This window comes from Oncorhynchus nerka, linkage group LG10, assembly GCF_034236695.1.
Source record: "Oncorhynchus nerka isolate Pitt River linkage group LG10, Oner_Uvic_2.0, whole genome shotgun sequence".
NCBI lineage: Eukaryota > Metazoa > Chordata > Actinopteri > Salmoniformes > Salmonidae > Oncorhynchus > Oncorhynchus nerka.
Window position 1 is genome coordinate 26,912,183 of NC_088405.1, and position 72,089 is coordinate 26,984,271.

The 72,089-nt window shown below is 43.2% G+C and overlaps 1 protein-coding gene and 1 pseudogene across 1 annotated transcript; one reads left to right on the top strand and one right to left on the bottom strand.

Moving 5' to 3' along the window:
- Positions 1-13,488: 13,488 nt before the first annotated feature.
- On the top strand, positions 13,489-33,800 carry LOC115135078 (indoleamine 2,3-dioxygenase 2-like; annotated as a pseudogene).
- Positions 33,801-35,860: 2,060 nt separating this feature from the next.
- On the bottom strand, positions 35,861-53,775 carry LOC115135079 (inhibitory synaptic factor 2A-like). Its single transcript, XM_029669338.2, has 3 exons — positions 52,387-53,775; positions 48,862-48,933; positions 35,861-38,034 (listed from the first exon to the last, which is right to left on the bottom strand). Exons 1-3 carry the CDS (start codon positions 53,565-53,567, stop codon positions 37,851-37,853), a joined length of 1,437 nt encoding a protein of 478 aa, XP_029525198.1. The 5' UTR covers positions 53,568-53,775; the 3' UTR covers positions 35,861-37,850.
- Between the last annotated feature and the right edge of the window lie 18,314 nt (positions 53,776-72,089).

Consider the following 72,089-nt stretch of genomic DNA (forward strand, 5'->3'; position numbering starts at 1 on the left):
AACGGGCTTTTGGAGCTTCACCGCAAGATAAACACCCCGAAGATCAGGGCAGCAGACAAATATTACTGCACTAAACAACTTTCTCCCGCTGTCTCTCTCTTTTTTCCCACTCTCTCTCACCCATTGTTCTCTTTCTCTATTACTTACTGGTGCAAAGGACACCTGGCACTAAGGTCGACGCAGCTGATATAATTAGTTAGAAAGGTGCCCGTCTACCTCTCAGTCTGACAGGTGAGAAAACTCCTCTCATTGTGTAACATTGTCAGTTTCATTTTCTGTGTATTAACCCCATAAGGTTCATGTCCACGCCCCCGCATTTTCTGTGTATTAACCCCATAAGGTTCATGTCCACGCCCCCGCATTTTCTGTGTATTAACCCCATAAGGTTCATGTCCACGCCCCCGCATCGAATTAGCATAATAAATAAATCCCCCATCAAAATCCATCAGGTTAAGCTAGAGATACCTGTTTTTCTTTTTTGAAGCTAGCGACACCTGTCTCAATCCACCGCATCCGCCTATGTCGCACTTCCGCATCTCGGGTGAAAGGTGACAGAGGTAGAGCGGTGTTTGTCAGACCATGAGCCATCCCAAAAATCGGTCTTCTCACAAAATCATCTGTTTGTGACCCCTCTATGGAAAGATGGGAAACACTTTAACTTGACACCCAGCGTCATAACACATTATGACATGGTGATAACCATGTCATAATATGTCATATCAGCTGACATAACTTGTCATAAACCATCATGACACATATATTTAGACCTGTTTTGACATATATTGCATTATTTAATGGCTGGTTATGACACCTACATAAGAGTGTGAAAACCCAGAAAACCTACCACATAAGGCAAAACATAGCCTATGTGTCAACAGTATGTTGATGTTATATATATTTTTTTAAATCACCATGTACAATTTTCATTGTAATTGTGCATACATTCAGACATGCAGCTACCCCTATGTGCTGTTGATGATGACTGGGATGAATGCAGGAGCAGATTTCAGGAGCTGGACAAGACACCCTCTTTTTGACTGATGACTGATGTAAGGGCATGTACGTGATAGGCCTATCTGGCTTATATAATTATGATGGTCTTAATGCTTCATGACAGTGACATAAAGTTGTTTAAAATATGATGGAAAAAAGCATGACTGTAAATAATTAATTACAACAACAAAGGATTTAAGAAAGACACGTTCAAATGAAAGGAAACTTCTTGGCCGGAAAAAAATTAAATAAATGTGCATGCTGAAGCTCTTATTTAGGTGTCATAACTGTTCAGAAAATAACGCAACATATGTTACAACAGGTGTAAATATATGGGTCATGACCATATTATGACAGGTTATGACAAGTTATGTCAGCTGTTTTGACATATTATGACAGGGTGTCAACTAAAGTGTTACCGAAAGATGAGACTCTCACAAACACGATGGTGGTCTCTGTTTTGCTCTATGAACCCCACAAGCGTCTTGGGACTCGTCTGAGTTCGGTACATCCGATCTGCCAACTTCTGTCTGTAGCGGCCAAACAGTTTGGGCTACACACGAATATGACCCCTCTGTGGAAAGGTAAGACTTCGTTTTACTCTGGGATGCCCACAGGCCTGAAGGTCTCCTGGTACCAGTTGAAAAAGAATGGTAGCCCCTATCTGCAAAAGCAGGGTATCTGAGTAAAGCTGAGTATCTTGGCTGTTGATCGGTGCCTTCAAATCTTTGGTATGACTTACTACCATATGTAGGAATACACATTTATAAGTCAGGCCGAGCCGATTACCTAATTTCAAGATGGCTGCTACCTACATTCCGGTTAGCGTTGTGAAGCATTAACGAAATAAACAAGGAATACGTTGATAAATACTGAAAGCCGGGACTCCACAGATCATGATCTTATTTGTCTGCCTGTAACATACCGTTATTGATCACCAGCCCCGAGAGTCAAAATGTATATTTTACACAATGTTTTCACCAAACAGCAACATCTTACAAGGTAAGCTTCGATTTGGTCTGTGTTTGAGCTATATCTACATAGGGGGTATCAAATTAATCCTTAGGTTGGTAGGAACAAATCTAGCCTGATGATGTATGACTTAAATTCGTGTTAATCTAACTGTACTGTCCAATTTACAGTAGCTATTACAGTGAAATAATACCATGCTATTGTTTGAGGAGAGTGTACAATTTTGAACATAAAACATTATTAATAAACAAATTAGGCATATTTGGGCAGTCTTGATACATTTTGAACAGAAATACAATGGTTCATTGGATCAGTCTAAAATATGGCACTCACACTGCTGCCATCTAGTGGCCAAAATGTATATTGCAACTGGGCTGGAATAATACATTATGGCCTTTCTCTTGCATTTAAAAGAGGATGGTGCAAAAAAATACAAAAGAACGGTTGTTTTTAGCTTTGTATTGTCTTTTACCAGTTCTATTGTGTTTTATTATGCTACATTCCTTTCACATTTCCACAAACTTGTCTTTCCTTTCAAAGTGTATCCTTTCAAATTGTACCAAGAATATGCATATCCTTGCTTCAGGGCCTGAGCTCCAGGCAGTTAGATTTGAGTATGTCATTTCAGGTGGGAAAAAGAAAAAAAGGGGTGGATGGTAACATTGAAAGTACACTTACACGCTGTAGGCATCCAGATCCCCATTTCTAGTTGCTAGATCTATCAATCCCATTTTTTTTTCAGATTTTGTTCACATGTTGTGGAAGCCATTTGATGTGTTTCCAGCTCTAGTCATCAATAATTCACTTATAGCTTGTCAATAAAAGATGACTTTAAAAAAAAATAATAAAAAAGCTTATTTTGTGTGTGCTTGATCTTGTGTATTCTGAACTATGTAGCTCATATCTATCTTCTGATCATTTCCTCATAATCTCCAAGATGTCTTCTTTCCAAATATGTCAGAATCATGTAATTACACATGAATAGCAGTTACTTTTGGGTATGTCGATTTAGGCAAAATTTTACATTTTGCCATTATATTTAAGAGGTTTGTAAATACAGTGTTTCCTGATCTTTCTTATATCTCTCAGATTTTTCTGGGGGGGAACTATCTCTTGTTCCATGTAGGGAATTTGTTTTTAAATGTTTTTGTACAGTATGGGCTAATAGTAGTAAGGCTAAAAAATAGTTTTTAATCAAATAATTTGTTTAGATATTCTTTTCATACTTCAAGTGTTATTAAAATTCAAAATCAAGGGCAAATCAGCAGATTGTTTACCTCCTTGGCTCTGGGACTAGTGACCTTTCAGTTACTGGCCCAACGCTCTAAACGCTAGGCTGGACCCCAAGAAGAGTAACTCCTGCTTTGGCAGCAGCTAATGGGGATCCATAATAAATACAAATACCTGCTGCCCACACCATGGATGAGTGTGGTATGAAGTCACCATGCTGAGTCTTTTCCTAGGGACTTGAGACGAAATCCTCCCATAAAGTGTTACTGAGCGGAGACAAAAGGGCGAGAGGAGGGAGACTTGAGCTGCCTGGTGACATGACAGGAAGGGTGCTGATAATGAACTATATAGCTCAGCTCTGACATTGAAGCATTGCCCTGAGCTCTCTCCCTCCTCCCGCCTCCTTCTCCTTCCATCTTCCTCCATCGTTCTTCCACACATGATGTGAGCTGTCAAAGCACTGCTATGTCAGAAATGTCTCTGAGTAATCACAGTGCCTAACAATGCATGTAATGACACAGTGTTCTCCCCAAATACACTGCTGCGCAAAGTGCACAGAACATGAGAGGCAGCTTGTTCAAGGTCTCTCCGACAGCTTAGTGATGTCTCTGAACTAAACCTAGCACAATTTGAGTCTCATTTCAACAAATGGCCCTGTTCGGTGATGTTGAGTATTTTTTACCATGCGGAGTTACATTGTTGTTTGAGTAAGCCGTGGTATTTGTAAAGAGTGTGTGATTCCCAAAGTCTAATTAAACACAAAAATATTGTTATAAATGTGAGAAGTAAAAAGCCAAAAAAGCCAAGATGAAGCTCAAATGAGTATTACAGCCCTAACTTTACACATGCACTACAGTACCAAAGTTCCCCAGCACACAGCACACAGCTGAGTGTTCGCCACCAAGATCAGAGGTTTTGATGAGGTGTGGTTTTATGATAAGCATGTCTCAGAGGCACACATCCCACGGTATAATTCCTTCCCCCAGTCCTCCTCCACACATACACATCTTTCATATGGAGCAAACACCGACCTCTCCATTTTTTGAACACTGACATTGGTCACAAATTATCTGTCCTCCCCCTTGTCAGTTGTTGTCCCACTTTGCGTCACTCATAAAATTGTGATGCGGCAAGCGATAGCTTTTAAAGCTTGCTTTTCTCGAAGCAGTCCATTATTATTTAATGAGCAGTAAGGATGGCTTGAATTTTAAGATTTCAAATTCAGTCCAGTCTTGACAAGCTCTCTCTGTCTCTGGGCTCGATTTTACCAACCAAAAAGCAATGGTAAATCTAAGCGATGTGGGTTCTGCGGTGTCTCTGACATATTTTGCAACTGGCAATGGTGCGAAAAGGGCTGAGCTTTGATTAATAAATAAGTTGTAGGTGTGTTGAGTCTTAACCCCGCACTGGCCATTCTGTCATGTATACTCCCTCTCCGCCTCTAGGTCACCAGGCTGCTGATATTACGCAAGACTTGGTGGGCTCGGCAGGCTCCCATGCCACAGCTGGCTCGCCAGGCTCCGGTGCTTCAGGCTGCTCGTCAGGTTCCTGTGCTTTGGTGGAGGCGACTGGTCCGCTCCTCAACCCCAGGATTGTCCCTTTGGGCGGCGTCCTGCGGCTGGAGTCGTGGGTTGGAGAGGGGGTACTGTTTCGTCTGCTCCTTCGTTGCTCTAGGTCGCCGGGCTCCCGTGCCCCAGCTGGCTCGACAGGTTCCCGCACATCAGCAGAGGTGACCGGTCCGCTCCTGATCCCCAGGATTGTCCCTTTTGTTGGCGTCCTACGGCTGGAGCTCCGCGTCAGGGAGGGGGCACTGTCATGTATACTCCCTCTCCGGCCTCTATGTCACCAGGCTGCTGATTATTACGCACACCTGTCACCATCGACACATGCACCAGCACTTCATAACACTCACCTGGACTCGCATCACCGCCTTGATTATCTTCCCTATATCTGTCACTCCCCTTGGTTCATTCCTCAGGTGTTATTGACTCTGTTCCATGTCAGTGCGTTATTTGTGTTCCTTGTTTTCTGTTACGTTTATTTACTAAACACTCACTCCCTGTACTTGCTTCCCGACTCTCAGCGCATTCGTTATACAATCAGAACATGCTCCATAGCTAAATATGTGGTTATTTCAAGTTGTGCATTTACAGAATTTTATGTATTGCCTTGGTATCAACTTAAATCCCAATCTTAGTCTATTTATATGTTTCAAAATGTTTTAAGCAGACCACCATAGTCTCTGTGCCCAAGAACACCAAGGTAACCTACCTAAATGACTACCGACCCATAGCATTCACGTCTATAGCCATGAATTGAAAGGCTTGTCATGGCTCACATCAACACCATTATCCCAGAAACCCCAGACCCACTCCAATTACCATACCGCCCAAACAGATCCACAGATGACACAATCTCTATTGCACTCCACAATGCCCTTTCCCACCTGGACAAACGAACACCTACGTGAGAACGCTATTTATTGACTACAGTTCAGCGTTCAGCCCTCAAAGCTCGTCACTAAGCTAAGGACCCTGGGACACCTCCCTCTGCAACTGGATCCTGGACTTCCTGATGTGCTGCCCCCAGGTGGTGAGGGTAGTCTCGTGGAAATTCTTACACAAGGACAATAAATGTCCATCTTAAATTAATCATTGTTTATTGTCAGCGCGCTGGAGAGGTTCCAACCAACTGAGTGCATCATAGTACAAATGTCAATCAGGAGCTCTGCCTGGACAGTTCCAGCAGTTGTCTAATATTTATTTATATGTACATATTCTTATTCCATCCTTTTAGATTTGTATGTATTAGGTAGTTGTTGGGGAATTGTTAGATTACTTGCTAGATATTACTGTACTGTTGGAACTAGAAGCACTAGGATTCCACTACACTCGAATTTAACATCTGCTAACCATGTGTATGTGACCAATAAAATTTGATTTGATTTGATATATACGGCTATACACAGACAAGTTATATTTGCATGATTTAGTATAGTTAATTAATAATTACCATTTTGTTTCATCCATGTGACAGACTAATACTGGTTCATAACATGTGACAGACCAATACCTCATGAGGCTTCTTCTCTCTAAGCTGAGACGTTGAAATGGAGATATCTTTGTTCATTCTCAAAACAAGGTCTGGGCGTACTGACAAATTGCAGCTACTAACAGTGAGGATTCGTTAAATCAGTCACTTGCATGTACACAGAAATTGATTATTAGAACAGCACATGAATAGAATACATAAACGAGATAAGAGAAAAGCACAAACATTAAAATTCCCTTACTGTAGGTAACAAAACATCTGCCACGCTGATCAACATAGGGGACCCTCAGGGGTGCATGCTCAGTCCCCTCCTGTACTGCCTGTTAACCCATGACTGCATGGCAAAGCACGACTCCAACACCATCATTAAGTTTGCCGACAACACAACAGTGGTAGGCCAGATCACTGGCAACGATTCCCTATAGGGAAGAGGTCAGATACCTGACAGTGTGGTGCCAGGATAACAACTTCCCCCTCAACCTGATCAAGACAAAGGAGATGATCGTGGACTACAGGAAAAGGAGGGCCGAGCACGCCCCCATTGTCATCGACGGGCTGCAGTGGATCAGGTTGAGAGCTTCAAGTTCCATGGTGTCATGATCACCAAAGAACTATAATGACCCAAATACACCAAGACAGTTGTGAAGAGTGCATGACAACACCTATTCCCCCTAAGGAGACTGAAAAGATTTGGCATGGGTCCTCAGATCCTCAAAAAGAGAGCATTGCATCACCACCTGGTATGGCAACTGCTCGGCCTCCGACCGCAAGGTACTACAGAGGGTAGTGCCTACGGCCCAGTACATCACTGGGGCCAAGCTTCCTGCCATTCAGGACCTTCATAGACTGTTCTCTTTGCTACTGCACTGCAAACGGTCTAGTTCCAAAGGCTTCTACCCCCAAGCCATAAGACTTAACAGCTAATCAAATGGCTACCCGGAATATTTGCATTGACTATTTGCACCCCCCAGCTCCATTTTTACGGTGCTGCTACTCTCTGTTTATTATCTATGCATAGTCACTTACATGTACATATTACCTCAATTACCTCGACTAACCTGTGCCCCCGCACATTGACTCTGTACTGGTACCCTCTGTATGTAGCCTTAGTACTGTTATTTTATTTAAATTTAATTATTTGTTATTTTCTATTTTCTTCTTTATTTTTTAAATTATTTTTTACTTCAGTTTACACTTATTTTTCTTAAAACTGCATTGTTGGTTAAGGGCTAATAAGTGAGCACTACACCTGTTGTTTTCAGCGCATGTGAAAAATACAATTTGATTTGATTTGATTTTGAGTTTGTTAAATAGCTTACAGAAACAAATAACAAAATGTAGACCTATCCCATCTTTTTTTAAATACATTAACTTGTTTGCAGTCCACATTGTTATAAGTAATAGCATAACTTCAATATGGAAATATATACACAGCATTCGCACTGATATACTGTAGGTGCTAGGCCTACTATTAATGACATTATGGCTGAGCATGGATATGCTAAATGTTGTCAATAAGCAAGATTAAATTCATTATTGAGAAAGCTTGAAAAGAGTGAATAATTATAATCAAATTCTAAACAAAACGAAAAGACAACTTGTTTTAAAGATGCTATGCTTAACAATTGCTCCCCGTGGGCGTATACTGTACTACTAAAACAATGCAAACTAGGGAGGGTTTTAGGCACATCCAAAATGTTCACTGTAGCTGGGCAAAAATCCAATATAAAGAGAAAGGGTGAATGTCCACTCACCGTTTTATAAACATATTGGAACAATCTTACAGATCGCATTAACACTTCTCCAGAAGTTGCATTGTATTCGCGCCATGGACGTTCTCACCATAAAACCAGGATGGTGAATCATTCCAATAAGTTTGGTTTTAATAACATTTTACGAAAACCAAGCAATCTATTTAACAGAACAACAACAAAAATAAATACATGTCAAATGTAATGATATCATGAAATCTCCAGGATAGAAAAGACACAACACATTGTTGTAGAACCAACCTTTATTATAGCAGGGTAAGGCTAGCCTACGGGGGGATTGGGGTTTGAACATATGAAACGTAAAATAAGCAATTGTGCGCATCACGGCTGGATAGGCTGCGTTTACCTTGTCAAAATGTGTGCAATAACCAACCACGTTACTGTTGAAATCAGATTTTGGCTGTTCTTAAATACAGTGCTGTGTTTGAGACCACCTAAAGGGATACCGATTCTAGGCCAGGGCAGGGTTCAGACCCAGATCCCCGAGCTTAATGATGAGCTTGGAAGGTTCTATGCTGTTGAATGCTGAGCTCTTGTCAATGAACAACATTCTTACATAGGTATTCCTCTTGTCCAGATGGGATAGGGCAGTGTGCAGTGTGATGGCGATGGCATCATTTGTGGATATATTGGGGCGGTAAGCAAATTGAAGTGAGTCAATGGTGTCAGGTTAGGTGATATGTTCCTTGACTAGCCTCTCAAAGCAATGAAACAAGTGGGGGCAGCAGACTGGGATAGGGAGAGGTTGAATATGTCCGTAAACATTCCAGCTAGCTGATCTGCGTATGCTCTGAGGATGCGGCTAGGGATGCTGTCTGGGCCGGCAGCCTTGTGAGGGTTACTCAAGTTGACCACGGAGAAGGAAAGTCTGAGGTCCTTGGTAGCGGGCCGCGTCGGTGGCACTGTGTTATCCCCAAAGTGGGCAAAGAAGGTGTTTAGCTTTTCCAGAAGCAAGATGTCAGTGTCTGCGATGCGACTGGTTTCCCCTTTGTAGTCCATGATTGTCTATAGACCCTGCCACATATGTCTCGTGTCTGAGCTGTTGCATTGCGACTCCACTTTGTCTCTGTGTTGGCTTCTGCCTTATGGAGGGAATAACTACACTGTTTGTATTCAACCATATTCCCAGTCACCTTGCCATGGTTAACTGCAGTGGTTCACACTTTCAGTTTTGCTCGAATGCTGCCGTCTATCCACAGTTTCTGGTTTGGGTAGGTTTTTATAGTCACAGTGGGTACAACATCTCCTATACACTTCCTGATGAACTCAGTCACCGTATCCGTGCATTCATCAATGTTATCCTCAGAGGCTACCCGGAACATATCCCAGTCTGCGTGATCAAAACAATCCTGAAGCATGGATTCCGATTGGTTAGACCAGCGTTGAATATACCTTAGCATGGGTACTTCCTGTTTGAGTTTCTGACTATAGGAAGGGAGGAGCAAGATGATTTGCTGAAGGGAGGGCAGGGGCAGGCCTTGTTGGAATTTTGAAAAGTTGAGTAGCAGTGGTCCAATGTTTTACTAGTACTACAGTCAATGTGTTGGTAGAACTTCAGTAGTCTACAATATATGTGGCCTCAGGATATGTGGTTCCCAGTTTGCATAAAGTCCAGTGTAGTTCTCTGAGGGCCGTCGTAATATCAGCTTGAGGGGGAAAATTCACAGCTGTGACTATAACCGAAGTGAATTCTCTTGGGAGGTAATAGAGTCGGCATTTGATTGTGAAGTATTCTAGGAAAGAACTTGGGTTTCTGTATATTATGACAATCACACCATGAGTGGTTAATCATGAAACATACACCCCTGCCATTTTTCTTTGCAGAGAGTTCTTTATTCCTGTCTGCGCAATGTACTGAGAACCCAAATGTCTGTATGGATGGCGACAGTATATGCCGTGAGAGCCATGTTTCCTTGAAACAGAGTATGTTACAATCCCTGATGTCTCTCTGGAAGGAGATCCTTGCCCTGAGCTTGTCTACTTTATTATCCAGAGACTGAACATTAGCAAATAATATACACGGAAGCGGTGGATGGTGTGCAAGCCTACTGAGTCGGACTAGAAGTCCACTCCAAAAACCTCTTCTCCGCCGGCGGTGTTATGGAGCAGCCACTGGAGTAAGTTCAATTGCTCTGGGGGCTACGAACAAAGGATCCATTCGGGAAAGTCGTATTCTTGGATGTAATGTTGGTGAGTTACCACCGTTCTGATATCCAAAAGTTATTTTCGGCCGTATGTAATAAAACAAAAACATTTCTGGGCTAATAATGACAGAAATAACACGTTAAAAAAAATACTGCAAAGTTGCTTAGGAGCTAGAAGCAGAGCTGCCATATCTGTCGGCGCCATCTTACATCAATCTGATTGGGCTGATTGGCTCCCCAATGGGTGGGCCAATCCATGTCTACGCCCCTGATGCAAACAGGCATGATGACAATTGCACATCACAAATAGCCTAGCCTACTAACCAACACTTCGGACTAAACCTTTTCAATACCTGGTTTGCATACCCATTGTTGCTTTAGTTAGCATTTACTGGTACATATAATACGTTGAAACGTCTCTCCTACCAACTACCGATGTCATTCTTCTGAGAGCTGCACACTCTTGCTGCCTGCAGATGATGTTCCTCTGAAACTTGACTATGTGTGAGGTGCGCATGTGAATATATTTCACATACTCTGCGATTGTATAGCCTACTTTGTGCATGATTTCTCTATTGTACTAAATAATTGATAAGTCATATACCTCCACTACACTACTGAAAAAAAAGTGGGTATTCGGCTTATATCTGCATATACTGTAGCCTCCACTACACCATTGGCCCTTTGTTTTACAAAAAGTGCACTCTCCTAAATGGGTGTGCTGGTATTACAGTTGCTGTCCTTTCAGAATCACAAACCTGTCACAAAATGAAGGCCTATTCTGTAGGCTTGTCACTGCGCAAACATGTCTATAAAATATATCGTGGCTGTTAAGATACTGTATTAATGTATCTAGAAAGGAGTGTATATATTTGGCATGGCCGAAGCAGTTTTATGGGTTGACTGAATGGAAGCTGATAGAAGGAGTTATTTACTCTGCTAGTCACAGCTAGTCTTGGGAAGAAATGATGAGTCCTCACTGTCCGAGACCGAGTCCAGACCAAGTACAAATGTATCAGACAGGAGACAAGACCTAGACACTTAAATAGTGCTGCCTGAAATTAGCAGTTGGGATCACGTATGTAAGGCCACAACTCAGATATTTCCACCCCTCCCAAGGAGCTGATATAAAAACGGTAAATTACCAATCCTTGCACAACAGTTTAAAAAAAGCAGCATGCTGGATATAACAGGGAAATTGCCAATGAAAGAACGTTTGACCGTATGTTAGGTGAGAATTATCGGTTAATTGAATGATTAGAATATTCCGCCCTGAAACATATGATTGTATGGAAGTGATTAGAATGTATAAAATCATAATCAATAAATGTGTAGTCTAGTCAGAATTAGGGTAAAGACAATATTTCTTTATGTTATTATAAACACAGACTGTCTGAGCTTGGTGCCGACCTGACTAGAGATTGGGAGAGAACAGGGAGTACGTGTCAAGAACAAGGTCACAAAGCTCTGGCGACTGGGTAGCAGGACATGTGTGTGAGTCTGTTTGTGTGCATGTGTGTGTGGGTATGTGTGTATGTGCGTCTGTTTGTGTGCATGTGTGTGTGGGTATGTGTGTATGTGCGTCTGTTTGTGTGCATGTGTGTGTGGGTATGTGTGTATGTGCGTCTGTTTGTGTGCATGTGTGTGTGGGTATGTGTGTATGTGCGTCTGTTTGTATGTGTGTGTGTGTGTGTGTGTGTGTGTGTGTGTGTGTGTGTGTGTGTGTGTGTGTGTGTGTGTGTGTGTGTGTGTGTGTGTGTGTGTGTGTGTGTGTGTGTGTGTGCGCGTATGGCTGTGTGAATGTGTGGGCGTGAGAAGTCAGTATAAAATGAATTGTTTTGTATTCTTGACTTTAGAACGTTCTCTGAATAAACTGTACTAACCTTTTGCATAAGCTGAGTCTTTGACTAATTATTATTATACCCATGGTCTTACAAACCTCGGGAATCAGAGCTATTGATTGATTGTTATTATCATTGGGATTGGAAATTCTCTTATCACCGTAGCGCTGCCTTAAAAAACACTAGAGTTGATGTCTGAGCCCCCGTTGAATTCTAATTAGCATAATTAAAACAATTTCCATAAAAATCTGTCAGTTTAAACTAGAGATAATCCTCCTATGTCGCACTTCCGCATCTGCGGTGAAAGGTTGATAGAGCTAGAGTGGTGTTTTGCTCTATGACCCCCACAAGCGTCTTGGTACAGTCGATCTACCAACTTCTGTCTGTAGCATCAGAACACTAATATGACCACTCTGTGAAAAGGAGAAACTCTCACGAACAGGTGCATGCTGGTTGTTTTGCTCTAGGACGCCCTCAGGCCTCACAAGACTCTGAAGGTCCCCCAGTACCAGTTGAAAACATTTCTGGAACTATTTTATGGACTATTTATGGAGACTGTTTAGTGCCAAAAATAATAAGAAATAACAAACGTTTCATGATCTTCTTATATCTCTCAGATATAAGATAAACACTTCAGAAGAAACTTGCTTTTGGGGGGACTATCTGTTGTTCCATGTAGTGAATCTGTTATTCAATGTGTTTGTATGGCCTAATAGTTAGGCCAAATAACACTTGCCATGCAATATTTTTTGTATATATGTTCTTGATATTTAGCTAGGCAAGTCAGTTAAGAACAAATTCTTAATTACAATGATGGCCTACCGGGGAACAGTGGTTTAACTGCCTTGTTCAGGGGCAGAACGACAGATGTTTACCTTGTCAGCTCTGGGATTTGATCCAGCAACTTTTCAGTTACTGGCCCAACAGTCTAACCACTTGGCTACCTGCCGCCCCATCATAATATATGCACAAACCGTATCGAACTGTTTCGGTTGGGAAGCATGGGTCCGCCTTTAGTCTGTAAAGGGTTAACACCAGCCAAAAATAAAACCCTCTGTGTCTCCCTCTCTCTCTCTCTCTTGCTTTCTCTCTCCCTCTATTTTCTTCCTTCCTTTCTCCATCTCTGCACATGCTGTACTGTATGTCCTAATAATGCTTTACATGGGAGTGGGTCCATAGGCTTGTATCGGTTCCTTAGTTTTATATTGGGATTTTTTGCACCTGAAATAGGTGTGATACAGGAATGCAATGTAAACTGAATTGTGGCACATGAGCTTATGATTCAGATTTCTGTGAAACTTCATGATAAATACTAGTTTCTTTCTCAACAAAATCCAGTATGACAGGTTGTAATTTCAGGGAAATTTTAAAAACTTCCTAAACTCCCTAGCCCAGATTTGAGGAACTGCTTGGTTGTCACATGACATTGTCCACTACCTTCTATTATTGAACTTGACGACTGCAGAAACAATGATAAAAGGGATGTGTTCAATAATAAAGGGACAGAGATACAGTATAGCAAAACTAGCTCAGACACAGATCACTCACAGAGGCTGACATCCACGTGAAGCGATCATAACGTGTACACGAGACGAGATAGATAAGCATAGATACTGTACAGAACAGAGAATGGGAGACGGAGAGAGATTCCCCAGGTCAGCACTGCAGATTGACCTGGACTGTTTCTTCGTGTCTGAGGAGTTTGGATTCATCCTGGAGCAGCCAGCAGTAAGGCATTTTTTTCCAACTTTATATATGTACTTTGAGCTGAGCATAAAAACGTTCAAAATACTGCAATTACTGTTAACAGATAACGTTATAAATGGTGAGTCTTCAGGTTCATCTGTTGCCATTTTATTTATTACATTATTGGTTAATTTCCCTTTACATGCTGTTTCATTTTCTGTTAAAACAAGTTAGACTCCGCTGCTCTTTACAAATTTGATCTACTCACTAAGTCACCATTCAAATCATTTCCTGGTATTGTTTTGTGAATGTGAAAAGCAAAATTAAAGAACCTACGTCCACATTTAATATCAGTCTGTAGACTTCACAATATAAAATATTAGACGTGTGGAATTACTTCTGTGTCAGTGACCTATAGTATTTCCTCCAGTAAGTCTTGATCCACAAATCCCATGTGCTACCATGATTTTAAACTCAGAAATATGTTTGCTTTGGTTAATGTTATATGGATACCTAGTGATTTTTCTCCCTCCAGCGTGCACTGAGCTGTGAGCCAATGGCAGTTGTTCTGTTCTGGTCTCTATTGACTCACACTGGAGACAGTGTGCTCAATGTCAACACTAGATCAATGAGACTTGAGGGACTAGATACAGTTCTACTCTCTACTTCAGATCATGCTTTTATCCCATCACACCATACTGCCATGTCTAGTTTCTTTCTAAACAAAATCCAGTATGACAATCAACATGGTGTAAATTTAGGGAAATTGAACTTCCTAAACTCCCTAGCCTAGATTTGAGGAACTGCTTGGTTGTCACATGACATTGTCCACTACCTTCTATTATTGAACTTGACGACTGCAGAAACAATGATAAAAGGGATGTGTTCAATAATAAAGGGACAGAGATACAGTATAGCAAAACTAGCTCAGACACAGATCACTCACAGAGGCTGACATCCACGTGAAGCGATCATAACGTGACAATGAGACTGGAGATAGATAAGCATAGATACTGTACAGAACAGAGAATGGGATGTTATATGGATACCTATTGATCTTTCTCCCTCCAGCGTGCACTGAGCTGTGAGGCAATGAATGTTGGTCTGTTCTGGTCTCTAATGACTTAGACTGGAGACAGTGTGCTCAATGTCAACACTAGATCAACGAGACTTGAGGGACTAGATACAGTTCTACTCTCTACTTTAGTGCATTCTTTTATCCCATCACACCTCATTAACTTACAGTACGTTCCGATTTCAGACAGAAACATATTTTTTTGCTTGAACTTCTAGAACCAACCATTTTCTTCTTTTGCGTATAGTGCACAGATAAAACAGTGTACTGTCATATCTAGCTATATGACCTTTGCCCATTTCAGACAGACCTTCCAGATTACTACCGGGTATGGATGGGCTTGGCCAGCAACCTCACACCCCTCATCCAAACACATCAGCTGCGAGACCTGGTCAATGAGGTGAGAAACCACATGGACTGTATCTCAGTCAACAATCAAATAAACTTGATTTAGGCTTCAGTACTGATGTGATTATGGATGTGTCTGGGCTTGTGATGTCCGTGCTGACGTGTGCAATGGTGGAAAAAGTACCCAATTTTCATACTTGAGTTATAGGTAAGATACTTTAAAAGAAAATGACTAAAGTCTAGAAGTATTTGGTTTTAAATGTATCAAAAGTAAAAGTATAAATATTTAACATTTGTTATATTAAGCGAACCAGACAAGTTTTTTTTTTTTTACAGATAGCCATGGGCACAGTTCAACACTCAGACAAAATTCACAAACAAAGCATTTGTTTAGTGAGTCTGCCAGATCAGAGGCAGTGGGGAGGATATGGGGATGTTCTCTTGATAAGTGCATGAATTAGACAATTTTCCTGTCCTACTAAGCATTCAAAATGTAATGAGTACTTTTGGGTGTAAGGGAAAATGTAAGAAGTAAAAAGTACATTATTTTCTTTAGGAATGTAGTGGAGTAAAAGTAAAAGTTGTCAAAAAATATAAATAGTAAAGTAAAGTACATATTCCCCAAAAAACTACTTAAGTAGTACTTCAAAGTATTTATACTTAAGTATTTTACACCGCTGCGTGTGTGATTGTACCAGTGTTGCTGACAGACTCCATACTAACAGACTCATTGTTACCATTGTTGTAAACAGATGCCAGTGCTGAGTCCCCATCACCTAAAGGGCCACCGGGAGCTGAGGCTGGCTCACCTGGCCCTGGGCTTCATCACCATGGGGTATGTCTGGCAGGAGGGGCAACACCTGCCGGCCCAGGTAAAAATCAGCTCAGAGTGACCTTTAACCTCAGACATGAACACTGGAATCTGCCACATTGATTGTTGGCATGTTCGGTGTTTGTGTTTATTAGACTCTCCCCAAATCCCTGGCTCTGCCCTACTGGCTGGTCTCCAAGAGACTCGGCCTGCCTCCCATCCTGACCTATGCAGACTCTGTTCTGGTCAACTGGAGACTCAAGGACCCTACAGGGTGAGCTGGGCCTTTGACCCTTACACCCTGGTCTGTCACTATCCCTTACCTCTACCTACTTGACCACTTTCTTTCCAACCCGTACCAATATGCCACTACACCTATGTCCACAACCATTTTGTCTACTAACACGACAGGACTATGTACTGTTTATGAAACACGTGCAATGTATTGACATTCTTTCTCACACTTGTTATTTCAGGGACATGGAAATTGGGTGAGTTTGACAGAACCACTGTCATGAGAGTTACATCTCCTGTAAATTCCTGTTTTCGGTTCCGTTTGGTTTCTATTTGATATTGTTGTGGTCTCCATGTGATATTCATGTGCATTTCAATATAGGAACTTGGAAACACTGTTCTCTTTCCCTGGGGGAGAAAGCTGTAAAGGGTTCTTCCTGGTCTCTCTTTTGGTGGAGAGGGCTGCTAGCTCAGGGATACAGGCAAGTCTCTATGTGTGTCTCTGTCTTTCTTTGTCTCTGTCTATATCTATGTACTGTATCTCTCACACACTTCGCATCTCTCTGTCTCTCATTATAACCCTGTTTCTCCCTCTCTCTCTGTTTTTGTAATCTCTTTCTGTCTTTCGTGGTCTCTTTCGCTATGACCATTAAGGGGCTTTTGATTATGAGTCCTAATTGTCCTGAACTACGTCTAGGGGGCGTTTTCAGTGATGAATGCTGTGGTAACCTGTGACATCATCAGCATACAGAAGGGCCTCTACAAAGTGGGCCAGTCTCTGAGGAAGATGAAGGAAATATTTGAGCTCATGCATAGTAAGTTACATCCTTACCTTATCCACAATGAATCATATCCATACCCAGGTAGTATACAGTTGAAGTCGTAAGTTTACATACACCTTAGCCAAATACATTTAACTTCTTAGTGATCCCTTCGGACGCCAATCCCGTTAACGGGATTGATTTGACAACACCCAGTGAAATAGCAGTGCCAAATTCAAAAACAGAAATACTCAATAATAATTCATGAATCATACAAGTGTTGTAAATCGGTTTAAAGATGAACTTCTTGTTAATCCAGCCACAGTGTCAAATTTCAAAAAAGCTTTACGGCGAAAGCAAACCATGCTATTATCTGAGGACAGCAACCCATCAAATAAACACATGAAAATCACATTACAACCCGCCAGGTGCGGCATAAAAGTCAGAAATAAGGATATAATTCATGCCTTGCCTTTGAAGATCTTCTTCTGTTGGCACTCCAATATGTCCATTAATCATCACAAATGGTTCTTTTGTTCGAGGAATTCTGTTGTTATATCTCCAAAATGTCAATTTATTTGGCGCGTTTGATCCAGAAAAATACCAGTTCCAACTCGTGCAACATGACTACTAAGTATCTAATATAGTTACCTGTAAACTTGATCCAAATATTTCAAACAACTTTCCTAATCCAACTGTAGGTATTTTTAAACGTAAATAATCGATACAATTTAAGACGGGATAAACTGTGTTCAATAACGGACGAAAACAAAGTGGAGCGAGCTTTCAGGTTGCACGCGCCAACCACAACAGTACACTAGACTCGACCCTCGTTCTGAACAGCCCTACTTCTTCGTTTCTCAAAGGAAAAACATCAACCAATTTCTAAAGACTGTTGACATCTAGTGGAAGCGATAGGAACTGCAAGCAAGTGCCTTAGAAATCTAGATCCACATAGAAACCCATTGAAAAGAGAGTGACCTCAAAATATTTTCTGGATGGTTTGTCCTCTGGGTTTTGCCTGCCAAATAAGTTCTGTTATACCCACACACATAGAGTGTTTTCTATCCTAATCTACCAATTAAATGCATATCCTAGCTTCTGGGCCTGAGTAGCAGTGAGTTTACTCTGGGCACACTTTTCATCCGGATGTGAAAATAGTGCCCCCTAGCCTTAAGAAGTTTTGAACTCAGTTTTTCGCAATTCCTTACATGTAATCCGATTAAAAATGCTCTATCTTAGGTCAGTTAGGATCAACACTTTATTTTAAGAATGTGAAATGTCAGAATAATAATAGAAAGAATGATTTATTTCAGCTTTTATTTCAGTGGAATATATTTATTCCTGCGGCAACAGCTTCCGGCTAATGTACCCGACTGAGTGTTCCTCACCTTCTTGTAGCTGTGATAGGACGGCACCCACCCCTGTTTCAGACACATCGGTCTGTACCACCAGTGGTTTGGAGAAGTCCGGGGTCACCAGCATTGGTCCAGAACACAGTGCTCCCTTTTGGTCCTGGAAGGCTTTCTCCATCTCCCCGGTCTACGTCACTTGGGCGGGCAGACGGCTCCTGGTCAGATCTGTCAGGGGGCTGGCTAGGGAGGCAAAGTGGAAAATAATTATCTGGTAGTAACTAGTCAATCCCACAAACGTGTGTACCTGCTTCTTGGTGAGGGGGCAGGGCCAGTCCCGAATCCCCTCCACTTTCTTCACCTCGGGTTTGACACATCCCCTCCCGATTGTTTACCCCAGGTACTCAGCCTCCCGCAGGCTGAGCCGACATTTTCTTGGATTAGCTGTTAGCCCTTCCCCCGTAAGGCCTGCAATACCATGCTCACCTGGTTTAGATGTGTCTCCCACTCGCTTCCATGGATCACAATATCATCGAGGTAGGCCGCTACGTACTCACGATGGAGACGGAGAATCCAGTCCATCATCCTTTGGAAGGTGGCTGGGGCCCTGTGCAACCCAGAGGGCAGCTTCTTGTAGTGGAACAGCCCATCAGGGGTGGTGAAAGCAGTTTTCACCTGCACCTCGGGAGCTAAGGGCACCTACCAATAACCCTTCGCCAGGTCGAGTGTGCTGATAAATCGGGTGGTCCCTAGCCGTTCGATTAGTTCATCAATTCAGGGCATGGGGTAGGCGTCGAACTTTGAGATTTAATTTACCTTTCTAAAATCATTAGAGAATCGAAAGGTGCCGTCTGGCTTCGGCACCAACACTATGGAGCAGCACCACTCACTTTTCGACTCTTCGATAATATCAGCTTCCAGCATTGTTTTTACCTTAGTCCTGATGGCCTTGCTCCTTGCTTCTGATATGCGGTAGGCTCTCAACTTCACCTTGTTCCCGGGTTCGGTGATGATGCTGTGCTGTGCTGTACCAGATTGGTGTTTCCTGGTGTGTCCTGGTTAACTGAAGAACACATCCTGGTTCCAGCCGACAAACTCTGTCAGCTCCTGCTGCTGTGCTTGGCTCAGCTGCTCCCCCAGTGGCATCTTCGCAGGCTTTGTCTCTGTGGTAGCCTTCTTTGGGGAAATAGAGTAGAGTACATCACGTCCATTCCATTTCTTTAATAAATTCACATGGTAAATCTGTGTCAGATGCCTACGTCCCGGCTGTCTGACCCTATAGTTGACTTCACCCACCTTCTCAAGGACTTCGTACGGCCCGTTCCATCGGGCCCAAAACGTACATTCTGAGGTGGGGGCCAACAGCAACACTTTGTCTCCTGGCTGGAAGTCTCTTTGTTGTGCCCCTCTATTGTACACCCACGGTTGGGCCTCCAGCATGTGTTCCTGTACCAGGGGCCCCAGGGTTGCCATCCGGGCTTGGGCCACCATGGTTTGATGGGGCGACGGTTGCTTCTTTAGCCACGTCCAGCAGTCCTCGAGGTTGTCTCCCATACAGGGGTTCAATGGGAGAAAACCCTGTTGAAGCTTGGGGCTCTTCTCAGATCAAGAACATCAGGCAGGGTAGCAGCTGGTCCCAAATCTTTCCATCCGCCTCCATCACCTTCTTTAGCATCTGCTCAGGGTCCGATTGAATCTTTCCATCGGTCTGTGGGTGATACACTGAGATGCGCAACTGGGTTATTTTCATTAGTTTGCAGAGGTCCTTCATGATTTGCGACATGAATGGGGTTCCCTGGTCAGTTAATATCTCGTCAGGGATGCCTACTCGGGAGAACAGCATGACTAGCTCATGTGCGATTCCCTTGGTGGCCATGGTGCAGAGGAGAATGGCTTCTGGGTACCTGGTGGCATAATCCAGAATCACCAGGATGTATTGGTGCCCTCGGTTGCTCTTTGGTAGAGATCCCACAAGGCCCATTGCGATCCTGCTGAAAGGGACTGAAATAATGGGAAGGGGATTTAAGGGGCTGCCACCTGCTGGCACTCCGGGCAACTGCGGGAGTAATCCTCCACTGCTCTCTTCACACCTGGCCAGTAAAATATTGCCTTGATCCGGTCTAAGGTCTTCTCCACCCCTAGGTGAGCCCCAAGAAGGTGGGAGTGCGCCAACTGCAGGGCAGATTGTACAAAGGGACTGGGCACCAACAACAACTCCATGATTTCGTCATTATTCTTCACCACCTGATACAGCAATTTCTTCTTTATAGAACAATGGGGGTAGGTGATCTGACTTACCCCCTCAATGACCTTTCCATCCACCACAGTCACCTGCTGGAGAGCACTGGCCAGGTTGGGATCCTCCAATTGGGACGTGCTGAACTGGCCCACTAGAGAGGCGGACTGTGGCGCCACCTCACGGTCCATCGGGAACAGGTCTTCCAGAGTCGCCACACCTGCCTCCAGTCTTGCTTCACCCCAGCCACCCTTTGAGAGGGATTCTGTTGACTCCTGGTAGTCCACCTTCTGGAATCCACACATCCGGGCATCCCTCCTTCTGTTGTCCCTCCCACCTCTCCGGCTTCCTCCTCCCTTCTGGTTCTCTCCATTCCTCACGTCTCTGAACATACTGGTCGACAGTTGGTGGAACATCGGGAAATACCTCCCGATAAGGACCGGCACAGGCAGGTTCGGGATGACTCCCACTGGCCTTGTGTGATGTCCCTTTGTGGTCTGTAGGTGGAGGAGTGTGGCAGGGTAGTCCTTGGTCTCACCGTGTATGCACGTGATGGCCACGGTGTCAGTCAGGTTCGGGGACTTGGCAAAGTCAGGTCGGATAAGGGTCACCATACTCCCGGTGTCCGAAAGTGCAGTGGTGTCCTTTCCGTTGGCTCTTACTGAGGTGACAGGGGAAGGACCACTCTCCTCAGCCCAGCATTCCATCAGCAAGCCTCAGGGACGCCCAGTGGCTACCTCACTGGCTGAGGCCAAAGGCATCGGGACATCGCGGTTTGGACAGTTCCAGGCGATGTGTCCCCGCTCACCACACTCATAGCATTTCCTGCTGTCCAGGTTCAGAAAGGGGCGTTGTCTCTGGGAGCTGGCTGTTGGTGTCCTCCCATCCTTGGCTGGGGTCCCGGCATGGTCCTCCGCCCTTTTCGGCTCCTTCGGGCGAGTGGAGAGCTCAGCCTTCCATGGTTGTCCACTGCACAGAACCTTGAAAGGCATCTGTTGACCTTCCGCCAGTTCCACCAGCTGATCTGCGCTCTGCGGGTTAGCTTGGCTTGCTAACCTTTTAGCTTCGAACGGGAGAGAGCGTAGAAATGTATCTATGACCACTTACTCAATGGGCGTGAGCGTGTTTCAGTAGTTAGCCAGCTCTTGTTCCTCCAGCAGCTCCCGATGCTTCCATTGTGCTCCATGTCTGTTTAGTTATTGAGCTTGGTTCAAATCAAATAAAAAAATCAAATCAAAGTTTATTTGTCACGTGCGCTGAATACAACAGGTGTAGACCTTACAGTGAAATGCTTACATACAGGCTCTAACCAATAGTGCAAAAAAAAATGTTAGATGAACAACAGGTAGGTAAAGAAATAAAACAACAGTAAAAAGACAGGCTATATACAGTAGCGAGGCTATAAAAGTAGTGAGGCTACATACAGACACTGGTTAGTCAGGCTGATTGAGGTAGTATGTACATGTAGATTTGATTTGATGTAGATATGGTTAAAGTGACTATTCATATATGATGAACAGAGAGTAGCAGTAGCGTAAAAGAGAGGTTGGTGTGTGGTGGGTGGCGGGACACAATGCATATATCCCGGTTAGCCAATGTGTGGGAGCACTGGTTGGGCGGCCCAATTGAGGTAGTATGTACATGAATGTATAGTTAAAGTGACTATGCATATATGATAAACAGAGAGTAGCAGCAGCGTAAAAACAATGCTAATAGTCCGGGTAGCCATTTGGGGGTAAAAACTGTTGAGAAGCCTTTTTGTCCTAGACTTGGCACTCCGGTACCGCTTGCCATGCGGTAGTAGAGAGAACAGTCTATGACTGGGGTGGCGGTGGTCTTTAACCATTTTTAGGGACTTTCTCTGACACCACCTGGTGTAGAGGTCCCGGATGGCAGGCAGCTTAGCCCCAGTGATGTACTGGGCTGTACGCACCACTCTCTGTAGTGCCTTGTGGTCAGAGGCCGAGCAATTGCTGTACCAGGCAGCGATGCAACCATGCTCTCGATCTTGCAGCTGTAGAACCTTTTGAGGATCTCAGGATCCATGCCAAATCTTTTTAGTTCCCTGAGGGGGAATAGGCGTTGTCGTGCCCTCTTCACGACTGCCATTTTAGTTTGTTGTTGATGTGGACACCGAGGAACTTGAAGCTCTCAAGTTGCTCCACTACAGCCCTGTTGATGAGAATGGTGGTGTGCTCGGTCCTCCTTTTCCTGTAGTCCACAATCATCTCCTTAGTCTTGGTTACGTTAAGGGATAGGTTGTTATTCTGGCACCACATGGCCAGTTCTCTGACCTCCTCCCTATAGGCTGTCTCGTCGTTGTCTGTGATCAGGCCTACCACTGTTGTGTCATCAGCAAACTTAATGATGGTGTTGGAGTCGTGCCTGGCCATGCAGTCGTGGGTGAACAGGGAGTACAGGAGGGGACTGAGCACGCACCCCTGTGGAGCTCCAGTGTTGAGGATCAGCGTGGCAGATGTGTTGCTACCTACCCTCACCACCTGGGGGCGGCCCATCAGGAAGTCCAGGATCCAGTTGCAGAGGGAGGTGTTTAGTCCCAGGATTCTTAGCTTAGTGATGAGCTTTGAGGGTACTATGGTGTTGAAAGCTGAACTGTAGTCAATGAATAGCATCCTCACATAAGTGTTCCTTTTGTCCAGGTGTGAAAGTGCAGTGTGGAGTGCAATAGAGATTGCATCATTTGTGGATCTGTTTGGGCTGTATGAAAATTTGAGTAGGTCTAGGGTTTCTGAGATAATGGTATTGATTTGAGCCATTACCAACCTTTCAAAGCACTTCATGGCTACAAATGTGAGTGCTACGGGTCTGTAGTCATTTTGGCAGGTTGCCTTTGTGTTCTTGGGCACAGGGACTATGGTGGTCTGCTTGAAACATGTACAGACTCAATCAGGGACATGTTGAAAATGTCAGTGAAGACACTTGCCAGTTGGTCAGCACATGCCCAGAGCACATGTCCTGGTAATCCGTCTGGCCCTGCAGCCTTGTGTATGTTGACCTGTTTAAAGGACTTACTCACGTCGGCTACGGAGAGCGTGATCACACAGTCGTCCGGAACAGCTGATGCTCTCATGCATGCCTCAGTGTTGCTTGCCTCGATGCAAGCATAGAAGTGATTTAGCTCGTCTGGTAGGCTCGTGTCACTGGGCAGCTCGCAGCTGTGCTTCCCTTTGTAGTCTGTAATAGTTTGCAAGCCCTGCCACATAAGACGAGCATCGGAACCGGTGTAGTATGATCCAATCTTAGCCCTGTATTGATGCTTTGCCTGTTTGATGGTTTGTCGCAGGGCAAATCAAATCAAATCAAATCTAATTTTATTTGTCACATACACATGGTTAGCAGATGTTAATGCGAGTGTAGCGAAATGCTTGTGCTTCTAGTTCCGACAATGCAGTAATAACCAACAAGTAATCTAACTAACAATTCCAAAACTACTGTCTTATACACAGTGTAAGGGGATAAAGAATATGTACATAAGGATATATGAATGAGTGATGGTACAGGGCAGCATACAGTAGATAGTATCGAGTACAGTATATACATATGAGATGAGTATGTAAACAAAGTAAACAAAGTGGCATAGTTAAAGTGGCTAGTGATACATGTATTACATAAGGATGCTGAACCAAGATGGCGTAGCAGTCGGACGTGTGTTTTGTCTTGTCCCGTCCTGTCCCGTCCTGTCTGGTGTAAATATAGTTTTCCTCGTTTTTTTCTGTATATATTTCGTACATATTTTAATCTCACTTTCCAACTACAGGCTGAATATACTCTCCTGCAACCCGCATCACCCAATGTGGTACGGATCTGCTTTTTCTATACTTTAGAACCGGAACCCCCATCAGAGGCTAGCCAGCTAACTAGCTACTAGCTAGTACTCAGTTAGCCACTGCTAGCGGTCTTCAAAGTTAACTAGGACACCAGCGCGACATCAACCCAGAGCATATCAGACTGCTTTTTCTCTACCACATCTCCGGATTCCTACCGCAAGCTCTGAACCTTTACACCGGATCATCGCAACTAGCTAGCTGCAATCCGAGTGGCTACTCCTGGCTAACGTCTCTGTCCCAAAGCAAGCACCAGTTAGCCTTGAGCTAGCCTCGAGCTAAGCCCATCTCCCGACTAGCCGAAGAGGTCCAACAGCAAATTGTTGGGCTACAATACCTCTTTTGCCAATTGGCCTGGACCCTTTACTGCCGACACGGAGCCCCGCCGATCCATCACGACTGGTCCGCCGACATAATCGTCCGAGGTGGTTTCAACAGGCTTTTCCGTTGCGACATCGCCAAAGATCCATCTGCTGGCCAAGGCCCGCGAGCTTTCTGAATCGCTGTGTCTCCAGCTCACCTAGCGTACTAGAGCACCTGTAGCATACTCCTGGGCTACAATTACCCGGGCCCACGACCGGTCTGTCGATGTCACCGCATGAAGAGGAATAAACAGACTCACCCCATCGCAACGTCCCCCAAAGGTTAACTCTCTAGCCCTCGCTATCTCCCTGCTTGCTAATTTGGCCTGCTAACGGCTAGCTTGTCTAGCTCCGGTCCGCTAACTGCTACCTTGTCTAGCCCGGGCCTACGAACTGTTAGCTTGTTAGCACAGGCCTGCTAACCGTCTGAATCACCAAACACTCTCTAGACCCATTTACTTTCTATCTCTTTTTGATTTTTAATTTGTTTATACCTTCCGGAAACCTGCCTCACCCAATGTGATACGGAATCGCTATTACTTTTAATTTATTTTTATTTTTTATGACACACTCAAGAACCTCCAGACGCTAACCAGCTAACTAGCTACAAGATATTTAGTCATTGTTAGTTTTTTTAAACCTGGATAACACTCGCCAGTCCAGCTTCCCTGCCCATCCACCGCTGCCCCCTGGACACTGATCTCTTGGCTACATAGCTGGCGCACGCTGGACTGTCCATTAATCACGGTACTCCATTCTGCTTGTTTGTTTTATCTGTCGGCCCCGTTGCCTAGTCAACGCCATTTTACCTGCTGTTTGTTGTGCTAGCTGATTAGCCTCGCCTACTGTTTTTAGCTAGCTTTCCCAATTCAACACCTGTGATTACTGTATGCCTCGCTGTATGTCTCTCTCAAATGTCAATATGCCTTGTATACTGTTGTTCAGGTTAGTTATCATTGTTTTAGTTTCAATGGAGCCCCTAGTTCCACTCTTCATACCCCTGATACCTCCTTTGTCCCACCTCCCACACATGCGGTGACCTCACCCATTACAACCAGCATGTCCAGTGATACAACCTCTCTCATCATCACCCAGTGCCTGGGCTTACCTCCGCTGTACCCGCACCCCACCATACCCCTGTCTGCGCAGTATGCCCTGAATATATTCTACCATGCCCAGAAACCTGCTCCTCTTATCCTCTGCCCCCCTAGGCGACCAGTTTTGATAGCCTTTAGCCGTACCCTCATACTACTCCTTCTCTGTTCCGCGGGTGATGTGGAGGTAAACCCAGGCCCTGCAGGTCCCCAGGTACCCTCATTTGTTGACTTCTGTGATCGAAAAAGCCTTGGTTTTATGCATGTCAACATCAGAAGCCTCCTCCCTAAGTTTGTTTTACTCACTGCTTTAGCACATTCAGCTAACCCTGATGTCCTTGCCGTGTCTGAATCCTGGCTCAGGAAGGCCACCAAAAATTCAGAGATTTCCATACCCAACTATAACATCTTCCGTCAAGATAGAACTGCCAAAGGGGGCGGAGTTGCAGTCTACTGCAGAGATAGCCTGCAAAGTAATGTCATACTTTCCAGGTCCATACCCAAACAGTTCGAACTACTAATTTTGAAAATTACTCTCTCCAGAAATAAGTCTCTCACTGTTGCCGCCTGCTACCGACCACCCTCAGCTCCCAGCTGTGCCCTGGACACCATTTGTGAATTGATCGCCCCCCATCTAGCTTCAGAGTTTGTTCTGTTAGGTGACCTAAACTGGGATATGCTTAGCACCCCGGCAGTCCTACAATCTAAGCTAGATGCCCTCAATCTCACTCAAATCATCAAGGAACCCACCAGGTACAACCCTAACTCTGTAAACAAGGGCACCCTCATAGACGTCATCCTGACCAACTGGCCCTCCAAATACACCTCCGCTGTCTTCAACCAGGATCTCAGCGATCACTGCCTCATTGCCTGTATCCGCCACGGAGCCGCAGTCAAACGACCACCCCTCATCACTGTCAAACGCTCCCTAAAACACTTCTGTGAGCAGGCCTTTCTAATCGACCTGGCCCGGGTATCCTGGAAGGACATTGACCTCATCCCGTCAGTTGAGGATGCCTGGTCATTCTTTAAAAGTAACTTCCTCACCATTTTAGATAAGCATGCTCCGTTCAGAAAATGCAGAACCAAGAACAGTTACAGCCCTTGGTTCACTCCAGACCTGACTGCCCTCGACCAGCACAAAAACATCCTGTGGCGGACTGCAATAGCATCGAATAGTCCCCGTGATATGCAACTATTCAGGGAAGTCAGGAACCAATACACGCAGTCAGTCAGGAAAGCTAAGGCCAGCTTCTTCAGGCAGAAGTTTGCATCCTGTAGCTCCAACTCCAAAAAGTTCTGGGACACTGTGAAGTCCATGGAGAACAAGAGCACCTCCTCCCAGCTGCCCACTGCACTGAGGCTAGGTAACACGGTCTCCACCGATAAATCCATGATTATCGAAAACTTCAATAAGCATTTCTCAACGGCTGACCATGCCTTCCGCCTGGCTACTCCAACCTCGGGCAACAGCTCTGCCTCCCCCGCAGCTCCTCGCCCAAGCCTCTCCAGGTTCTCCTTTACCCAAATCCAGATAGCAGATGTTCTGAAAGAGCTGCAAAACCTGGACCCGTACAAATCAGCTGGGCTTGACAATCTGGACCCTCTATTTCTGAAACTATCTGCCGCCATTGTCGCAACCCCTATTACCAGCCTGTTCAACCTCTCTTTCATATCGTCTGAGATCCCCAAGGATTGGAAAGCTGCCGCAGTCATCCCCCTCTTCAAAGGGGGAGACACCCTGGACCCAAACTGTTATAGACCTATATCCATCCTGCCCTGCTTATCTAAGGTTTTCGAAAGCCAAGTCAACAAACAGGTCACTGACCATCTCGAATCCCACCGTACCTTCTCCGCTGTGCAATCTGGTTTCCGAGCCAGTCACGGGTGCACCTCAGCCACACTCAAGGTACTAAACGATATCATAACCGCCATCGATAAAAGACAGTACTGTGCAGCCGTCTTCATCGACCTTGCCAAGGCTTTCGACTCTGTCAATCACCATATTCTTATCGGCAGACTCAATAGCCTCGGTTTTTCGGATGACTGCCCTGCCTGGTTCACCAATTACTTTGCAGACAGAGTTCAGTGTGTCAAATCGGAGGGCATGCTGTCCGGTCCTCTGGCAGTCTCTATGGGGGTGCCACAGGGTTCAATTCTCGGGCCGACCCTTTTCTCTGTATATATCAATGATGTTGCTCTTGCTGCGGGCGATTCCCTGATCCAACTCTACGCAGACGACACCATTCTATATACTTTCGGCCCGTCATTGGACACTGTGCTATCTAACCTCCAAACGAGCTTCAATGCCATACAGCACTCCTTCCGTGGCCTCCAACTGCTCTTAAACGCGAGTAAAACCAAATGCATGCTTTTCAACCGATCGCTGCCTGCACCCGCATGCCCGACTAGCATCACCACCCTGGATGGTTCCGACCTTGAATATGTGGACATCTATAAGTACCTAGGTGTCTGGCTAGACTGCAAACTCTCCTTCCAGACTCACATCAAACATCTCCAATCGAAAATCAAATCAAGAGTCGGCTTTCTATTCCGCAACAAAGCCTCCTTCACTCACGCCGCCAAGCTTACCCTAGTAAAACTGACTATCCTACCGATCCTCGACTTCGGCGATGTCATCTACAAAATGGCTTCCAACACTCTACTCAGCAAACTGGATGCAGTCTATCACAGTGCCATCCGTTTTGTCACTAAAGCACCTTATACCACCCACCACTGCGACTTGTATGCTCTAGTCGGCTGGCCCTCGCTACATATTCGTCGCCAGAGCCACTGGCTCCAGGTCATCTACAAGTCCATGCTAGGTAAAGCTCCGCCTTATCTCAGTTCACTGGTCACGATGGCAACACCCATCCGTAGCACGCGCTCCAGCAGGTGTATCTCACTGATCATCCCTAAAGCCAACACCTCATTTGGCCGCCTTTCGTTCCAGTACTCTGCTGACTGTGACTGGAACGAACTGCAAAATTCGCTGAAGTTGGAGACTTTTATCTCCCTCACCAACTTCAAACATCAGCTATCCGAGCAGCTAACCGATCGCTGCAGCTGTACATAGTCTATTGGTAAATAGCCCACCCATTTTCACCTACCTCATTCCCATACTTTTTTTATACTGTTTTTTATTTATTTACTTTTCTGCTCTTTTGCACACCAATATCTCTACCTGTACATGACCATCTGATCATTTATCAGATCACATCTGATCAATCACAAAATTGTAATTATTTGCCTACCTCCTCATGCCTTTTGCACACATTGTATATAGACTGCCCCTTTTTTCTACTGTGTTATTGACTTGTTAATTGTTTACTCCATGTGTAACTCTGTGTTGTCTGTTCACACTGCTATGCTTTATCTTGACCAGGTCGCAGTTGCAAATGAGAACTTGTTCTCAACTAGCCTACCTGGTTAAATAAAGGTGAAATAAAATTTTAAAAAGTCGATGATATAGAGTACAGTATATACGTATGCATATGAGATGAATAATGTAGGGTAAGTAACATTATATAAGGTAGCATTGTTTAAAGTGGCTAGTGATATATTTACATCATTTCCCATCAATTCCCATTATTAAAGTGGCTGGAGTTGAGTCAGTGTCAATGTCAGTGTGTTGGCAGCAGCCACTCAATGTTAGTGGTGGCTGTTTAACAGTCTGATGGCCTTGAGATAGAAGCTGTTTTTCAGTCTCTCGGTCCCAGCTTTGATGCACCTGTACTGACCTCGCCTTCTGGATGATAGCGGGGTGAACAGGCAGTGGCATAGCAGGATTTCTTGTAAGCTTCCGGGTTAGAGTCCCACACCTTGAAAGAGGCAGCTCTCTGCCAATGTTGCCTGTAATCCATGGCTTCTGGTTGGGGTATGTATGTATAGTCACTGTGGGGACGACGTCCTCGATGCACTTATTGGTAAAGCCAGTGACTGATGTGGTGTACTCCTCAATGCCATCGGAAGAATCCCAGAACATGTTCCAGTCTGTGATAGAAAAACAGTCCTGTAGTTTAGCATCTGCTTCGTCTGACCACTTTTTTATAGACCGAGTCACTGGTGCTTCCTGCTTTAATTTTGCTTGTAAGCAGGAATCAGGAGGATAGAGTTGTGGTCGGATTTACCAAATGGAGGGCGAGGGAGAGCTTTGTACATGTCTCTGTGTGTGGAGTACAGGTGATCTAGAATTGTTTTCCCTCTGGTTGCGCATTTGACATGTTGATAGATGAGGTAAAACTGATTTAAGTTTCCCTGCATTAATGTATCTGGCCACTACGGGCGCCCCCTCTGGGTGAGTGGTTTCCTGTTTGCTTATTTCCTTATACAGCTGAATGAGTGCGGTCTTAGTGCCAGCATCTGTCTGTGGTGGTAAATAAACAGCCACGAAAAGTATAGCTGAAAACTCTAGGCAAGTAGTGTGGCCTGCAATTTATCACAATATACTCTCTTCAGGCCAGCAAAATCTAGAGACTTCCTTAAATGTCATGCACCCGCTGTTACAAATATGCACAGACCCCCCCCCCCCCCCCCTCCATGTTGTCATTCAGCCACGATTCCGTGAAACATAGGATATTACAGTTTTTGATGTTCATGATTGTACCTCATCTATTTCATTGTCCAATGATTGCAAGTTGGCGAGTAGTATTGACGGTAATGGCAGCTTTCCCAGTCTCCTTCTCAGGGTCCTGACCAGGCATCCGTCTCTTTGTCCTCTGTACCTGCATCACTTCCTCTTGCAAATAACGGCGATGTCGGTCCTGTGGGGTGTTTGGAGAATGTCTTGTGCGTCGTCTTGTTGTAGAAAAAATCTTTGTCTAATCCGAGGTGAGTCATCGCTGTCCTGATATTCAGAAGCTCTTTTTTGCCGTAAAACTGCTGCCATTTCTTCCGGCGCTATTTTAGTTCATGGTTTGCTTTGCCCGCATTCTCGACCACATGTAGTAGGCTCAAGGGGGTGGGGTTTCCACATCAACCTTGTTCAATAACCAAACACGCACACAAAGCACAACTAGAATTCAAATGGGGTATTTATAAGGGAAATTTGCACACTGTGGGAAAGGGGGTAATTCAGCAACCAGTTCACAGTCCACAATCCGTTCTCGTTGTCCGTTCGGTACACAGTGGAGGTAATCAGACAGTCCAGGTTCAACGGGTAATCACACAGGTAATTCTCTCTTCTCACACTCTCCATAACACACATTTCCCTCTCAGTCCTCTCTCTGTTTGTGCAGCGCGCTTCCTCTTTTATCCCGAAGCACTCCATGGCCTAATGACCCACAGGCTTGCCTCGTAGGGGCAGGAAGTCCATATAGCCGGCGGGCTGCAAGATATCTCCCTTCAATCACCACTCCCTCACCTCTCCCTGCCATCTGTCACAATATATATATTGTGCAAGTTATTGGAATATTGAAATATTTCTGTTTTCAGGGCATGTGGACCCCACTGCATTCCATGGAACTCTGAGAATCTTCTTCTCAGGGTAATGTATGATGCAATCCATACATATCCAAGCCATTTAATTATCAACTAAATGTATTCAACTTATAAGACATTTGATCAATTTGCCCAAGTTAATCATAAGCCATTAACAAAACGCATCAGTGATTTATATTTTCAACTTTCTGAAGAGGCAATGTGGGAATGCCCCTGTCTGTGTGTACGTTTGTAGCACTTTGTTTAGCAACCCCCCTTAAAAGATTTAGATGCACTATTGTAAAGTGGCTGTTCCACTGGATGTCATAAGGTGAACGCACCAATTTGTAAGTCGCTCTGGATAAGAGCGTCTGCTAAATGACTTAAATGTAAATGTAATGTAATGTTAGCTAAGATGCTAATGCTAACCATCTTTTGGTAGATGGAAAGGCTTTTCAAAATGCCTTTTCAATTAAATGTTAATTACAGAATTATATCATTATTTGCTGTAACCCAGTGATGATTTGTTTAGCAAACTCTGAAATCACATGTGTGCTACAGAAACACTGCTATTCAAACAAGTCTCTTGTTGGTGCACACTTGAATGAAAGAGCATCTATGCTGAGCATACAAAACATTAGGGACACCTAAGAACAGCCTCAATTCGTCAGAGCATGGACTACAATGTGACAAAAACGTTCCACAGGGATGCTGGCCCATGTTTACTCCAATGCTTCCCACAGTTGTGTCAAGTTGGCTGGATGTCCTTTGGGTGGTGGACCATTCTTGATACACACGGGAAACTGTTGAGTGTAAAAAACCTAGCAACGTTGCAGTTCTTGACACACTCAAAACGGTGCTCCTACTACCACACCCCGTTCAAAGGCAGTTACATCTTTTGTCTTGTCCATTCACCCTCTGAATGGGACACATACACAATCCATGTCTCAAGGCTTTGAATGATGTGTATTTAAGGTGACATCAACAAAGGATCATAGTTTTCACCTGGATTCACCTGGTCAGTCGATGTCATGGAAAGAGCAGGTTTCCCTAATGTTTTGTACGCTCAATGTATATTCTACACCCAAAAATGATTTTTCTCAAAAGTGGTCTCCTGATGTGGTTTATGAATTGTTGTGGACTTAAAACATACAATTGTGTTGTTTTTCTATTAAAAAAGTGTGATTTTGAGAGAGAAAACCTGAAAAAAATTGAAAAAATTCTGAAACGTGGAAAAACAAAATGGAGAAAACAGAATTTGGCAAAAAATAAAACTGATTTTATACATTATCCCTACATTATGTACCCCATTCTGTGCTGTAATAGTTTCATGCATAACCCTGTATTGTGCTTTCGTAGATGGAGGGATAACCCCATGCTTCCAGGAGGGCTGTTGTATGAGGGTATAGTTGAGGAGCCGATGATGCTGTCAGGAGGAAGTGCTGCCCAGAGTTCCTCCATTCAGTGCTTTGATGCGCTACTGGGCATCTGTCATGACGACCATGCAGGTATAACCCCATTCTGACCCCATAAGGCTCTGTTTCTGAATAAAATTCCAAGTGAATTTCCAGTAATATTTCAATTTGGGTTTGTCGTGGAAAATTACATAATTAGTCATGCTATCCCATGATTTATTGCTTAATTAAAGAATAGTCTCTTATTATATGCTAGTGTTTTTCCTAACCTGATACACACTTGTCTTGGTGTGACTTCGTCATAAGACTAGGTTTACAGCTTAGAGATATTTGTGTGCAACCGCAGCATTTGAAATCCTGTAGGTTTACTATCTACAGAAAGTCACATATGGAACCTTGCAGAAAGGAGTACAATAGAGTGTTTGTTGAGCCCTCGGGCTATCAACCTTGTGCTATCTTAAGTTTACCTAGACAACGAATGACCTTTTACACACTATCTGCTGACTGCCACGTAAACAGAAAGGGGTTGTATGTATTTTCTCTATAAAAGCATTGATCCGGCACTATTCATTGAGCTTTTCAACTATGCACTGTGGAGTGGGTAGTTGATTCTCCATTTTGGCAGATCTTATGATAGTGTTGTTTGAAAGAATCTGCTGTCTCTCTTCCCTTTTATTAGATATTCCAAGGCAGGTTCTAATCAAAGTGTATCTCCCCTCTGATCTCACCTTTCCCCTCTCCTCATTTTTCCTCAATTGTTCCCCCTCTCCATCTCTCCATGTACAGCATCTTTCCTGAAGCGCATGCGGGAGTACATGCTCCCCTCCCACCGCCAGCTGATAGAGACTCTGTCTGGCTGTCCCCCTCTACGTGACTTTATCCTCTCCTGCTCCAGCCCTTCTCTCTGCGTCAATTATGACTCCTGTGTGTCTGCCCTGGTGAACCTGCGGAGTTATCACCTCTCCGCCGTAACCCGGTACATCACTGTACCTGGTCACCGGGCCCGTGCCATGCGCTGTCCACTCAACGGCGTAGGCTCAGCGTTGGATGAAACCGGCACCGGAGGCTCCAGCCCACTGCCCTTCCTGAAGAGCATCCGTGATGCCACTCAGAGAGCACTGATCTCACAGACCTGACTCACATCACAGAGTCAACGCTGATATAGATCGTTTGGTTACTTACACAACATATGTTCCTTCAACATGGTGTTGTATCAAACTGTCGCTGCTCTGCAATTCACATAGTATACCATAGAATAATTTCAGCACACACATCATTGTATTGGTTGTATATACAGTATATATCATTATGCTTGACTATTATATTTTCTCTTGCTGTGGCAAACACTACATAATTATTGTAAATATTAATCAAACTAGTTGAAAATTGGGTTCTGGCGAGGGCCTGCCCACTTCCAACACTGCCTAGTGCGTTTTAGTTTGATGATCTATTTGACTAGGAATAACCAAGAGAATGATGTAGAGCACGGCTGTCAAACTCATTCCATGGAGGGCCGAGTAACTGCAGTTTTTTTTCTTCTTTCAATTAAGACCTAGACAACCAGGTGAGGGGAGTTCCTTACTAATTAGTGACCTTAATTCATCAATCAAGTACAAGGGAGTAGCGAAAACCCGCAGACACTCGGCCCTCCGCAGAATGAGCTTGACACGTGATGTAGAGCTATCAACTAAGCCATCACAGCTAAATGCTTTATATGCCAGTTGTTTATGACCTAACAACACAAGTTTATGGTTGTGGAAAATGTACATCCCAATCGACATACTAACATAAAAGACATACAGATGTAGGATCTTAATTTGAGCCAGTTTCCTTCAGCCGGAAAATAATCCTGCAAGCAACAGGAAATGTGAATTATTATGTGGAATACATTTTTGATGAAGTTGATACATTTTTTTTGGGGTGAATCAAGTCTGACATTTAAAGTGGAAATTACAAACTTTAGAATTCTTTCAACTTTGCATTTCCTGCTGTGCATAAAAATTCTCAGCAACAAAAATAGTGATCAAATGAAGATCCTACATCTGTATACGGTATATAGAAATCTTAAAACATTGATGCTTAGGTGACAGTGGTGGTTTCTGTGATAGGTATGGAATTGTAAAACAGTTGACCTTGTAAGTTTCATTGTTGAACTCCAACTCTGCCCAAAGTACATCTTAAACCTGCCAGCAGTTATTTGAATCATGGTTTAAAGGATTCTATGCTTGAGAAGGAACCCTCAGTCATGAAGTGTCATGTTGGCTGGCTTACAGTAGATAAACCACATGGTCTTACCAGCCATGCTTTTGTATGGGGTCTCAAATGGCCCCCCAAAAAATGATGGTTGTTCACTGATGTCTTTTATGGTTATCTGTCTGTAGTAGTGGCCACAGTACTGGGTCGGGTTGGTAAAAGGGATTGAAAGTGGATGGTCCTGTGATGTGCACAGCACACTTAACATGAAAGTACCTGGTGGATGCCATAGCAAATCCTTCACTGATGTGGTAAACTGCAGTAGGCTACATGCCTCAGCATTGCCTCACATTTCAACTTGCAACATCAGTATGCAGTTTGAGAGGGCTCGCTTGTCAAGTAGCTTTTATGACTAGATATCCCAATAGTGGATAGAGTAAGTATGGGTAGAAATGCCATCATCGCCTGGCTTTAACCACCATGGGGATGTGGGTAATGAGAAGGCCCTTACATTGTTCTATAAAGGGAGATTTTCTATTCCATCAAATTCTTCCTGGAAAGTTGACACGTACAAAAGCACAGTTAAACTCATACACTATAAATATCCTTAGGGACCTGAACCACTTAGCTCCTTAGGGAGCTGAGCCACTGAGCTTGCATCAATTATCCAACCTGTTTCACCATAGTAACCATGGTTTCGCTGTAGCTCGGGATCTTAGCTCCACAAGCCGGAAGTGAGGGATGAAGCAATATAGGGAGGGAGGTAGAGAGAGGGAAATTACACCCTTGCATTCAGGTGTCCAAGCAGACAGTATCTTGGCAGCAGGTGGCAGGCTGGAAACTGTCAAACCTCAGGGCACACCAGTAGTGTCCTGCCAGAGAGTGGGCCAATCACATTTAGAGAAAGAGAGGGCGAAAGAGTTCTGAGAGTGACTGGGCAGACCTCTACACAATATTACACTGCAGCTGAGCCCTGGTCATGCTACAAGTCTTTCTCCACCAGACAGGGAAGAGAGAGTAGATTAAGACATGTACTGTACCATGTTGATGTACCTACCGGTTCTCAGATGGAGTCCAACTTTTTATATTCCATCAACATTGCTTTGTATCAAACTGTCGCTGCCCTGCAATTCACACAGTATACCACAGAATCATTTCAGCACACCTCTCATAATTATATTGGTTTTTATTGAAAATGCATTTTGTGTGAGGTAAAAACAGTACAAAATGCATAATATTGCACATGATCAATGAATTGCACTTCCTTAAGGTATCGCTATGTGTCTGTCTTTCAGTATGCCACAGCCAAATAATGAAAGACTTGGAAAACCCAGTCGACAAGAACAGATGTGTGATTGAATCACATGATGTCTGTGTGACATTTTTAATGTGAGATTGAAATGATTGTCCATAAACGAATGATGCAGTAAGTGTATAGTTTTCGTGGCTACATCAACTGAATCTCTCTGCTACCAAAGTCACTATTTATCACTGGTCTAGAAATATAAAGATTGCAAGTTCAGTGCATGGATTGCTTCTCCTGGGTGGTGAGTTGATTTCACCCCTAACGTAATCATATAGGAGATGGTAATCAAAGGCCTTTGGTGCTGATCAGTGTTAATCAATCAATTGCAGAATTATAGCATCATGTGAATGACCATGTGGTCTGTGATGAGGATCAATTAAGCCAAGTGTGTTAGAATGTGAAATACATATCGCAGAGAGAATAGTGATGAGTTTCATCATGTCTTTACAGTACATTTCCTTGCTGTGGGTGAGAATAAGTTAGTGCGATGTTAGCCAGTACGTAAGTTAAAGACACTGAAAGCTTTATGCGTGTGACATGATAAAGAAGTTGCAAAATATGCTTACCTTTTCAACTGATATTTAAGAAAAGCATTTAAGGTAATTAAAAAAAATAAAAAAGTCTGCTGCGGGTTGAATAACACAGTAATAAAACATATCAATAAACTTTAATATGTTAAAAATAAGTCAATTTTTTCTATTTCTGAACACTGAGGGATTAGAACAGCTTCGAGGAGAACTATAACTTGGATTACATCCTGTTTCTAAAAGACAACGCAGTCTAGGATCTCAGATACCTCAATCATTCTTAACAAACTCCTGAAGTGTGTGTCTGTGTGCAGACAGAGAGAGAGACAGAGAGAATGAGGGAGAGAGAGATGGAAGAGAGAGAGAGCGAGAGAGATGGGAGAGAGAGACAGAGCGAGCGAGAGAGAGAGATGGAAGAGAAGGAGAGAGGGGGGAGAGAGAGAGAGGGGGAAAGAGAGAGAGAGAGAGTGGAGAGAGTGAGAGGGGATAGAGAGACAGAGAGAGAGAGACTGGGAGACAGAGATTGGGTTCTCTCAAGACTGGAGAGAAGGGGCAAGAAGGGTTCATGTAGAGTTGGTTCACTAATATACTTTAATGTACTGTATATAACTTCTTCTTCCATCTCAGTCTCCAAATGTTTGTGCTTTGCCGACAGGCTGATGTACGGTTAAAGTAGCTTTGTAGAGAAACAGGCCTTCCACATGGTGATTCCTCTTCTACTCAAGCAGAGGTCTCTGGGGAAAGAGACCAAAAAGGTGTGCCATTGGAATTCATAAATAAAAAAGTGAGAGAAGCATTTGCCCAGTAAATAAATAACATCCGTCTTCATATTGTAGGCTACATCTCAAGATGACCTAAATATATCCAGTCTCACCTTGTTGTTTTGCTAACCTCTAGCCAGAGTATAAGTTGATCTTCTCTGGTGTTTGAGCCAGAAACTGAAGTCTTGGCAGACTCTAAACCTCCATGAGAAAATATATATATATTTTTTTTTTACCCCCCTCCCATTGATTTCTAGTGCAGTTCCAACTCAGAATCCTGATATACTGTAGATGGTTTACTGGTATCTGGTTATCTGTCCTCTGGAGCAAAAAATCTGTTCTGATAAATCCCTTTGAGAGAAGATAGTAAATGGGTAAAAACTGATCCAAAAGGCCATTCCAAAATCCAAAGTGTTCCCTAAATTATAGGAACCAGAGTTTCCAGCGACCATGCTTTTTGGACTCTGTCTTGGACTTGCGTTTGGGGGTTGAGGTGAACACCTCGTGGGGGTAAGGCAGAGCAGGGTATTGAGGGTCGTCCAAGGGGCACAGTCTCTTAATCAGGGGCTGTAATTTGTCCTCCTGCTGCTTGAAGTCCAGCTCCACACTGCAACACACACACAAAAAACGCATTGGGTTACAGTAACACATACAAACATACAATAAAACACAATATTCATTTATTCTTGTGGGGGATAAACCGGATGTAAATGTATGGATTCTACTGGTAATTCTACTAAATACTTAGAGAAGGAAAATACTACAATTTGAAACTGTGGAAGGGCGGTTCAATCCTATTTAAGTTTTAGTGTTTAGACTACCAGGATTTAAGAGATTAAATTACATTCAAACCAATCTTAATTGTGGGTATCACAAGTTTAACATGAATGACGCAGCTCAAGTATGAACCATGACTCTGCACAATCTGGTACATTGAATTTTGATCCCATAAAAGTTATGTTAAGTTAATAATAGGATGCAAGAGTACTGCCAAAACGCCGGCATTCAATTTGTCTGTTGATAATCCAGGTCAGTTGCTAGCCATAGGCTCCAGATGGATTGTCGGGGGAGGGCACAGTACAGTCTGATAATTCTAGCAACACAAATAAATTCCTTTGATGGTGAAAATGTACTGAGTGTGAAATCAGACAAATGTAAACAGTCTGCACATCTGTATGTTTTAGTGCATAGTCATGATACAATATGTCCGTTGGGATATGGGTCATTTCTGGAGTCTGATTTCCTCATCTGTTCCTGTAATCTCTGGCTGGCCATCATCTGATTCCATTCGGGCACCGAGGTTGAACTCACAGATTAAATCTCTGACTGTTGGGAGAAGCAGCTTAATCCCAACCAAATGAAATCATTCGGAACCCAAGCAGACCCAGACGTACTACAGCATAAGCGAAGGACATATTATGCATTAGTACACATTGCGTATTCCCCATCTATACAGCTATTGATTAAGTTCATCTACATGTATGTACAGCTTTTATGTATCATCTTTGGCAGAATACTAGCCTGGAATGAGTCAAGTATGAATCATACTGTCATACTTGCCAGCCCATTTAATACAAGGTTGACAAAAAAGATTGCCACAAAGTCATTATATAATACCAATCCTCTGCCAACTTAATAAAAAACACAATTTCTCTGAAGATTACAATGTATGGTTGTACAGCAGTAGAAGTAACAATAGCAATAGTAGCAGAAAGTTTCATTTTTATAGCATGAACCTTATCACACAATGTTGTTGATCATTGATACGTTGTTTTATTGAAAGCATAGAATGATTTGAAGTGGCATATTTCTGCCAGCCAAACACATGGAAGGATAGAGGAAGAGCCAAACTTGCTTAAAGGACATTAAACCCTCCAAGGTCAAACATAAGTCTAGACAGCTTAGGCAGCCAGATGAATGTACAAAGGCCTGTTCAGCTCTGTTCAGATTCACCGGCCTGACAGGCAGTCCAATTCGTTTTCTGAAGGCGATGCTCTGCTTAAAGTGACAGAATGAATCTTAGTAACTATCCTTACCCTTACGATAAGTGTCAGTTATTCAACTCTATTACAACCTTCAGTGAAAACGGTACAGGGTGCCAGAGAGGAATTTGGCAGTGCAGAAGATTGAATCAATCAATAAAGGTCTGATTATATGAATATAAACTTGACTATGAATAATATCTTGAATGTTAGTTAATTAACCCCTGAGAGTCGATTGACGCACCAGTGCGTCAGTCTAAATTACATAACAAAAAATCCCCATCAAAATCTGTCAATTTAAGCTAGAGATATCTGTTTTTTTTGCATTGGATGTGTCTCAATCCACCGCACTACCACATCTGTGGTGACAGGCAGAGCCAGAGCGGTGTTTGTCAGACCACGAGACATCTGCAGTGACAGGCAGAGCCAGACCGGTGTTTGTCAGACCACGAGACATCTGTGGTGACAGGCAGAGCCAGAGCGGTGTTTGTCAGACCACGAGACATCTGCGGTGACAGGCAGAGCCAGACCCGTGTTTGTCAGACCACAAGAAATCTGTGGTGACAGGCAGAGCCAGAGCGGTGTTTGTCAGACCACGAGACATCTGCGGTGACAGGCAGAGCCAGAGCAGTGTTTGTCAGACCACGAGACATCTGCGGTGACAGGCAGAGCCAGACCGGTGTTTGTCAGACCACGAGAAATCTGTGGTGACAGGCAGAGCCAGAGCGGTGTTTGTCAGACCACGAGACATCTGCGGTGACAGGCAGAGCCAGAGCGGTGTTTGTCAGACCACGAGACATCTGCGGTGACAGGCAGAGCCAGACCGGTGTTTGTCAGACCATGAGACATCTGTGGTGACAGGCAGAGCCAGAGCTGTGTTTGTCCGACCATGAGACATCTGTGGTGACAGGCAGAGCCAGAGCGGTGTTTGTCAGACCACGAGACATCTGCGGTGACAGGCAGAGCCAGACCGGTGTTTGTCCGACCATGAGACATCTGTGGTGACAGGCAGAGCCAGAGCTGTGTTTGTCCGACCATGAGACATTCCGAAAACCGGTCTTCTCGCGAAAACATCTGTAGCATGCGTCCAAACGGTTTCGACCTACAAACTATGGAAAGGGGAGACTCTCACGAACACTATGGTATTCTCCGCTTTGCTCTACAACCCCCACATGTGTCACACGACTTGCCTGAAGGTAACCGGCACCGGTTTGATAAAACAAATGGAAGTATGAAGGTAGCTTAGTGCCTACCCCCTTTATTTATTTCTGTGTAAAAAATACACATTGTATATATGTATTTCCAGATTTCTTTTTATATCTCCTAGATTTATGACAAACACTTCAAAACCTTGTTTCTTATGATTATTTTTTTATGAATGTGTTATTCAGTTTCTATGGGTTTTTATCAAATACTATTTTTCTTGGGACACCTACATTTCCAATCAAATATTGAAATAATACATAGTATGACCCTCTTAAAACAATACCATATACCCCCCCCCCCCAACATCTTAGACTATAAGGAATTAATATCTGACCTTTAACCCCAAAACTTAATTGTGAAAGGATGAGACCACTTCAATGACACAGTATGTGCCAGCACACACCTCTGTTAAGGGTTGTCGAGATTTGGAATGGGCCTTTATATCCTCAAAAGGTTCTACAGCTGCACCAATAAGAGCATCTTGACTGGCTACATTACTGCTTGGTATGGCAAATGCACCGCCCTCGACCGCAAAGTGCTACAGAGGGTGGTGCGGACAGCCCAGTACATCACTGGGGCTGAACTCCATGCCATCCAGGACCTCTATCATTGCCAAAGACTCCAGCCACCAAACCCCATAGACTGTTCACTCTGCTATTGTCTGGCAAACGGTACCGGAGCGGCTCTCTTACCAATAGGCTCAGAGACAGCTTCTACCCCCAAGCCATGAGACTACTATATAGTTAATAAAATGTTTACCCAGACTATCTGTACTGGTCCTATCTTGTGCTGACTCTTTGCACACTCACAAGACTATATATACACACTATACACACAACTCTCACACAATACCCACACACATTCACATACGCACATACGCACACACATAACATACACATGCATAACACAAACACACAGACACACACTCATACATACACACACACTTTTTCACTCATCATTTGCTGCTGTTACTCTGTTCTCTATTTTACTCTTATTATTATCTATCCTGATGCCTAGTCACTTTACCCTGCCTTTATGTACATATCTACCCCAAGTACCTTATTATTATCTATCCTGATGCCTAGTCACTTTACCCTGCCTTTATGTACATATCTACCCCAAGTACCTTATTATTATCTATCCTGATGCCTAGTCACTTTACCCTGCCTTTATGTACATATCTACCTCAAGTACCTTATTATTATCTATTCAGATGCCTAGTCACTTTACCCTGCCTTCATGTACATATCTACCTCAAGTACCTTGTATCTCTGCACATTGATCTGGTACTGGTACTCCTTCTATATAGCTCCACATTGATCTGGTACTGGTATTCCCTCTATATAGCTCCATTATTGTGCATTTTATTCCTCTTGTGTTACTATTCATGTAATTTATTAACTGCATCGTTGGCAATGGCTCGTAAACAAGCATTTCACTGTAAAGTCTAAACCCGTCGTCCTTGGCGCATGTGACAATTTTATTTGATTTCACATTGCTCAGTAGCAACACACAAAGACCAGAGACCAGCTTCTTACTTCCATCAAGACTGAATTGCCACAACATTTGAAACGAGTTGCACGCTTTGTATATTTACAGAAGACGTGCCCTTGTTTCACAGTATTTTTTAGAGCCATTCTAAAAGTTCACCATCTCTGGGCTCTTGTTGATGCCAAGCTTTCGCTAGAGAACAGCAGAAAAGACAACAGCGCAGCACACTATGGAATGGTCTTGGCACTTACTAAGCAATTAATCACTTGGCAGAGAGCTGCAATTACTGTATGCTGTGGACAATTTGCTCTGCAGGGAGCCTGAGGCACGCTGTACTGTGCGGGTGGTCCTGGAGAGCAGGTGACTGAGTAAACAAAGACCACAGACCTCAAATCATCTCATCGGCCAAAAGATCGGGACGGCTAAAGACAGGGAGTATCATTTTCAACCATTCACAAGCAGATGAATCATCTGTTTCGCTACGGTCTGGGAATAGCTCTGTCTGTGATCACTGGTGCCTGATTGTTTAGCTGGAGTGAACCCTGTTTAATGATTGTTCTGTATGGGAGGGAGGTGTTGTCTTCTATACCCTCTCACTGTCTCCCTTCACTGGTTGGTTTCTACTTCAAACCACATGACTTTACCATTACTGTACGTTTGATTTTTTATTCACGATTGAGCTTCTGTTAAATGAAGATGCAAATGCTTTTGATATTTTCTCCCCTTCCAATAGCACTTCCAGGATATTATTGTACAAGGCTCCCTATTTGTCTGTCCTTCTGGGCTACCTACATGTATTGTATAGGCCTAATGTTTCCCCCAAACAAATCCAACAAATTGTACTTCAATTGGTTTATTGATTTAAATCACCAGCGTACAAATTACTTGAAACCACTGAGCATATTTCTCTTTGACTGACGAGGGGCCATTTTGATAGAGTGCCTTTATTGTTAAAAAGCCAACTAAGGTCCAGCTCTATTTAATGGTTGACTGGCTTACAATAGCATAGTCATGTCCACACACAGACTGAGAGACGTACTTCAATGAACAGATCGATACTCCAAGTTCTCTCAACACCAATGAAACACCTGCATCTTCCTTAACAGCATGGGGCATAAGAGCTAACCTAATTAGCTACTTGCTCTTATGAGTAATTGAATGACGTCTTCATTAAACCCAATTTACACAACCAGGAACTGTATTAGTACTGATTTGTTAAGCCATTATTAGCCTCAAATGTAATAACACATCTGTGCAAACAAGATTAAACTCTCCCCTTTTTGTAATCTTATTCTTGTACCTATTAGGCATTATGAACACTGAATGATCACCCATTCAGTGTGGGTGTGCATTAGAAAGCCGGCGACTCCTTTGCGTTCCCTTGGTATGGGATACGGGCAAAGACCCCACATTGTTTACTGTTGATGTTACTGCAGAGCCAGACTAAGTGGTCTAAGCTCCAGAAGGACATTAGCATGGGAACTGTAAGGAGCCGAGGCTAGAAACATGGGGCCATAATCTATCTCTTCGTCCACTGTTTTCTCAGGGGCCCGCTTAGACTACTTTTCTGCGGTCAAATGTATTTTTTTGCAGTTTCCCCAGCCTGCTTTTCAATGGGATGTGATGTGACTGCAGTAGTGGGGCATTTATGCCCTCTCTCTCATCTCCATCCCTCCTCCTTCTTTCTCTCCAATCTCCCTCTCTTTCTTTCTTTCTCATCTCCTCCTCTCTCTCTCTCTCTCTCTCTCTCTATGCTTTGTTTTTGTCCTATTTGTATCAGTAGCAGTGATGCATGGGATGCTGCAGTATACAAGGGGGAGGGGGCTGGGAGTGTCGGGCGGGTGTTGAATTCTGGGTAGGGCTTGTAGATTGACTATCTCAGCTCAACTGAGCACCAGCAGGAGCCCAAGCCCTGGATTTATTAGCCATATTGGTACTGACTTGCTGTTCGGAATTAGAGGCCACATCGCCGCGGCTGCTAATCTTGGCAATGAGCAGTTACTGTCCAAGTCTGAGGAATAATTGGCCTTTTGGTTCAGATTTTGTTTCTTCTTGGCTCTTTTAAATTCTTCTCACTGTAGCCAGGCCAGCTCATTAAGTGAAAGGGCTGAGTGGCGTGCCCAGCAAGGGGATTACTGGTGCCCTATGAGCACTTTGAGTCACCAGCACAGGCCCTGGCAGAAATAACAAACCTGTAGAATATACTTTACCGTATGTTCAAGTCCAAGTTTATGTCGGATATCTAGTTTTATCCACATAGCTAGCACTGAAAGCCACGGTCATAACTTAACAGTTCAAGATATCAACAAAAATTTCTGAAAAGAAAGAATTGCAAAAAAGGAAAGGTTAAACATATACACTGTAAAACATGATATAAGAAAAAGGGTAAACACCCGAATCATCGTTCAACCGCCTGACTTTGATAAATACCTTCGGTGTGACACATCACTCAATTCAGTCTGTAAATAAACAAGATCGAGGAAGGAGTATCGTAGAGAAAAAAAACGAACTATATCTATTTGCAAAGTTTTGGGATATATTTACTGCTATTTGCTTTGGCAGAGACAGATAGTGCTTGATAGATAGTAGTCTTGCTCGCAAATTGCTGTTATGTCCTACTCAAGGAAAGTAAAAAATAAAAAATAAAAATGAGGAGATGCACAATTTAGGAACGATGAGCTGAAAAACCTGTTGACCACAGATGGAATTATAGTAATTTATTTTGTACACGTTCCACAAGCCTTCTTCTAATAACAAAATGGATCATTTGTATTTGTATAAACGGCTTCGTTTAGAAATGTTACATTCCGGCACTTTCAGTGAAAAACATATTTCCCCTGTTAGGGATTGTTGAGAACCTTCTATTGATTATCTCAAGTTTTGAACATGTATTCCTGACCTGGGTCTTTGTGAAGTTGTTGTCTCTCTGTGATCAGTGCATTGATAAAGAGCTTTATAATTGTCCCTCATGATGAAATTGGGTAGTGGACTGTGGATCTATCTCCGTCCGTATGTCCGTTTGTCCGTTCGTACATTCGTACGTCCGTACGGTAGTCACATTATATCTCACAATTTTGACGAAACTTGGTGAATGATGCGTCTTGCCATAGAGAACCGGCAAATACAAAATTGCACCGATTGGTCCAAGGCGGGAGCTATAGTAATGAACTGAAATTTGTTAGTCACACGCAATATCTCAATTGGCTCAATCATTCGTGGAAGAGAACATGTTTACTATTTAATATTTCCGTCTCTATCAGAACAGTTCTCATTCTGTGCCTATTCTGCTTCCTGGCTGTATACTTTGTAGTTTAGTGTTTGTTTGCCTCTGTACAGGATGCTGAATCTCTGACCATATCGTGTTTATGATGTAATGTACTGTAATCCATCTGCAGGTAGTAAACTGTAAATGATCTGCTTTCTTCCATGTGATCCTGTGACTTGCATAGATATCAAGGACCACTTCAGGATCTCGATTACAATCAACCTCTACTGAAACAAAGCCATTCAGCATTCATGTAACATCTTTACATTTCGCCAACCAAGGTTCATGAATAAAGCAGCACATGTGTACATATTTAGGCCCTCTTGGATGATGATGAGAATGGACATGAAAAAGGAACATGTCGCAGCTTATTCAGTAGTAATCCGGGAATTACAAGTGTTTCAAGACATATTTGTTTAGTACATACATTCCACATCCCCAAAGGACATTAGGCTATCCACACCCGTTTTACCCATGTAAATACTTCTATTTCAGTCCGGCTCTCAGATCTATGCTTTATGATTCATCTGTTTAGTTGTTGCACGTTATGACATGCATTCCCATATTAGTATGGGAACTGTGTGTATTTCATGTAATCCTATAATCATATCACACCTAATGCATATAGCATCACAAACGAGAAGGAGCAGTCGAGTTAAATCATTCCAACACATCAACTACTGTAATCACTTTGTTAGCACACGACAGCTCATACATACACTAATTACATTACATGGGTTGTAAATCCAGAAGACAACAATAATAAGCAATGTGACTCATAGCAGAATTCGGTGTATGAATTGAATCATTTGAAGTCCTCTTTCATGCCATACTGGTCCTCAATTAGATACTGTACTAGCAAATGTGCGTTGTCACAGGAGTTATCTCAGATCATAGATCATCGCTTGAGAAAATGTAACACATTTCTCACGAGACTATGTTGCAGGAAATTACACATGATTACATGAATGATTCTTGCATGTCTATTCCTTCAATCTGACAGCATGGCTGTTAAATGATGCATTCTTTATGCAATGATGATGCATTCTTTATTCTTTATTCAATAAAGGTTCAATAAAAACAGGGGTGTATGTATTACTACTGTTGCAAAACATTTCTTAAACGGAAGCAAATGGAACGAAACAGGGAGTGACCTTCCTGAATTTGCCCAATAAAAACTCCTGTATTCGTTGCAAAACCCAACTGGTTGCAACTGTTTGGACTAATGATTGAACACCCCAGGGATGAACAAAAAAGTAGGCTTTGATTGGATGAGAACATTGATTGACACGGAATTGATCAGGTTAAGATGGAGATGAACATCTACTCATTGGAGACAAGAGTGAGGTTGTTGGTCAAAGTTAGATGTCCCCTCAGCCAAAGTAAACAAACGTATGCTGTTTTGTCATTGAGTAAAGCGGATGTACTTATGCATGAGTTGTTTACGAAGACGACAATAATGAGTGCAAAAAATGAACATGAAAAGACTTGTATTTTTAGAAATTGGTTCACTTTTTAAATTTAGAACTCTGCTGCAGCAGTGCTTGTTGTGGTGTTTATTTGCGACTCCGTGACCTCACAAACCCTGCTATCTGATGTTTTCCCCTGTGAGTCTTTCTCTGGCTGCAAGGCTAGAACAGACCGTACAGCTGAAGAAGCAGTTTGCTGGCACACTAGGGTACAACAACGACTCAAATATTGATCGTGCCAGACTTTGGAGGCTCAGTACTCATGTTTTTACCAATCATTCAGATGGTTTGCTATAGTATGTTCTGCATGACTGTATATTGTTTAAATTGGCGTTGATCTCTAAGATGGATGTTTTTATTCTTGTCTCTGAACAGAGTCACAGTGTGAGTGGATTTTGCAACCTGCCTGAGGCTCTCTGAGACGAGTGGAAAAGTCGGATCATCTGCGAGTGTTTACCCAAGTGAGACGGTTGGTTGGTGGAATCGTTCGTCAACTACTTCTGGACCAGTTGAAGTGAAGTGGACACAGAAGTAGAGTCAAGTTTCCATGGCTTTTAGCGTCCATCACTGCAGCCGTTATTCATAAGGCACTTTGAAAGGGGACTCTGTCAGGATATCATGTCCAGTTCCCAGCTGCTCTCATACTGTACGAGCCCCAATTGCATTTCCTATCTGGGCTAATTCATTTCCCCCTGTTGTGTATGATTATTTATTCCCTCACGAGGTGTGCTTCACCCACAGTGCTTTGCAATTGTGCTGGAGAGATTTGTCTTTATTTATTTTATTACCTTCTACAATAACATCGTTATAGTTGCACCACCTGTGTCTAGAAATTCAACTCAATTTACTGCTTCCAATTCGGCTGATGTGTTAATTCCTTTCTACAGTGAGTATATTCTGTATTTATTACCGGAGTCTGAAATCAGAGTTGAGGACATCTATGCATCATTGTAATAGGATTTCAAACGTTTATTTTCATCATTGATCTGACCCATATAGGAGTGTTCTATTCTCCTTCAGTGAACCTGTCATTGATCTCAGTCACACCATTTCCAAGTATCTAATGGTGCTCAATTCATTTCTCTCACTCTGACAGAAGTATTCTATCAATTGTCATTATTGTATCACAACCGAGCTAAGCCCTTAATACTTCATTAAAATCTTGCAGTGAGACAAATAATATCCTCTGAGTTCAGTAAAGTATTCCATTCTACTCATTACCGGAAAGGCAATTATTGCTGTGGAGAAACATTTCAAGGCCTACTGTAACGGCATTCCTCCTCCTCTTCTGAGGAGGAGAAGCAAGAAGGATCGGAGGACCAATGCGCAGTGTGGTAAGTGTCCATAACGTTTATTTTAAGACATAAACTGAACACTATGAAATACAAAACAATAAACGTGAACATGAACGAAACCGAAACATTACCGTGTGGCAACAAACACTCACACGGAAACAAACACCCACAACTCAAAAATGAAATCCAGGCTACTTAAGTATGATTCTCAATCAGAGACAACTAACGACACCGGCCTATGATTGAGAACCATACTAGGCTGAACTCAAAACGCCAACATAGAAAAACACACATAGACTGCCCACCCCAACTCTCGCCCTGACCATACTAAATAAAGACAAAACAAAGGAAATAAAGGTCAGAACATGACACCTACAGTAAAATACATTGTATTCAATTGACTCTTAGCACTTGGTTTGTCATATTACAGTATATCACCTCACACATAAAGCACCCTTTACAGAAAAACCCGTGAGAAAAAAACTTGTGAATTCACATGTGAATTATTGTTATCGCATGTTGCTTTACATGTTGTCACATTAACTTCACATAAGAGCACGTGATCACACAAAACTTATTTTTGGAACACTTCATGTGTACACATATACAATTCATGTTGTTTTCCCGTAAGGTATCTCTCGCCTCACGCCATCAATATGTTGTGCCATAGCAGGCGGAAGCCACCTTTCAAGCTGCTAACAAGAGAGTAGATGTTAAGGTACTCACCTATAAATGATGCAGGCACTGTTTCGACACGTGTCGCAGTTGGCTGTGTCCTGTCCGGTTCGGTAGGAAAGCCTGGGGAGTGGTGAGAGAATGGATGATTTTCATGGCTCGTTTGACTTGGATTATTTTAATTTACATGATCTATTTTTCAAACTGATATGGATTTGCGTTCTGAATGGTACAGTCTTCTGTGAGATTAGGTTGGTCAGGTAATAGACATGCTCACTTGATATAATATGCTGATCTCTTTCCTATTGACACGGTATTCACATGGTTTTCGTCATCTTTCTGACCCCCAAAAAATGCATGTTTATGAATACTATAGAAAAGTCTATGTACTCGATCTCCCTGTGCTCCACCCAACTCAACATTCTCAGAAAATAATGAGAATTAGGGAGGCAAAAGACAATCAACATGACAAATTATGTCTGTGTCCTGTATGGCATTTCAAAGTGCCCTAAAGCCCAGTGTCCGCCCTGTATTGTCCTGTCATTACTTAGATGGCAATGCCTCCTCCATCTTCGGCACAACTCTATATACATTCTGCCCCTGAGGCATCTTGGAGGCAAACTTGAGCAGACGTAAGTGTGCACTGAACATGCATGGAGATTTGATGGCATCTGTATCAATCTCTTCAGGTCTCTCCCAGAAGTAACAGTCACCATCCATCATGTCGCGTACGTTGCTGGCAGCGATGGGATTTCTCATTCATTTTGATCAGAGGGTGTGTAGAGAGTGGTCAACTGGAAAGCGGATGGGGCAAGCGGGTCCACTAGGACATGTAATTGCCTATTGTCACTGGGAGCTGATGAATGGTAACTAGAGAGGTTGAACCCTGCTGCTCACCATGTCATAAAGGTGACCTTATCTGCCTTGGATAGATCGAAAGTGCTGATGGGAATGGAAGGTCACCAAGTTCATCTGTCCATGTCACCTTAGAGGTGGTTGCTCTTGACTGTGGAGTTGAGGGCCTGAATTCACAATAACTCCTTTGATATATCAAATCATTGGGAGAAAAAAAAAGGTCAGTTCGAGTCACCAAACAGAAGGGAGTTTTTGTTGAGATATTGAGTGGTACAGTCATAATCAAGGTCATCACATTTTTTTGCACAACCTCCATGTACTGTAATACACCATCTAAACGACAATTGTATTTACTGAACTGTATTTTCAGTTAATCTAGCAATGTACCAATGTTCTATTCTGCTAGGCCAGATTAATTTATGTACGGACGCTGTGTCGGAAAATCATTCTCTAAACTCTGACACTGTAAGTCAACTATAAGCTGTGCCACTGTTTGTTTGCACAGGCTCACTCTGGTGTTATTTGTTTGCACAGGCTCACTCCGGTGTTATTTGTTTGCACAGACTCACTCCGGTGTTATTTGTTTGCACAGTCTCACTCCGGTGTTATTTGTTTGCACAGGCTCACTCCGGTGTTATTTGTTTGCACAGGCTCACTCCGGTGTTATTTGTTTGCACAGGCTCACTCCGGTGTTATTTGTTTGCACAGGCTCACTCCGGTGTTATTTGTTTGCACAGGCTCACTCTGGTGTTATTTGTTTGCACAGGCTCACTCCGGTGTTATTTGTTTGCACAGGCTCACTCCGGTGGTATTTGTTTGCACAGGCTCACTCCGGTGTTATTTGTTTGCACAGGCTCACTCCGGTGTTATTTGTTTGCACAGGCTCACTCCGGTGTTATTTGTTTGCACAGGCTCACTCCGGTGTTATTTGTTTGCACAGGCTCACTCCGGTGTTATTTGTTTGCACAGGCTCACTCCGGTGTTATTTGTTTGCACAGGCTCACTCCGGTGTTATTTGTTTGCACAGGCTCACTCCGGTGTTATTTGTTTGCACAGGCTCACTCCGGTGTTATTTGTTTGCACAGGCTCACTCCGGTGTTATTTGTTTGCACAGGCTCACTCAGGTGTTATTTGTTTGCACAGGCTCACTCCGGTGTTATTTCTTTGCACAGGCTCACTCCGGTGTTATTTGTTTGCACAGGCTCACTCCGGTGTTATTTGCACACGTCAGCTCTCCGGAGAGATGTCCTCACTGTCCCTATACCGCTGACTGCCTGGCTGAATGGATATCGCTCTCTGCTCTATTGATATCCTGTGAACAACAGATACAGGAGGGTCAGGTTGGATAATCATGTATGTTAGCAGAATAGGATTCAGTCCCTGACCTGACTGGTAGGAACTGTAAGCAAATCATCCTGAGACCTTGAAACCAGCAGGAGTGTTGGACCAGTGATGCCCCTCAGATTGTGATAGCAGTTTAGCACAGGGAGGAAAAATAGGCTTGTGCAACACTAATCATTCACCTCACATTGATTTAATGTGAGAGCATTAAGGCCAATAGAAATAGGAATGAGCATCATTGATAAGGTCCTGCAAACATCTGCAAACCAAGTAACCACTGCTCAACACAGTATGTTATACATTTCTCAGTCTTTGGTCTGCTGGGAACAGCACTGAAACCTCTCGCGGACACATCACCGTGTGCAGAGCTTTCTCCTGAAAATACCACCCACATGATGCCTTTATCCCGGCGAGAATAAGAGGGGCTATCAGACACTATTCTGTTCCACCAGTAGTCTGGGACCATCACTTTGAAGACAGAAAGCTTTAGAGTGGCTTGGCAGGGAGAGAGAGAGAGAGAGAACGTGGTGAGGGAGTTAGAGTGCCTTGGCAGGGAGAGAGGGAGAAGGTGGGGAGGAGTTGAGATGCTGGGGCCTTATGGTGAGTAGCAGGCTCTAATAATAGTGATGAAACATATTGAAGGTGTCATATGAGCCACACACTTCAGAGGAGATGAAAGACAGTGCTTTATGAGGCGCTGCTAATTGGTCCTTTTAAACCAGGTTTCAGGGAGCAACATCAGGGGAGTCCAGTGGCTTTGGAGAAGGCTTAATACAATTAGCTTTGTGCCGCTCCAGGTTTTAGGAAGCAAAGCAGACAGCCTTGTACGTTCAGTCCAATGCTGTAGAGTTTTGGTGTATTGGACTCGGCTCAGAAACGTTATGCACTTGTTAGTGCCTCTGTACCCCTGAGCAAATACATGGAACGATACAGTATCTACAGAACAATCAGAGACCACTCTTGCTATTGGAATTAAATGACACAGGTAGCTGTGATGTTTGTACTCAGATGCTAAATGTAGCTTACACATGCTGTAGACCACAGCAGTTTCAAGGGCTGCAGGACCAGCAGGAACATCAAACCTCAGTGAAGATTGAACCACACACAGAAAATGTATGTTTTACTTGAATAGGTTAGTTATGTGGGGCGGCAGGTATCCTAGCGGTTAAGAACGTTTTGCCAGCAGCCGAAAGATCGCTGAAATGTTGCTGGTTTGAATATCTGAGGCAACTAGGTGAAAAATCTGTTGATGTCACCTTGAGCAAAGCAATTAACTCTAATTGCTCCTGTAAGTTTCTCTGGATAAGAGCATCTACTAATGATGTAAATGTAATGCCAATTCTATACGATGCCTGGTGAACATAAATTATTTCCACTCACCCTTCTCTCTGAGCCTCGCCCTTCTCCAGCTCTTGGATGACCCCCAGTAAGACTTTGATGGTCTCCTGACTGGAGCTGATGAGGTTTTCCATGGCCTGGAGCTTTTCTTTAATATCCCCGTTCCCAGCTAAGGGCACTATCTCCTTGCAGGCACCCTGCCGTCCTGGGGGGCAAGCCTGGCTGTCCAGGCCCGGTTGGGGTTTCATTGGGGTTGGTAAAGTCCCTGATCGGCACTGATGTGCCTTCACCCTAGCTACAGAGCAGCCAGCACTGTGGGGGTGGGGCAGTGTCTGGGACTGTTGTCCATTGGGCTGCATGGCCTTTTTGCGTTTGCAGCGCACCGACGGACTCCCTAGGCCTAGACCTTCCACTTGCGTCAGGGAGTTCCAGGCAACTGGACTTGTGACCTTTGACCTTGTGTCCTGTAAGGGTTCCTCACAGTTGGCCAGCTGGCGCTTGGCAGAAGGGTTGGCACCCATTGTGTCCGCTTTGGATAATCCTTTGCGTTTGGTCCTCGCGCCATAGGCAGGGTTCTCTGGCTCTCCCCTGGGAGTTGGGTCATTTGCAAAGCATTCTGTGTCCTTTGTGATGCGAGAGGAGTCCGGGCACGCACGCCCATCTACACAGTTGGCAATGGATAACAGATCCTCTGTGCCACTGCTGTCGTCCGTGTGGTGGAGCAGTGCTTGCGTCTGCCGCACATGCTTCCCTGCACCCTGAGAAGACGAGCACTCCTCTAAACCGAGCGCCTCCTCCTGCCCTTTCAAGTCACTCAAAAACCCGTTGTTCTGGCCCTTGTAGTCCTCCACCAAGGCCGTGTGTTTGATCGTGTGTCCTTTCTTTCGCTCGAAGGGGAAAGTCTGGTAGTGTTTCGTAAGGTCCGGTGACGTCTGGACACCTGTGCTCTTAGTCACATTGGGGATGGAGCGCCGCGCAGGCATCGTCATGTACTTCCTGTAAGCCACTTTACAGGAAATGGACCGGGCTCCTCGCCCCCCTGCCCGCTGCTCCTTCTGGGCGTCACATATGTCCTTGAAGCGGACTTGTAAGGCTTTGTTCCTCTTCTTCACCTGCTGTTTGCCGTCAGGACCGTACTGCACCTCCAGGCTTTGTGACGGGCCTGCCTCTGAATCGGACTCTGAGTTGGATAGCACGACCTTGCTGTTTTCCTTGCTCACCATGGTTTCTGGGAGAAGGGAGAGAAATATACAGTGTATGTATTATTACTCTGGGGTGGCATCACAGTAGATAGGTAGCAGATTATTTTCTGACACTGAGCAACTAACATCTAAACTGTCAGAGCTTTATTTATACCAGATCTTGATTAATATCATAGATGACACACGGACAGACACACCTTCTTATTCATGTGCACCGCCCCAAAAATTCTATAGGTATTCCACATGCAGAGCTGTCATATTAAGGGGCTGCATTGCATTGAACAATGTCTAACAAGATTAATAAGATATTTGATTACCAATGGATAAACATGGAAAGCAGTGTAAGGGAATGAAATGGGGATAAAGGACACATCACTGCTGAGGTAGTTCATCATCTTTATACGACGAGACACCATGTGATGAATAAACCTAAATTAATTGTTTGTTATTACACAAAGGCAGGCCCTTCATGACATAGTCGCTTCTCTGAGAGCAATCACGTTTAATCATTTTGAGACATAGTAATTCCATCAATATGCTTGTTGGGGTGATATATTTTTTTGTCATTGATAAAATTCTGATTAGTCACTTTCACATCAAAACCCAAAGCACTGCCTCACACAATTTGCTTATAATGAAACAGATTGTAACGAGGTTATGAAGCTATCATAGGTAAGTCATTCATATTTCAGAGTCGTCCAGGAGCCTGTATTATCCTTAGTATTGCCCTCTGTCCATGTGGTTGATTTGTCAGCACTGATTCTACCACAGTTTCCCACAATGTCACCTGAATGGAAGAAGGAAGAAAGAAACAAGCCCCATTACCTTTTAAAGAGAGTCTGTCAGTATTTTAGTCGGAGAGGTCTTCTCACTCACACAATACTCTGATAGCAGTGGACTAGGCTTGAAGAAAGGGCCAGCTGAATGCACTGGGAATCCTGCCTGGTGGATCACCATGTGAGCAGGACATTATGACATTTCTGTATCTCAGTCTACCGGACGTTTTTTCAGACATATTTTTCTCTTCATGTCTATATCGGAAGTAGAATCTTAACCCATTTCAGACACCTTAAACGACTACTTCATGCCAAACAATGCTGACATTATAAGTTATGAGAGGTTGATTGACAAAAAAAGTATATTATTACACTTCCATTGCTTCAAGGCTGATTCACATGGGATCCTATTATTTCACACCAGGAAATAGCAATAGCACACTGAAACCATATCTACGTTCATACAATGTCCACTCAAGTCCTCCTCGCATTATATTAGGACACAAGCCAAAGCATGTAAATAAGCTAAATGGTAATTCAACCTTGGAGAATATGAAAGATAAAATCCCTCATTCCCTTAAGGTTATTGAGCCAACCTGGAGTGGCATATATTTAAAGACAACTAAGTCTGTCACCAACACAATCCCTCTGAATCCCCAGTTCCTTTTCCTTTTTCTTCCTCACTCCCCACTTCCCAGGGCTAGCTATCGCTGTTAATGACCAGAGGTCCTTCCCTGGTTTGGCCCCAGCCATCCAGGGGATTATAAATAATGCATTGACTCTAAAATTGCAAAAGTAATCCTCTTAAATCTACTTATGTACTCTGGCAGACCATGTTGTCTGTTCCAATTTCCCTTCAGTTCTTCATACAAAAATGTTAGATATAAAACTCCACTTCAGATGCTATGATTGAGTGGTCATCTCCATAATTATCTTGAGTTTCCTGTCAGTTCTTTGGACATAGGGCTGAGCTGGCTGGTTATAGATATGAATGTATCACTATCCCTGCTCGCAAGTCTATAAAATTTCCGACTTGCGATATTTAGCTCTGCCTCCAGCTCCAACACCAGCTTCTTAAAGGAGAGGGTGTGTGTTGTGTCACGGACCCACACATGACCTGATAAATGATTGACATGCTCCCCTATGGCATGTTTATAGGATGAAAATGCAGCCTATCCACTCTGATTAATTGTGTAGTAATGCTATTAGAGTGGCCCTTGACTTTGACTGTTCTAACACGGCAACCATTTAGAAAACAGTGCTATCAATAGCATTGACCTTGACACAGCTCACATGATACGTATCATCAGTGTGTGGAAGGCCATATCTCACTTGCTGTTTGCTGTCTATCTGCTGCAAAGGCATGTTCTTTCAGTGCATCAAATCATAACAATTCGGAATATTTCTGTTATGACACCATATCGCGTTAGTGCTTCTGATCATCACCAGGCTACACTCAGTGTTGTTTATTATATGTACTGTACATTATCCATGTATGAATGCATTTCACTCCGTATCTGCACCGTATGCATAGTCAATAATGAATATAAATTGGCTGCTGTACATATAATGCCAAGTGAAAGTCTACACACCACTTGCACATTTTGCTGCCTTAAAATTAAATTTAAAAAATGGATTTAATTAGATTCCCCCCCCCCACAGATCTGAACAACCTACTCCCCAATATCAAAGTGAACATTTTTCAAGTGTATGTATATATAAAAAGAAGATGTCTTGATTGCGTATGTCTTTACACCCCAGAGTTAATACTTTGTGGAGGCAAAAAAATGAATTGAATCCCTTTTTTTAGATTTAATTGAAGGCAGAAAGGGGTGTGTAGACTTTCACGAGGCACTGTACATGAAGCAAAAAGAAGGCACATACCAATTCCCCAACGCACCAATCCCCCCATGCCATCAGCTTGGGGAAACCCATGAATACAGAAGATAATAGGGTATATATGAGGACATGCAAGATGTTGCATAGCATATTGTCAGCATTTTTAAAGCCCATCTAGGATGCCCAAAGAGGACGGGTTCATAACTCTTGGTTGGGCACTTTGTGTCTACGGTTTAACCATGCAAGGTTTCTTACAGTGCCTTCAGAAAGTATTCACACCCCTGGATTGTTATCACATTTTGTTGTGTTACAGCCTGAAATTAAAATGGATTACATTTAGATTTTGTGTCACTGGCCTACACACAATACCCAATAATGTCAAAATGGAATTCGGTTTTTAGAATTTTTTACAAATTTATAAGAAAGGAAAAGCTGTCTTCAGTCAATAAGTCAATAAGTATTCAACCCCTTTGTCATGGCAAGCCTAAATTAAGTTCAGGAGTACAAATGTGTCACATAATAAGTTACATGGACTCTCTCTGTGTGCAATAATCATGTTTAACATGATTTTTGAATAACTACCTCATCTCTGTACCCTACACATACAATTAATTATCTGTAAGTTTCCTCAGTCAAGCAGTGAATTTCAAACTAATCCGTCTGGCCCCGCGACCTTGTGAATGTTGACCTGTTTAAAGGTCTTGCTCACATCGGCTATGGAAAGAGCATGATCACACAGTCATCCCGAAAAGCTGGTGATCTCCTGCATGATTCAGTGTTACTTGCCTCGAAGTGAGTATTAAAGGCATTTAGCCCATCTGGTAGGCTCACAAAGGAGCTCACGGCTGGGTTTCCTTTTGTAGTCTGTAATAGTTTGCAAGCCCTGCCACATCCAACGAGCGTCAGAGCTGAGATGATAGTTATAGGTCCCAAGAAACAAAGAGATCTGCTTTAGGATATGAAAATTAATCTTGATGGCTGTACTGTCGTCTCAAATGAAACTGTGAGGGACCTCGGCATTACTCTAGACCCTGATCTCTCTTTTCACGAACATATCAATAATATTTCAAGGACAGCTTTTTTGCCATCTTCGTAACGTTACATAAATCTGAACCTTTTTGTCCAAAAAGTATCCAGAAAAGTTCATCCATTATTTTGTCAGTTAGACTACTGCAATGGTCTTCTCTCCAACTTCCTGGATAAAGGACAAAATAAACTTCAGTTAGTGCTAAACACGGCTGCTAAAATCTTGACAAGAACCAAAAAATGTGATAATATTAATCCAGTGCTAGCCTCTCTACTCTGGTTTCCTGTTAAGGGCTATTTTCAAGGTTTTACTGCTAACATAAACATCATCACATGTGCTTGCTCCTACCTACTGTATCTCTCCGATTTGGCCCTACCGTACATACAGTCGAAGTCGGAAGTTTAAATACACTTAGGTTGGAGTCATTAAAACTCGTTTTTCAACCACTCCACAAATGTCTTGTTAACAAACTATAGTTTTGGCAAGTTGGTTAGGACATCTACTTTGTGCATGACACAAGTCATTTTTCCAAAAATAGTTTACATACAGATTATTTCACTTATAATTCACTGCATCACAATTCCAGTGGGTCAGACGTTTACATACACTAAGTTGACTGTGCCTTTAAACAACTTGTAAAATTCCAGAAAATGATGCATGGCTTTAGAAGCTTCTGTTAGGCTAATTGACATCATTTGAGTCAATTGGAGGTGTACCTGTGGTTGCGTTTAAAGGTCTACCTTCAAACCCAGTTCCTCTTTGCTTGACATCACGTGGAAAACATAATAAATCAGCCAAGACCTCAGAAAAAGAATTGGAGACCTACACAAGTCTGGTTCATCCTTGGGAGCAATTTCCAAATGCCTGAAGGTACCACTGTCACGTTCTGACCTTAGTTCCTTTATTATGTCTTTATGTTAGTTTGGTCAGGATGTGAGTTGGGGTGGGTAGTCTATGTACTTTTTTCTATGTAGTATTTATGTGTTTGGCCTGGTATGGTTCTCAATCAGAGGCAGGTGTCGATCGTTGTCTCTGATTGAGAATCATACTTAGGTAGCCTGTTTTCCCCAATTTAGTTGTGGATGATTGTTTTCTGTCTCTGTGTCTTCACCACACAGAACTGTTTCGTTTTCGTTCGTTCTCCTTGTTATTTTGTTTTTGGTGTTCAATGTTAATAAATATCAACATGGACACGTACCACGCTGCATATTGGTCCGATCCTTCATACTCCTTGTCAGAGGAAGACGAATCACGTTACAACCACGTTCAGCTGTACAAACAATAGTACCCAAGTATAAACACCATGGGACTTCGCAGCCGTCATACTGCTCTGGAGGAGACGCGTTCTGTCTCCTAGAGATGAACGTACTTTCGTGCGAAAAGTGCAAAGGTGCAAAGTGCCTTGTGAAGATGCTGGAGGAAACAGGTACAAATGTGTCTACATCCACAGTAAAATGAGTCCTATATCGACATAACCTGAAAGGCTGCTCAGCAAGGAAGAAGCCACAGCTCAAGAATCGGCATATAAAAGCCAGACTACGGTTTGCAACTGCACATGAGGTCAAAGATCATACTTTTTGGAGAAATGTCCTCTGGTCTGATGAAACAAAAATAGAACTGTTTGGCCATAATGACCATCGTTATGTTTGGAGGAAAAAGGGGGAGGCTTGCAAGTCGAAGAACACCATACCAACCGTGAAACACGGGGGTGGCAGCATCATGTTGTGGGGGTGCTTTGCCGCAGGAGGGACTGGTGCACTTCACAAAATAGATGGCATAATGAGGAAGGGAAAATGGCTTAAGGACAACAAGGTCAAGGTATTGGAGTGGCCATCACAAAGCCCTGACCTCAACCCTATAGAAAATGTGTTGGCAGAACTGAAAAAGCGTGTGCGAGCAATGAGGTCTACAAACCTGACTCAGGTACACCAGCTGGAAGGCTACCTGAAACATTTGACCCAAGTTAAACAATTTAAAGGCAATGCTACCAAATACTAATTGAGTGTATGTAAACTTCTGACCCACTGGGAATGTGATGAAAGAAAGAAAAATCTGAAATAAATAATTCTCTCTACTATTATTCTGACATTTCACATTCTTAAAATAAAGTGGTGAGCCTAACTGACCTAAGACAGGGAATTTTTACTTGGATTAAATGTCATGAATTGTGAAAAACTGAGTTTAAATGTATTTGGCTAAGGTGTATGTAAACTTCCGACTTCAATTCTATCTACACCTATGCTACGCTACGGTCACAAGACAAAGGCCTCCTTATTGTCCCTAGAATTTCTAAGCAAACAGCTGGAGGCAGGGCTTTCTCCTATAGAGCTCCAGCCAACTGACATTTTCTTATGAGTTACTGACCTGTTGCACTCTCTGCAATCCTGCTGGTCATCTACGAACGTTTGAACATCTTGAAGAACAATCTGACCTTGATGGCCACGTACTCTTATAATCTCCACCCGGCACAGCCAGAAGAGGACTGGCCACCCCTCAGAGCCTGGTTCCTCTCTAGGTTTCTTCCTAGGTTCCTGCATTTCTAGGGAGTTTTTCCTAGCCACCGTGCTTCTACATCTGCATTGCTTGCTGTTTGGCATTTTAAGTTGGGTTTCTGTACAGCACTTTGTGACATCTGCTGATGTAAAGAAGGATTTATAAATACATTTGATTGATTCAATCTTAGTCCTGTATTGACACTTTGCCTGTTTGATGGTTTGTTTGAGGGCATAGCAGGATTTCTTATAAGTGTCTGGATTAGTGTCCCGCTCCTTGAAAGTGGCAGCTCTAGCCTTTAGCTCGGTGCGGATGTTGCCTGTAATCCATGGCTTCTGGTTGGGATATGTATGTAAGATCAAAGTGGGGAAGACGTTGTCAATTCACTTATTGATGAAGCTGGTGACTGAGGTGGTGTACTCCTCAATGCCGTCTGTACTAGCAAAACAGTCCTGTAGCTCAGCATCTGCATCATCTGACCACTTCCGCATTGAGTGAGTCACTGGTACTTCCTGCTTTAGTTTTTTCTTGTTATCACAAAGACCAAGGAGGTTTTCCAATGCATCACAAAGAAGGGTACCTATTTTAAGATGGGTTAAAAAAAAAAGCAGACATTGAATATCTCTTTGAGCATGGTGAAGTTATTAATTACAGGCGTCCTTCATAATTCAGTTGCCGGACAGGAAGGAAACCGCTCAAGGATTTCACCATAAGGTCGATGGTGTCTTTCAAACAGTTGAAGAGTTTAATGTGGGATAGCAGAAAACTGAAAATGTGGCAAAGAAATTAACATCATGTCGTAAATGCATAGCGTTATATTTGGGGCAAGTCCAACACAACACATCACTGAGTACCATTCTTCATATTTTCAAGCATGGTGGTGGCTGCATCATATTATGGGTATGGACTAGGGAGTTTTGGGGGATAAAAATAAACGGAATAAAGATAAGCACAGGCAAAATCCTAGAGTAAATTCTGGTTCAGTCTGTTTTCCTACAGACACTGGAAAAATCGTCTGGTCAACAGCCCAGCCAACAGACACATTCACCTTTCAGCAGGACAATAACCTAAAGCACAAGGCCAAATATACACTGGAGTTGCATACCAAGACAATATTAAATGTTCCTGAGCGGCATAGTTACAGTTTTGACTTAAATCAGCTTGAAAATCTATGACAAAACTTGAAAATGGCTGTCTAGCAATGATCAACAGCCAACTTAACCGAGCTTGAAGAATTAAAAAAATAATCATGTGCAAATATTGTACAATCCAGGTTTGCAAAGCTCTTAGAGACTTACCCAGAAACACTCACATCTGTAATCACTGCCAAAGGTGATTCTAACATGTATACTTAAAAGTCAATTAAATATTTGTGTTTTTCATTTTCAATACATTTGTAAAAATTTCTAAAAAGAACATTTCTAATTGAGTCTGTAATACAACAAAATGTGGATTTAAGTCAAGGAGTATGAATACTTTCTAAGGCACTGTAATGCTTTGAATCAGAAGCACTTCGCCATCCATTGCACAACATGTGATTTGAGAGTAATGTGAGTGATGTCAGGACAACTGCTAGGTTTTTTTAGTTTTTGTTTTGTATTTCTAGTTGATTGTATCACATTGCCCTTCAGTAGACACTCACACCAAGTTATAGGATAGGTATCCCCCAGGTGCGTGTGAATTCGTAGTACCTTGCTGGGCTACAGGCTTCACCTGTGAAAGTGTGCTTTATGACATTGACTTAAAAGATTCATCACTGCACAGCACCTTCTGTTACAGAGGAGTAGGTGAGCTTTTTAAAAAGCCTACATTTTCCCCATCTGCAAACTAAAAGCTATAGATTATGAAATGGATCCTCCGAAAAGTAGGTTTAGCATTGCCATGACAGGCAGAAGTGCATTACACCTGACGCATTGACATTGTTAAAAGTGGGAAGGAAGAGAATACTGTGGGGAACTGAGGGCTGTTTCCCTGATGCAGGAGAGCATGAGAGGCAGATTGGTTTATGTTCCCTTGCCTTACAGTAATTGTTCCTTTCCCAATTGTGCCATAGATACTGTATCACAACTGACTGTGATAGGGAGTCCCATAGGGCGGTGCACAATTGGCCATGTCGTATGAGCTAGGGAAGGATTTGGCAGGGGTAGGCCGTCATTGTAAAATAAGAATTTGTTCTTAACTGACTTGCTTATTTAAATAAAAAATAAAAGATGTGGAGGGCCGAGGATAGAAGATGGCTAGGGCGCATACCATGAGCTGGTTTCTAAGACTGAGGTTTCTGTAGAGACAGAGATGAGTAGAAAGAGATGATCATAAACAAAAACGAAATAATTAATTAGAAGGGCACATGAACACGTCTCAATTTAGAATGAGGCAGGGGGAGAACAAACCTTCTGAACTGGTTTTAGAAGCCTTGTTTACACTTTGCACTGACGTGTGTTTCGTGATCTGATCCACACATGGCATTAAAACGTGTCCACTGTGTCTGCATTGCGACCAGATTTCTTGCTTCCTCCCTGTATTTAAATTATTTGACCGATATGAATTTAAATTGACAATTATTAATGTCATAAGTCAGTGGTGCTACCTGACAATGATTTTGAGGCCTGTATAATGAGGATTTAACTGGTTTGACCCTCCAGATCTGTTTACACATGATTGATATCCAGATGCAATGGGTCCCTGACTACATAAGGAGGTGGTCAGAGAGACAATGCGTCTCTTAATCGGTGGAATGACAATGAAGGGGTGGGGTGGAATGAATATGAAACAGTATCTAATAGAGAGAGAGAGAGAGAGAGAGAGAGAGAGAGAGAGAGAGAGAGAGAGAGAGAGAATCTGATCTGCCCTGAATGTGATGCAGTGCCCTGCCTGTGGCGTCAAGATCACACATGTCATTACTCATGATAAGTCTCCAGTCCCAGGCAAGATCCTCATCTCCTCGTCACATGAAGTCTTGAAGAACACGTCCATCACCCATGATACTCACTGTGCTTTCAGCAGCACTACTGTAGTTCTGGTTTTTAACACTCACTGTCAGGAGCACTTGATTTCCCTAAAAATCAAGCCATGTTAAATTATGGTAAATTATACAATGTCAATTCTGATTGAATATTAATCTGAACATTTTCTTGTTCAGTAAGCTGTTCATTACACTTTCGAAACAGGGACTCAGCCAAAAGTGAAACAGCTAACATAAAGACAATATCATTGCTTTCTCCAGATAAATCGTGAGCCCTTTACTGCTTGGCTGGAATGCAGATATGCACCCCCCCCCCCCCCCCCACCCCCCCTGCCATCGCAGCTAGACATACAACACTACAGTATATTGCAGCGCATACAGTACAGACATTCAAACCACTCAGGTGCCTACTTTATTGACAAATCATAGCCGATTAGCTGACATTAAGTGCAGGTTCTCCTATGTTTGTACATTCACTTCCTATCAGTATTTCTTTACAGACTTAAAACACTTACCGTGAGAAACAAATCAGTGATTCAAAGGACAACAAAGCAGAGATCTCCCACTGAGCCGGTGCATATCCATTCATTGAGTGGCATAGAGAGCTCTGTCCAGAGAGAGGAGAGGGGACCGCTGCAGTGACGGCTGCAATAGTTGTGGCACATCAGCCAAGGTTCAGGATAGCAGTGAGAAAGAAAGAAAAAAGCCTCTAAAACCGTAAGATCCACAATGATATCCCCCACTTCTCTCCCTCTCTCTGCCTCTCTCTCTCTCTTTCCCCTCACTCAAGCACCACTGACACTGCTGCCGTTCCTGCACTCACCGGCAATAGGCACTCACACACGCAGTGGAGATCTCCATCTCGCGCTGCTGCAATCCCTGTGCATTTGGGAGTGTGAGTGAGTGAGAGAAAGAGAGAGAGAGAGGGGAAGAGTGAGGGTGAGAGAAAGTGAGGGTGAGTGAGAGTGAGGGTGAGTGATAGGGAGGGTGAGAGAGGGGGATAGTGCAAGCTGTTGGGGAAAGTCCAGAGTCGCCACAGCTGGTGAGCTCATGCAGCAACAGTAAAGAGCTCCTTATCATGTCCTCTGAGCTGGCGTAGTGGCGTAGGGGCTGGTGAGACTAGCTGTCACAGAGCTGTTATATCATCCGATGGGCTTCCCAGATGGCGGGGGGGAAGGCTCTGAAATAATAATGCATTGTGTTTTTAATTGGAAGCCTCCTGCCCCTGTAACTTTTAGATATCTGACACCCTGTTTCTGAGAGGAGAGGAGAAGAGGCAGAGGGGGATGGAAGGAAAAGAGGGAGAGGAAATGGTGGGGAGAGAGAGGAGTTGAGGCAGAAATAGTATGTGTGAGAGCAATATAGAGGGAAGGGGGAGTCAGGGAGGAGAATTGAGAGTACATAGAGAGAATGAGAGCGAGATGAGAGAAAAATAGATGAGAGAAAATGAGAGAGATGAGAGAGAAAGAGATGAGAGAGAGATTAATTAATTTACTCCAACTCTGCATGACCTACTGCTGATTTCTGACCTCACAGAGATAACTTGATTTGCAGCCAAAGATAGTAATTCCAAAAAATAATACACTCAAAAAATAATACAAAATAATACACTCTCACAATGTATATTGATTGTCCAACTTATTCTCATTCTTGTTATCGTGTTATTGGAATTTGCATGGTATACTAGCAAGAAACACAATGCCTGTATCAAAGCCTATCTGGCTTTGATTTCTTGATTGATGCAGAGTGTTCTATTCTGTTTCTCTGCAGTGGTCAGTGCACAGGCATGTCTGATAATCAGTCAGGGATTCGTGCTTCTGAGATGCACAAACGTCTGTGAAATACATGAACTCTATTCAGTTGACTGTGACACACACCTTAGATATCGTGAAATGAAATGTGGTGTGTATATCAAGAGGGGGGATAAGTGATTGGAAAGGATCTTCAAAACAATACAATCTTCCACCTTTGTGGGTTGTTTTTCTCTGCTGGAAAAACTACAGCATCGCTACAATAACAAAAGATGCAGTGTTTCCTAAAGGCGCCACAGGTGGCTGCTGGGAGAGCTCTCAGCACAACTTCAGCCAGTGTGACTAAAAGTTTCCCTGTGCTTTGCTTGTGTAAGCAACCTGCAGAAAGTGTTCCAAATTCGGTTTTTCTTGCAAAGAGCTGAGGGGGAGGCAGAATGGTAATCTGCTGACTGCTGTCTTATTGATTTAATTGTCTGTTTCCCTCCTGGCTCCGCCTGTTCATAAGCCTGACTATGCCACACCACGGAATGCACATGTAGCTCTGCTCTCTCACTCCCAGAAACAGCCTTAAGTTCTCCCCATCAGCCTGAAGCCCAGATAAAACTGACTTAAAGAGTGGACAACGCAAAGTCGAACTGGAGAAAAATATCTCTCTTCATCTCTCTTCCACTCCACTTATTGATCTGCCAAGGGCTGTTAGTGAGTGTGTGTTTTATGCAAATAGCTTGTCCGTGGTGATGACTGTCAGTTTTTAACTGTTTAACTGTTAATTGCAGTTGGATTCCCAGGGGTACTGTTTGCGCCTGGAAGGCCACTGTACGCGCTGAGACTGGAAAGTGATCCCATTTTGCTGGTAACAGAGAACATTGGAAAATGTTTTCGCACATTGTAAGGGGACTCTGTTGAGGTTCAGTAGCCAATGCTATTCTGTTTCTTCCACTTGTTTTTCCAGTTAATTTTCCACTCTTCCAAGGCTCAGAAGAAAGGAAGAGTGCTGTCAAACGCCTCTCTCAGATCTACATCCCTAGGTGAAACTGAAATGTTCACATTAGCATATTATGGCTTGGGATGAAACACTTGAAGCACTAAACATTTTTTTCCTTTGCTGGTAAATTATGGGAGCAGAACAAATCAAAAGTAGAGAATGTGTCCCAATGCAAGAATAAAGGAAAATGTCTTGAATAGGCCAATAATGGAACTTCACTCTCAGCCATTTCTACTGAGTTGAGAGTCATGGGTTGTCGTCAATTAAAAAAATACATATATTCCACCTTTATTTAACCAGGTAAGCCAGTTGAAAACAAGTTCGCATTTACAACTGTGACCTGGCCAAGATAAAGCAAAGCAGGGCGACAAAAACAACAACACAGAGTTACACATAAACAAACGTACAGTCAGTAACACAACACAAAAATATATGTGCAGTGTGTGCAAATGTAGAAGAGTAGGGATGTAAGGCAATAAATAGGCTATAGAGGCGAACTAATTACAATTTAGCATTAATACTGGAGTGATAGATGTGCAGATGATGATGTGCAAGTAGAGATACTTGGGTGCAAAAGAGCAAGAGGATAAATAACAATATGGGGATGAGGTAGTTGGGTGTGCAATTTACAGATTGGCTGTGTACAGGTATAGGGATTGGTAAGCTGCTCTGACAGCTGATGCTTAAAGTTAGAAAGGGAGAAATAAGACTCCAGCTTCAATGATTTTTGCAATTCGTTCGAGTCATTAGCAGCAGAGAACTGGAAGGAAAGGCGGCCAAAGCAAGTGTTGGCTTTGGGGATGACCAGTGAAATATACAGTACCTGCTGGAGCGCGTGCTACGGGTGGGTGTTGCTATGGTGACCAGTGAGGTGAGATAAGGCGGGGCTTTACCAAGCAACGACTTATAAATGACCTGGAGCCAGTGGTTTTGGTGACGAATATGTAGCGAGGGCCAGTCAACGAGAGCATACAGGTCGCAGTGATGGGCAGTATATGGGGCTTTGGTGACAAAACGGATGGCACTGTGATAGACTGCATCCAGTAGAGTGTTGGAGGCTATTTTGAAAATGACATCGCCGAATTCAAGGATTGGTATGATAGTCAGTTTTAGGGGGGGTATGTTTGGCTGCATGAGTGAAGGGGGCTTTGTTGCGAAATAGGAAGCCGATTCTAGATTTAATTTGGATTGGAGATGCTTAATGTGAGTCTGGAAGGAGAGTTTACAGTCTGGAAGAAGAGTTTTAAGTCTTAAACGTCCAGAGTATTGATGCTAGTTGGGCGGGCGGGTGCGGGCAGCGATCGGTTGAAGAGCATGCATTTAGTTTTACTTGCATTTAAAATCAGTTGGAGGTCACGGAAGGAGTGCTGTATGGCATTGAAGCTAGTTTGTAGGTGGCTTTTGAAGATTTTAGAAGGCCATTGCAGGATGGATATAGGCCTATAACAGTTTGGGTCTAGAGTGTGTCCCCTTTTGAAGAGAGGAATGACCACGGCAGCTTTCCAATCTTTGGGGATCTCAGACGATACGAAAGAGAGGTTGAGCAGGCTAGTAATAGGGGTTGTAACAATTTTGGCAGATCATTTTAGAACGAGAGAGTCCAGATTGTCTAGCCCAGTTGATTTGTAAGGATCCAGATTCTGCAGCTCTTTCAGAACATCAGCTGTCTGGATCTGGGTGAAGGAGAAGTTGCTGCAGGTCTTTACTGAAGACTCATCTCTTCAGTGGGTCATATGATTGAGTGTAGTCTGGCCCAGGAGTGGGAAGGTGAACGGAAAGGCTCTGGAGCAACGAACCGCCCTTGCTGTCTCTGCCTGGCCGGTTCCCCTCTTTCCACTGGGATTCTCTGCCTCTAACCCTATTACAGGGGCTGAGTCACTGGCTTACTGGGGCTCTCTCATGCCGTCCTTGGAAGGGGTGCGTCACCTGAGTGGGTTGATTCACTGATGTGGTCATCCTGTCTGGGTTGGCGCCCCCCCTTGGGTTGTGCCGTGGCGGAGATCTTTGTGGGCTATACTCAGCCTTGTCTCAGGATGGTAAGTTGGTGGTTGAAGATATCCCTCTAGTGGTGTGGGGGCTGTGCTTTGGCAAAGTGGGTGGGGTTATATCCTTCCTGTTTGGCCCTGTCCGGGGGTGTCCTCGGATGGGGCCACAGTGTCTCCTGACCCCTCCTGTCTCAGCCTCCAGTATTTATGCTGCAGTAGTTCATGTGTCGGGGGCTAGGGTCAGTTTGTTATATCTGGAGTACTTCTCCTGTCCTATTCGGTGTCCTGTGTGAATCTAAGTGTGCGTTCTCTAATTCTCTCCTTTTCTCTTTCTTTCTCTCTCTCAGAGGACCTGAGCCCTAGGACCGTGCCCCAGGACTACCTGACATGATGACTCCTTGCTGTCCCCAGTCCACCTGGCCGTGCTGCTGCTCCAGTTTCAACTGTTCTGCCTTATTATTATTCGACCATGCTGGTCATTTATGAACATTTGAAAATCTTGGCCATGTTCTGTTATAATCTCCACCCGGCACAGCCAAAAGAGGACTGGCCACCCCACATAGCCTGGTTCCTCTCTAGGTTTCTTCCTAGGTTTCGGCCTTTCTAGGGAGTTTTTCCTAGCCACCTTGCTTCTACACCTGCATTGCTTGCTGTTTGGGGTTTTAGGCTGGGTTTCTGTACAGCACTTTGAGATATCAGCTGATGTACGAAGGGCTATATAAATAAATTTGATTTGATTTGATTTGCAGGGGGTGCTGAGCTATTAACCGGGGTAGGGGTAGCCAGGTGGAAAGCAAGGCCAGCCGTAGGAAAATACTTATTGAAATTATCGATTATAGTAGATTTATCGGTGGTGACAGTGTTTCCTAGCCTATGTGCAGTGGGCAGCTGGGAGGAGGTGCTCTTATTCTCCATTCTCTCTTATTCTACAGTGTCCCAAAACTTTTTTGAGTTCTGTTTGAAGAAAGCTAGCCTTAGCTTTACTAACTGGCTGAGTATAGTGGTTCCTGACTCCCCTGAAAAGTTGCATATCGCGGGGGCTATTCGATGGTAATGCAGAATGCCACAGGATGTTTTTGTGCTGGTCAAGGGCCATCAAGTCTGGGTTGAACCAAGGGCTATATCTGTTCTTAGTTCTACATTTGTTGAATGGGTTATGCTTATGCATAAGATGGTGAGGATAGCACTTTTAAAGGCAATTTCTATCAGACCTCAGGATAAGACCCAGATGCAGAGAGTTCAAAGTAACAAACGTTTAATACAAAAACAGGGGGCAGGGAAATGACAGGTCAAGGCCAGGCAGAGGTCAGTAATCCAGAGCAGAGTCCAAAAGGTACAGAATGGCTGGCAGGACAGGTAGAATGGTCAAAACCGGGAAACTAAGAAAACAGGGACTAGCAAGAAAACAGGAGTATGGGGAAAAGCGCTGGTAGGCTCAACGAGACAAGACAAACTGGCAACAGACAAACAGAGAACACAGGTATAAAGGGGTGGCAGGGTAGCCTAGTGGTTAGAGCGTTGGGCTAGTAACCGCAAGGTTGTAAGTTCAAATCCCCAACCTGACAAGGTACAAATCTGTCGTTCTGCCCCTGAACAGGCAGATAACCCACTGTTCCTAGGCCTTCATTGAAAATACGAATTTGTTCTTAACTGACTTTCCTAGTTAAATAAAGATAAAAATATAAATACAGGGGATAATGGTGTAAATGAACACCTGGAGGGGGTGGAGACAAGAACAAAGACAGGTGAAACAGATCAGGGTGTGACAATTTCAGATTGAGCCGACATATGAAGTGTTTACCAAAACATATGATCTCAGCAAACACAGGAGCATTGTCTTTAAAAGTACCATTGTCAACAACCTGTGGTCGGGTTGAATGCCGGCCTAAGTTACTGATATAGAATGCATCAACATTATTGCAACACATACAGGTATTATAAGTTTGGTACTATATATCCTTTTTTTTGCTGTTATAAGGGTTTATACAGCTGTGTGTGTGTGTGTGTGTGTGTGTGCGCGCGTGTGTGTGCGTGTGTGCATAGCTTGCACGGATTGCATAGCCTGTTAAACACAGATGGTGACTACTCCCCCAAATTGCAAAACTGTAATTGTTTTTGTCCTTGTTATTGAGGTAAACAGTGTTTGTTGAAAACATGAAATGAAACCCAATTTTCATGAAATTAGATTCTTTGTTTAATATCTCCTCCACCAACCTATTCACTCTATGTCATAATGATTTACCAATAATGGCTCTGGAAATTGGTTTAACTATCTGCATAAACACCCACGGATCAGTTATTGGAGGGAAAAAAAAACATCTGTTTTCCATTATATTTCCTTGTAAACAAAAACCATAGGGCCATAGTTGTTACATAAGTCAATTTGTTGCTTGTCTTTTTCACATTGCTGAGTCACTGTATTTGTAACTGCAAGTCACTGAAGTCTTAGGGCAAGATTCAATCTGGATCACGGAAGATCGCAATTGAAATGAAGGCTATTTCCGATTGAGTCGACGTAATCAGCATTTACCGTCTCATTGCCTTTAAATTTGAATCGCCCAATAGGACGGATATTCCACGGCCCGGATTGAATCTGCCCTTGGTTTGCGTTTGATGCACATTTTATTCTGTAGGACTAAATCATATTTAAAAATCTGCATTTAATAAATCTGACTTCATTTAATATTATGGTTAAACAATGTGCAATGAAGAATTAGGAGTTTATCTGACTAAGACTAAGGAAGGGTCATGAGAATTGTCTATCAAAAGGCAAATAGATTTTATTACATTGTAAAAGACATTATATTCATTTCTATTCCGCAACAAAGCCTCCTTCACTCACGCCGCCAAGCTTACCCTAGTAAAACTGACTATCCTACCGATCCTCGACTTCGGCGATGTCATCTACAAAATGGCTTCCAACACTCTACTCAGCAAACTGGATGCTCTAGTCGGCTGGCCCTCGCTACATATTCGTCGCCAGACCCACTGGCTCCAGGTCATCTACAAGTCCATGCTAGGTAAAGCTCCGCCTTATCTCAGTTCACTGGTCACGATGGCAACACCCATCCGTAGCACGCGGTCCAGCAGGTGTATCTCACTGATCATCCCTAAAGCCAACACCTCATTTGGCCGCCTTTCGTTCCAGTACTCTGCTGCCTGTGACTGGAACGAACTGCAAAAATCGCTGAAGTTGGAGACTTTTATCTCCCTCACCAACTTCAAACAATCAGCTATCCGAGCAGCTAACCGATCGCTGCAGCTGTACATAGTCTATTGGTAAATAGCCCACCCATTTTCACCTACCTCATTCCCATACTGTTTTTATACTGTTTTTTTATTTATTTACTTTTCTGCTCTTTTGCACACCAATATCTCTACCTGTACATGACCATCTGATCATTTATCACTCCAGTGTTAATCTGCAAAATTGTATTATTCGCCTACCTCCTCATTCCTTTTGCACACATTGTATATAGACTGCCCATTTTTTTTTCTACTGTGTTATTGACTTGTTAATTGTTTACTCCATGTGTAACTCTGTGTTGTCTGTTCACACTGCTATGCTTTATCTTGGCCAGGTCGCAGTTGCAAATGAGAACTTGTTCTCAACTAGCCTACCTGGCTAAATAAAGGTGAAATAAATAAAATAAAATAAAAAATTATAAAAGGCATAAAGAAGTTACAAGGCAGTACTGACCGTAACCTTTTACTGCAGTGGGCTAAATCAGTGTTACACGGAGTGTCTCTTGGTAATCTTAAACCAATCTACTTTGAAACAAAAGTATGCACCTCACATACATGGTTATGGGCTTAAGAAAAATAAGACACCTGTACCATGTCACATATAGAGTTGAAATGTATTCAATTTTGAGTTTGCATCCCAATATTCCACTTCATATACATCACAGAAGACTGAAATATAGCAAAACCGTTTGACATAATTTTCTGCAAAAAAATAAATAAAATAAGTGTATTAATTATGAAATTATAAAATATATCAATAACATTCCACCCATGAGGCCACGAGGTCAACTGACTGCAGGAAAGGGCTACCAAAACATGAAGTATTTAAGCACGATCAGCGGTTGAGAGAGAGAAATCATAGCCTCAAAGGCTATTACATTACATTTAAGTCATTTAGCAGACGCTCTGGCTATGCCCCGAAGAGTCCCTGGTGAGGAGAGAGAAAGAGTGTATCTCACCAAGATAGGCCAGGAACAAAAATAAAGAGACAATGAATGTGAAACCCTTTTAAAACATCTGAGTTGTTTGGAATCAAACTCTGAGTTGTTGACCAATAGTATTACTGTAACGTTCATCTCCAACCAGACCTATACGATGTTATCACAACAGAACCGCTCCTTCACAGGTGTGACAGAATGGGTGATGTGGAGAGCAACACAGAGAAGACTGAATTGCTGAGAAGACAATAAAACATTCACTTCAGGGTCTGGGCTCCGTATAGTTCTACCATAAATAATTAAATGTAATTGTAGGGTAAAAATAAAATACATTTTTTTTTCTAATCTCCCTACTGAGTACATGGAAACGTTATTCTCAGAGATCCTGTCAGAGATCCTGATTCTACGCATGCATTCTACTACAGATCCCTAATCTACACATGCATACTGTAGAACGTTGATTATCTTTCCCTCTCTGGTAATCATTCCCTATTTCTCTCTCCTACCTCTTGTATTCTCTCTTCCCTTCCCTCCACTCCAA

What these genes read in the sequence shown, in the direction of transcription:
- LOC115135079 (XM_029669338.2), bottom strand. Translation starts at nt 53,567, where the DNA reads ATGGTGAGCAAGGAAAACAGCAAGGTCGTGCTATCCAACTCAGAGTCC. An exon ending in GGCGAGGCTCAGAGAGAAGG is followed by an intron (nt 48,934 to 52,386) that starts GTGAGTGGAAAT and finishes ACCACTCCCCAG; the next exon opens with GCTTTCCTACCGAACCGGAC. An exon ending in AGTGCCTGCATCATTTATAG is followed by an intron (nt 38,035 to 48,861) that starts GTGAGTACCTTA and finishes TGTGTGTTGCAG; the next exon opens with TGTGGAGCTGGACTTCAAGC.